Source organism: Nicotiana tabacum, chromosome 16 (genome assembly GCF_000715075.1).
Source record: "Nicotiana tabacum cultivar K326 chromosome 16, ASM71507v2, whole genome shotgun sequence".
Taxonomy (NCBI): domain Eukaryota; kingdom Viridiplantae; phylum Streptophyta; class Magnoliopsida; order Solanales; family Solanaceae; genus Nicotiana; species Nicotiana tabacum.
This window is the reverse complement of record NC_134095.1, coordinates 121,168,824-121,240,912: the sequence shown is the minus strand read 5'-3', so window position 1 is coordinate 121,240,912 and position 72,089 is coordinate 121,168,824. Positions and strand designations below refer to the sequence as shown.

Below are 72,089 nucleotides of genomic sequence, written 5' to 3'. Positions count from 1 at the left end.
CGTCCGGGGGTCGGATTTGGCTAGTTTCGGAATTTTGAGTTTAATTTGATAATTTTCGCGTGGGCTTAGTCCCTTTGGCATGTACTGATGCCATGAGTCTGATTTTGAAAAGATTCGGGACGATTTGAGGCCGAGTCGAGAGGCAAGGGAATTGCGTCACTCCATGACCATTCTGAACATAGAACAACCAATAGGATATGATGAAATACAGTTGAAAAACATATAAATAAGCAAGAATGGGCAGAACGAGACTGTAACTCATGAAACGACCGGCTGGGTCGTTACATATAGGGTTTCTTTTCTCAACAATGGTGTCTCGATCGAATATCTAATGATTTGAAGGATTTACCCATTTTAATAAGGTGTTGGATAATTGAAATTAATTTATCATCATTAGAACTTACCTTGGATGATTGAGGACTTACCTTGGATAATTGAGGGACCTTAGGGGAGTTGGGTTCTTGAGAGTTCCCCTTTCTAGAGCAAATGTACGTGTTTGGGGTTGTAGGAAATAATGTAGGGTTTAAATAAGTGTATACGTCCCAAAAATTTAGGAGGAAATAAAAGTAGCTCAAATAAACATCGTCGGAACGGGATATCATTAGAGGCGTCAAAATAACAGTGCAAGGCACCATTAGAGGTGCCAAAACTATAGTGCCTTACACTGTCAGGGGCGCTAAGGTTAATGCCCTAGACAATACCTTGCACTGTTAGGGGGGCTAAGGTTAATGACCTAGATAGTGCTTTGCACTGTCTATGGCTATGAGTTTCCATGGCCTTGTACTATCTAAGGCTGCGAATTTTTGTGGCCTTGCACTATCTAAGGTTATAAGACGGAACTCCCATAAACTTAGTCGATTCTATTGATGTTTATGCACCTCACTCTCGGTCTTGATTCCTAAATAACTGTTTAACCCATACTCAACTCGATAGGACTACACATGTCTATGAAGTAATATTAGTGCTCATTTTTAATGCATCCACAACTAATCCGAATTTATAGAGATTTACAATTCTTTTGAGATATCCACAAATTCAACAGCATTGACATCAATTGTTCTATCAACCTTTATGAAAAAATCTTCCTTGTCCATTTGAGATGCTAACAGAGTATCTTGGAGCTCAATTTTACTCGAGAAGGAGCCAAGCTAATAATTATGGATAATGACAAGGCAATATCAGCTTTAAAACGAATGTTTGTATCGAACTATTAGATATGCAAGTATGTGTATATCTCTATATATACATATATGCTATATATAATTAGATTCAAACTCTTGGCACTTAAGTATTGTGAGTTTATGGTCATCGTCTCACTTTGGAGAAGGTGATAGAAAATTGCAAATCAACTAGTCATGGCTTTCTCTTGCTCGTCCACCCCTTTGATGTATTTTTGTGATGAAAGCATAAATAAATACTTTTTGAGATAAATTAAAGGCTTATTTCTATTAGGATCTAAATAATTAAGTGTCATGTTTAAGCTAACAGAGCATACTTTCAATGACAATAAATTAGACAACAAAAGAGAAATATACCAAAAGAGACACAAACATTTAACGTAGTTAGGTCAATTGGCTTACATCCACATGCATAAATGAGCAATCCACTATATAAAAGAGAGTGCAAAATATCGAGAGAACAACCTCACAAAGCGACGTACACAAGTTGCAGGATAACACTTGTATAAACAATTCTTTCCCTAAACAAGAATTCCAAACCCCTTATGGCTATATTGTGGATAAAATCAATTATGGTAAATATGTTTTCCTTACTTCAAAAGATAGTAAACCAAATATAGTAATAAATCAGGACAAACACCTAACAATTCTCCCACATGAACAAAATTTTCTAACAAAATAAACGTGATCATCCTTCTTCATATAAACTTCAACGGGTTGAATATTCATCCCTCAATGGGTTAAACATAATAAACCTCCACCAAAAAGTCTTTATCTCAACATAGGGTAGTACTTCGGTCAAATTTCTCAAGCAAAAGTCATGATCGCACGTCGAATATGCTGCAATTAGAATTGTACATATATTTTGATCATGTCTTCAGCCTCATTATGATATTACTTGTTATGATCGAAATAATCAATTGACATGCGAAAGCTAAAAAACATACCTTTAACAAAGATAAATCTGACAACAAAATACAAATAAAGACAAGCATTTATCGTGGTTTGGTCAATTGACTTCCATCCACAGTTGAAGATGAGCAGTCCACTACGTATATAAAAGATGATATAAATTATCAAGAGAACAAACTCACAAAGAGGTACACATAAGTGAAAAAATAACACTTGTCTCAGAAGTCTCCCCCCCCCCAAACAAAACTCTCAAGCCTCTTATGACTATATAAATAATCCTCAATTTATAGAAGTCCAAAATATTTTTTTCTAGAAAATGACTAGCCATATAAGGGAGATTTATATTATTTTTTTCGAAAAAGGAAAAAACTAATTATGGTAAATAGGTTACACTTCCTTCAGGATATAAGAAAATCAAATATTGTAAGAAAATCATGCCAAACACCTAACAATTCTCCCTTGACCTGAATTTTATGACAAAATCAACTTGATCCTCCTTCTTCACATAATCTTCAACGAGTTAAATTTTCATCCTCCATAAAAAAGCCCTCAATATCCACCAAATTGGAGAAGGTACAAGAAAATGGCAAATCAAATTATCATGACTTTCTCTAGCCCACCCTTTGATGTATATTTGAGATCTAAGCATAAATAAATACTTGTTGAGATAAAATAAATGCTTATTTTTATAGATTTATTTTGAGTTGAGTTATCCAAATCTAAATATTGTTATACCAAGAGTTGTTCTTACTTCCCTCTTTTAATTTCTTATCTCGATAAATTAAACAACTTGTATTAAGTTTGGGCATTGCAAGATAGAAACAATTGCTTTAATTAGCTTTGTGATTCTGGTCATCAATAAATGTAAATTTTACTTAATCTTTTTGCTTTTTAATATCTCTCTTTTTATCAAAAGAAATTGGCGGAATACCAATAACAAAAAGTATGTAGGAGGGAGACATAAACCCTTTCCCCTGTATAAAAAGGTTCACTATTTTTTTTATGAAATGACTACATAGAATTGTGATAAAACTCCATTATTTTATAACCTAAAAGAAGGAAATTGCATGCTTATCGAGTTTGAAGAGCCCTCTAGAAACAATAGAAAGATGAGAAATTACCAGTTATGTCCGCCCATAAATAAGTTGTAACGACCCGATTGATTGTTTCGAGCATTAACAATTTTTTTGGTGGTTTAAAGTTTTGAATAGCTTCATATGATGCATTACGACTTGCGTGCATAGTTGGTTTGGGTTTCTATAAGATTTTGGACTGATTTAGAACACTTAGTTCCTAGTTTAGAAGCTTAAGTTGCAAGTGTTGACCAAGTTTGACTTTTAGGTATTCGATTTTGGATCGAAATTTTGATGGTTTCGTTAGGTCCGGATGGTGAGTTTTGACTTAGGTATATCCGAATTTGGATTCGGAGGTTCCTAGGTTGATTTGGCTCAAATTGGTGAAAGTTGAAAGTTTAAAGGTTTGATCCATAGTTTACTTTGTGGTTATCGATGCTCGTTTGGTATTTTGAGCCTTGGAATAGGTCCATATGGTTATATATGACTTGTATATAAAATTTGAGCTCATTTCGAGTTGTTTAGGCATGTTCGACGTAAGTATGGAATTTAAAATTTTGGATTAGTCCATTAAGCTTGAATTGATATGAGATTTGCGGTTTTAATATTATTTTATGTGATTTGAGGCCTCGAGTAGGTACATATTCTATTTTGGGATTGGTTGGTATGATATGACAGGGTCCCGGGTGCCCCGGGTGTGCTTCAAATGATTTTTCGGTCTAGTTTACTCATGTTTGAGTTGCTGATGTTCATCGCGATTGTGGATGTGGTGTCACGATCGCGGAGTGTGTTTGGTGGCTGGCAGCCTTTTATTCTTTGCGATGTAGTGTGTAGGTCGCGATTGTAGACCTTGGGGATTTGACGCTTCGTTTTCTCATTGGACAGTATCGATCACATAATGTTTTGTCAGGCTGGGGAAGTTAGGTATTTTGGCCTTTGCGTTCGCGGGAAGGCCTCACATCTGCGTAGGCTTGGGTGGATGATGCACCGCAATCATGTCTCTATGGTCGCGTTCGTGTAGAGGCTTCTGGAGGCAGCTGATGATTGTTCTTCACGATCGCGAAGTATGTCCTGTGATCGCGAATGGGACCACTAGGTAGACTCATTAAATATTTTACTACAAGGGTTTATGTTATTTTATCACATTTTATATCTAGAGCTCGGATTTGGGTGATTTTGGAGGGAATTTTTATGATTTCAATTGGGTAAGTATTTTTTACTCGAATTTGTTTATTATTCATGATTTCAACCTTGTTTTTAGTATTTAATTAATGAATGTAAGTGAAATTTGAGATTTTGGTAAAAATTGATGATTTGAAGGTCTATTTGAGGTCGGATTTGGATGAAATACATATACTTGGACTTGTATCGGAATAGTGTTAGAAATTTGTGAGTCTTATCAGGTTCTGGGGTGCGGGCCTGGGTTAACTTTAGGTTTTATTTTTTATTTTTGTTCAAGATCGAAGCTTTATTGTTTGGGGTTGTTTCATATGGCTATTATTGATGTTATTAAGTTATTTTGGATAGATTCGAGCCGTTTGGAAGTTGATTCATGTGGGAAAAAAATTAGGGTGTTGATTTGACTTGTTTTAGGTAAGTATCATGCCTAATATTATGCGGGAGAATACCCTTAGGATTTAGCCTTGATTTCTTATCCATGTTATGTGAAAAGAGATGTTACATGAGGTGACGAGTGTACACACGAATTCTATGTGTGGCTTCATGACCGGATTAGACCGTAGGCTATTAATATGCCTTAATTTGATAAAATAACTTATATAGAACATGCTTACACCACTTTGTGATTTCATGATCATCATAGCTACATTTGGTTTAGCCATAGTCATGCTTTATTGTTGAGAACCCCTCCGTACTTTTACATTATTGTCATGTTCTTGTGAACTTTTATTGGTAGATGAGCTTATGTTATGATAAACATTTGGTATTATTATTTTTATGATATTGTGGCACATGTGAACATGTTGTGTGGATTGAGTATTGTTATGTGATATATAATGCTGACATTTCACTGTTGTTGATTGTATGGACCGATACGGGTAGCTATTGTGATATTATCTGGACAAAGCGATATGGATGACTATTGTGATATTATCTGGGCGGAGCAATACGGGTGGCTATTGTGATATTATCTTAGCGGAGAAATATGGGTGGCTATTGTGATATTGTCTTGGTGGATTAATACGGTGGCTATTGTGATATTGTCTGGGCAGAGCGATACTGGTGGTTATTGTATTTTTTTATGACTTGTTGAAAATGAGCATTTACTTGCATTGAATTTTTGTCACTTAATCTGATGAGTTTACTTCTATTGTTTTCTTCTTTATTTTTGTTGTCAGTCTTTGATTTATTACACATGCCATTTTGACTAGTGGGTATCACATTACTTGAACTTCGTCACTACTTTATCGAGGTTAGTCTTGAGACTTACTGGGCACCAACCATGGCATACTCATACTAAACTTCTACATATTTTTGTGTAGATCCAGGTGTTGAAGGTAGTAGACCCAAGCAGTGAGAGCTTCTTTGATCGTGAGGATTCAAGGTAAAGCTGCTTGATCGTCGCAGTCTCTTAGAGTCCTTTCCATAAGGAAAGGGCTCCAAGAGACTGTGATGATCAAGCAACTCTACTATATATATATTGTTAGAGCTCGTGACTAGATTACTTGAGCAGACACCCCGCCCCCTGCTTGAGCCAGCAAGAGGCCGGGGCCGTGAGAGGCCAAGGAGAGGCACGTACTACAGCTAGAGAACTTGCCAGAGTAGCAGATGAGGAGCCTCCCGTAGCTTCGATTGGGGAGAATACACCTGAGGGGCCTATTGGTACCCCGGAACTCTAAGAGACTTAGGCACACATTTTGAGCATGTTTGGGACTTTGGTTCATGCGGGGTTGATTCCAGTTTCACTAGCTACCTCAAAGGCTAAGGGGAAGCTCAGACTCCCACCACCCGTACAATTAGAGCAGTCGACGCATGTTTATCAGACACCTGGTGTTGTGCCAGTAGAACCAATGGTTGCAGTTTAGCCCGAAGTGGGGTTAGTTGTGTCAGTTGAAGGGCAAAAGAGTTTGGAGAGGTTTCGAAAGTTCCATCCTCCCCAGTTCAGTGGAGGGCTTTTTGAGAATGCACAATATATTTTAGATCAATGTCACCGCATTCTGCTACTATGAGTGTGGTGGAGCCGAGCGGGGTTGACCTTACTACATTTTAGCTGATGACGCTGGCATATAGATGGAGACAGACTTGTGAGGCAAGTAAACCAGCTGGTGCAACACCACTTACTTGGTACCAGTTCTCTAATTTTTTCATGAGAGAGTTTGTTCCACAAACTCGTAGAGATGAGTTGCACACCAAGTTTGAGCAGTTATGCCAAGGGAAGTATGATCACGTCCGAGTATGCTATGAGGTTTACATAGTTATCTCATCATGCACCTATTTTAGTTTCCACTATTAGATAGAGAGTCCTTAGAATTATTGAGGGACTCGTTTATAGCCTCAGATTCGGGATGGTCGAGGAGTTAGAGACTGAGACTCCATTCTATCAGGTTGTGGAGATTTCTAGGAGGTTAGAGCGTATCCACGTTCAGGAGACGGGGGATAGGGAAGGCTAAGAAGCTTTGAGGTTCTGGAGGATTCACTGGATTCTACTCTTCGGCTCTAACCCATCATGGCAGAGGCTTCATCGGTCGACCAGTTTAGTCCACACTTTAGGTTATCTGTAGTGCTCTATCTAGCCAGGGGCCCAGGGTTGGGGTTCCTATAGTGGTTATTCTAACAATCCGATGTAGACTGAGTTCTAGTAGTCACGCCTGCAAGGGGGTTATTTTAAGTGTGGAGATACTAGGCATATTATGAGAGATTTCTCCAAACTTCGGAGGGGTGGACTTCAGCATTGTACTCAGGCTATGGGTTCCATTCCAGTTGCTACACCACCTGTACATCCAGCTATTAATGAAGGACATGCAGGTAGAGGAAGTCCTTAAGGGGGAGTCCAAACCCGTTGTTATGCTTTTCTGGTAGGAGTTAGGTTGTTGCATTAGATGTTGTCACTATAGGTAATGTTTTGATATGTCATAGAGTTGTATCAGTTTTATTGATCTAGGTTATACTATTTCATTTGTGTCGTCCTATCTTTGCTTCATATTTGCCTATTTGGATATGTCTCGTGATTCTTTGGATACTCCTATCTATGTGTCTATACTCATTGGGGATTCTATTATGGTGGACCATGTCTATCGCTCTTGTTCGGTTACTATGAGGGGCTATGGATTCTTGATGATTATATCGATGTGTTGTCCAGGCTTAGATGTGGATATGTTGGTAGATCTTTCAGTAGTTGATTTGTGGGACAAAACGGATTCTTATATATGGTTGACGAGTACTGACTTAGGAGGATTGCTTGTATAGAAGTTGTGATTGTAGTAGGGCCACTGAGAGATATCCGGCGGAGGCTAAGTAGGTGAGTTATCTCGTGCACAAAAAAAATTGAGGTTGTGTGATTTGCATGAGGCCTCTATCTAGTGGAATGCACATACTACCATTTTGGAGGGGTAGAGGAAGTCGATCGATTTTCACAAGAGTGAATATGCACTTTGCAGAGTGTTTCTGACTAGTGTTACATAAGTTTACGAAGTATTCAGTTGATCAATAGTACAAGATCAGTACTGCTATGAAGGAAAAGTACAATAGGTTAGAAATGATGTGTTTTATGACTTCGAGCCAAGTAGGGGAGTCCACTATCAATGATCAAATTGCATGGTCATGTGTCATATCCATTTCTAGACCAAGGGATGCTTGTGGGTTAGCTATGACATAAAAATGATGATTTTTAGGATGATTTTGACAAGAGATCGATTGAGTATATGATGTACTGCACTTTATGGGTACGTAAGGTTCTGGAGATGATTCAGGTTTGATACTCGTGGTGGATGTAGTGTGCAAGGAAAGGAATAACTTGGTTGCTTCTTTTGGATATTCATGTACTGGTGGAGCACGGGTTGTTTGGTGTGTATTGGCTACGCATTAGATATTAGAGCAAGGTGAGTGACTCCCAAGAAGGTTCTAATGAGTTCAAGATGTATATGTGGTGTTTAAGGATTTTTGGATTTGCATATGGGTAGAACTTGGGGCTTGCATTGGTTGGTGACGAGACTTGCAGCATGTTTGGATCGGGCTACGAGGCGTAGTGGGGTGATGACAGGACATAATTCTTCCTGCTCACTTCGTGTGCTTTGCTTCTCTCTATGAGATAGGTTCATAGTATTGTGCTTTGTGGTGGTATTTGTGGGACTTGTAAGGTGGTTCTTTTATTTTGTTCTCTTTCCATCTTTGGTTATATTTGAGTTATTATTTGTTGGTGCACGAATTGCGTCATATATAACTAGGTGGAATTTGGTGTGACTCGTCGGTCAAATAGCCTGTACTAGGTAAGATGAGATTATTGGACCCAAAATTAGTGCGATCGAACTTGGATAAGGTATGTTTAGATAAGAATGTCATTAATTAGATTAGAGTTTGATAATGGTCCTGGTCAGGCGAGATTCTCCATGACTTGTTGATTGGGTGGGTGGTTATGAGTTTTCACATGTTTCTTACATCATTAACAGTGTTGTGAAGGTTTGAAACATGGTTTTTATTTTAGTCGGAATATATTACTATGAGTATATTGATTATACGATATATCGTGTGGTTGTATCTCAAGGTAGGTTATGGATTGGTGTAGCTTATTTATACTTATATTATGTATAGATGGAAGGTATGGGTCTTATAATCAATTCCGGATGTTGAAAATCGGGTTTTAAGATTTATGGACTAAGGTTGAAGAAAAGATCTTTAGGTAGAATGTGTTGACAGGCTTATATGGGTTGTGGTGATATGGGGTCAACCCTGAGTATGTGTATGGTAATTTTATTTGTGATTTGATGGCTTTGGAATGACCCTTGACACGTTTGAGGACGAATGTATGTTTAAGTAGGGTAGAATATAATGACCCGGACGGTCATTTCGAGCATTGGCATTTAGTTTGGTGGTTTGAGGTCTTAAATAGCTTCATATGATGCATTACAAATTGTTTACATGATTGGTTTGGGTTTCGGAAATATTTCGGAGTGATTTGGAACACTTAGTTCCTAGTTTGGAAGCTTAATTTATAAGTGTTGATCGAGTTTGACTTTTTCATATTTGACCTCAAATCGGAGTTTTAATGGTTCCCTTAGATCCGGATGGTGACTTAGGACTTAGACCTATGTCTAGATTTGAATTCGGGGGTTCCTAGGTTGATTTGGCTCAAATTGGCGAAAGTTGGAAGTTTAAAGCTTTAGAAATCCATAGGTTTGACCCATAGTTAACTTTGTAGTTATCGATGTCCATTTGGGATTCCGGGCCTTGTAATAAGTTCGTATGGTGATTTATGACTTGTGTGTAAAATTTGAGGTCATTCCGAGTTATTTAGGCATGTTCGGCGTAAATTTGAAATTTAAAAATTCGGATTAGTCCATTAAGCTTAAATTGATGTGCTATTCGTGGTTTTAATATTATTTTATGTGATTTGAGAGGCTAGGTCCGTATTGTGTTTTGGATTGGTTGGTATGATTTGATGGGGTCCCGGGACCCCGGGTGTGTTTCGGATAGTTTTTTGGACCATTTCACTTATGTTGGAGTTGCTGATGTTCTGGTGTGCTAGTGGTCATCGCCATCGCAAATGTGCTGTCATGATCGCGATTGCGGAGTGTGTTTGGTATCTTGCCCCCTTTTCTTCTTCGTGTTTGCAGTGTGTAGGTCGCAATCGCTAACCTTGGGGAGCTGATGCTTCGCGTTCGCATTGGATGGTCGTGATCGCATAGTATTTTGTTAGGTTGGGGAAGTCAGGTATTTTGATCTTTGCATTCGTGGAAAGGCCTCGCGTCCGTGTAGGCTTGGGTGGATGATGCACCACGATTGCATCTCTGTGGTCGCGTTTGCGCAGAGGCTTCTGGAGGTAGCTGACGATTTATTCTTCGCGATCGCGAAGTAAGTCCTGCTATCGCGAAGGGGACCACTAGACATACTCATTAAATATTTCACTTTGAAGGTTTTAGTTGTTTTATCATAATTTGAGATCTAGAGTTCGTATTTGGGCGACTTATGAGGGGATTTTCACGATTAAGATTGGGATAAGTGTTTTCGACTCGGATTTATTTATATTTATGATTCTAACCTTGTTTTTAGCACTTAATTGATGAATCTGAGTGAGGGAAATTGAAAATTTTGGCAAAACTTATCGACGGTAATAATTGATAATTTGAGGTCGAATTTGGATGAAATACATATATGTGGACTCATATCAGAATGGGTATTCGGAATTTATGAGTCTTATCGGGTTTCGGGGTGTGGGCGGATTAACTTTTTGATTTTTATTCAAGATCAAATTTTTATTATTTGGTGTTGTTTCCTATGGCTATTATTGATGTTTTGGCTAGATTCGACCCGTCCGGAGGTTGATTCACGCGGGAAGGGATTTTTAGAGTACTATTTTGAGTTGTTTGAGGTAAGTATCTTGTCTAACCTTGCGTGGGGAACTACCTCTTAGGATTTAGCCTTTATTGCTTATCTGTGTTATATAAAAAGTGACGTGTACATGAGATGACGAGCATGTACATGGGTGCTATATGTGGCTTTATGATCGGGTTGGACCATAAGCTATTAATATGTCTTAATTTGATAAAGTAATTTATATGAAACATACTTATACCATTTTGTGATTTTATGATCAGGATAACTACATTTGGCTTAGCCATAGTCATGCTTTATTGCTAAACACCCCTCCGTACTTTTACGTTATTGTCATGTCCTTGTGTACTTTATTGGTAGATGTGAGCTTATATCGTGATATCTTTGGTATTATTATTTTTGTGATATTGTGGCACATATGAACATCTTGTATAGATTGATTATTGTAGTGCGAAGTATAAGTTTCACTATTACTGATTGTATGGATTACAGGTGGATATTATGATATTGTCTGGGCGCAACGATATGGGTGGCTATTGTGATATTTTCACGATAGAGTGATACGGGTGACTATTGTGATGTTATCTAGGCGGAGCAATATGAGTGGCTATTGTGATATTATCTGGGCGGAGCAATATATGTGGCTATTATGATATTATCTGGGCCGAGCGATACGGTGGGCTATTGTGATATTATCTGGGCGGAGCAACACATATGGCTATTGTTGTTGTGATAAAAAGTGGGCACGAGGTGCTATTTATATGTGTTTCTTTATGATGACTTGTTGAAACTAAGCCTTTACTTGTACTGAATTTTATCACTTAATTTGATGAGGTTACTGTTATTATTTTCTGCCATATTTTTGTTGTCAGTCTTTGATTTATTGCACATGTCATTTTGGCTAGTGGGTATCACATAACTTGAACCTCGTCGCTAATTAACCTAGGTTAGTCTTTGATACTTACAGGGTATTGAACGTAGTCTACGCTTCGATATATTTTTGTGTAGATCCAGGTGTTGGAGGTAGCGAGCTAGGTAATGAGAGCTTCTTTGATCATGGGGATTCAAGGTATGGCTGCTTGATCGTCACAGTCCCTTGAAGTCCTTTTCTTATATTTTTACTGTCAATTCTCTATCCAAACAATATTATATTTTGAGACATTTATATGTATTCAATTAGAGCTCTTGACTATGTACTACCTAGTTCTGGGAATAAGTAGTAATTATCGTCGTGTTGGCTTGCATTGCGTTTATTTCCGCATTTAGGTTGAACTTTGTTTAATTATATCATGTCTTTATGGATCTAAAAATTGATAAGTGATCGGCTCACCTAACTTTAGAGACTAGGTGTCATCATGACCCCTGTGTTGGGATTTGGGTCGCAACATAAGTTATTATAAAAACTGGCCAATTCATATACCAATATTAGCCAATTAGCTCTTTGTAGCAAAAAAAAAAGGATCAAATTTTTATTTTTTGTGGGTGTTGTTGGAATATATTGAGTATATCTTAAGGAGTTTGAATCTCAGTATTGGGATGACTTGGTGGAGTTTTGAAGTGGTTTGAATTGAAAATTCAAAGTTATGAATATAAAAAAAGAGATATGTGTATCACGATGTGAATTATTTATGTATCAAATGGGTATAACATGTATATTAATGTATATCTGTGTGTGAGTTGCATGCGTGATACATATTTGATACATGTGTCGCAAAAGATTTTTTCAAACTTGATTTTAAATACGAATTTTGATACCAAACCATTCCAAATCACCTCCAATCTTGCTTAAATTTTATATATTGCCTCATCTATTTATTGTTGATGATTTCCAACCATACCTATTGAAGCAAAACCTTTTTTACCTAAATTTCTTTTTAATATTTTATTTCTTTGATATTGATTTTTGACTCCAAACTAGTATAATTCACCTTCAAACTTCCTTAAATTTTGTATATTGTTTCGTCTATGTATTTCAACAAATCGCAACAACACCCATGAAAAAAAAATCTTTTTTGCTTATGCTTTTTGAATGTTGTATATCATTGGTACTTTTTCTTGACTATTTTTGATAGCATGACTAAAATAGCTAATTATTGATAAATAGTATTTTTTTTTGTTTGCTTGTTACATTCCTGCAAGATTCCCTAGAAAGATCTAATAGGATCAAAAGCTATGTATGGGCATAAAATGACGAATCAGAAAGAGATATTTTATTTTCCTTTTTCTATTATTACTTTTACTTAGGGCCATCAGATTCGGCCCAAAGCCCAAGGTTGGACCGGTTATTGACCTGTTCATTTGTTGAACTCAGTCCATCTTGACCCAATCTATCTCAACACATTTAAAGTTGGGCAACTTTTTAGCCCAAATTGATTCATGAATAACTTTGCCAAAACATCTTAGAAATAATTTTTTTGTTTGATATATTATATTTGACCATAAATTTTAAAAAAAAGTCTTATTTAGTAATTATGCAATTCTTAAAAAAATAACACATTAATTAAAGCTCGGAAAGAGTTGGGCAAGTTGGGCTGTGATCCAAATTTTAGCCCATTTTAATCCAACCCATCTCAACCCAAATAACTCTTCTCAACCTATTTTGACCCGCTCAAAATCGACCCAACCCATCATCGATACCCCTTTACTTAATCTCCCCTACAAATATAACAATTGATGTTGCCGTAGATTTTTGTAATTAAAGACTATAAATGGTGATTTACTTCCATGCAGGCGCATTGTCTAAAATATAACATTATTAGTGAACTTCTCGCGCTTCGCGCGATTATAAAATATCTCGTTATATTCATGAAATAATTTTTTTAAATATTCAAATGATAAAAAAATTAAAACAAATAGGTGTGAGGAGCTAGTTTCAAATTTGTAGTTCTTACATATGATGTTTGATTTTTTATTCCAATTATATGTCTTGCTTTTAAGGTTTTAATATCAAGACTTGTTTAGATCTCGGTTCCTACACTCACAAGCATAAAATATAATAATTCTCTCTCACTTATATATCAAGAGAAAGGAATATATCAGATCTAAGTTAAATCTGGTTTATCTAACTTTTTACACTGATAAGATAGAATATAATTCATTTGGATATTAATCTCGTTTCATAAGTTATCTTACCAATATTGCCAATATAAAATTGTTAAAAGATACTATCCAATCAACATGATAATCAAACTGCAAGTTTGCATGAAGCATATCAACATTAAGGAGGCCTTTACATTATCTTCGGATCTTCTACTCACTTTTTTTTGGATTTTTTCTTTTCCCTTCCTTTTTTTTTCTTTATTCATTTGTTTTTCTCCCTATACACTACTTCTCCAACAAAATTAAAACCACTCCCGTAAAATTGCAAAATTCCTTTGAGTCCAAAATTTACGTTAAACATCTTAATAGTATTTCATCATCTCAAAAGACTTATTTTTACTAATTATACATTTTTTCCATATAAAATCGCTACTGGAATTAAAGCAAATAAAACAAAACTTAAACACATATTAATTAAAAGGACATCAATTTACTAACACACTGCATATTCATTAAGTAAAATATCCAGTTGCTAGGGATTGAAAAAGAAATTTATCGATAAAAAATAATTATTTCACCTTTCGTGCAGGGCCGGAGCTACCCTTGTCCGAAGGGTGTCAACTGACACTCCTTCGCCGGAAAATAACACTATGTAGATAGGTATTTTTTTTAAAAAAAATTGAATATATACAAGGGGTTGACAACCCTTGACACAAAACAATTTCCTAGTGCAACGGTCAAGGAGTGTCAAAAGTGACTAAAGGTCGCAAGTTCCACTCAAGGGGTTTCTTTCTTTGTATTAAATGAAATAGCAGCTACCACCTTCAAGCAGATAAAGTCCAAGAGCTCCATGTAGCACGGTGACCTCTCTTTCTTGCAATTTTCTTCCATTATCATGTTCTGTTTTTTTTTTTTTTTTTCTCGTAGAAAGAAAGAAAGAAAAAGATTTGTATTTGTGTATGCATAGAAAGAAAACAAAATGAAAAATCAGAGGCATGAAATTGATCATATGATCTATCTTAACTTCACTATCCCATAGGTATAAACTCAAAAAATAAAGCCAGTAAAGAAGTGGGAGGGATGTGTGAGAGCCACTAATTTTATATGCTGCTGTAATTAAATTTAAATACAGTTGATAAAGCTATGAGAATTAATGGGAAAGGATCATGTTAGCACAAATAAGAAAAATAAAGGAGTAGTTACTCTTAAACATGTGAAACGGAACAATAGTAATAATGAGGAATTTTTGCAAATAAAGGAGTAATTACTCTAAAACGTCTGAAACGGAACAATAGTAATAATGAGGAATTTTTGCACAAAAGAAACATAAAAAAAGGATAGTGGAAGCAAATTGGATATTAAATAAGGAAAGAAATTAATGAAACACATTTAAGGAAGAGATGAATAGGGTATCTTTATTTTCTGTAATATTTTTAAGGGAAACTAAGAAAGAAAAGGCCAAAAAAATGAGAGAGTAGATAAATTGTAATCCAAGCATTAGAGAGTGTCACGTCACTTTTTCTTTCCCAACTTTATATATATATATATATATATATATATATATATATATATATATATATATATATATATATATATATAGATTCTAATGCACTTCTGAAACAATGACTATATAAGAAAGTCATTAAAGTCTTGTATACGATCTCTAGTCGCAAAATCCATCCGCTACAGGAAATTATTATAACTTGTGCTTGACTTTTGGAATGAAGAAAAATCATCACCTAATAAAAGTGCTTTGAATTTCTTGATGATACGATAGACTTGTACAATTATGACATAGTATAATATTATGGGGAAACTTTTATTAATAAAAGATCTTTTAAAAATTCCATATTTTTAGTACGAATTAATTTTCTATCCTTTTTATATTCTTATTAAAGCGCGCATGTCTAGTACATTGATGTTTAATGAAAGGCTGAAAAAAGGAAAACAAAACAAAACACTAGACGCAATTAAGACGAGTAAAAGTGACCATAAATAGAAAACTTGATTTTAGAGGAAAATATATAAAACATACCTAAAAATATCCTTCCTTTTGCGTATTTCTTTGTCCTATATAAAGGCTACAAGCGCCTCCATACATCATAACAAAGTGAAGTTTATACAATTAATCGTCACACCACACAACATGGAAAAGGCTTCAAGGAAGTTGCTCTGCTTAGTCACTTTCTGGCTTTTTGTAACTGGTTTGTCCTCTCAATCATGTGCATGAAACTTCATAATCTTTCTTGGGGCATTGCCCCTTTAATCTGTTTCTTTTACGATATGCTATAGTTTCAAGTGTCTTCCGATAGTCGTATAGGCCTAGAAGAAATCATGTCCACCTCGAGATATGTTATTATTCTCTTCGTTTTAATTTGTTGGTCATAGTTGACTTGGATAAGAGTTTAAGAAGAAGATTTTTGGAATTTATGATTATAAATAAGTCATAACATTTGTATGTAAAAATGTGTAGTGATTTGCTATCTTGTGTAATTATTTGCAGGGTTTCATTTCATGAGTGGAATTGCAGAGGCAAGAGGTTCAGGTTCAGCCCAAGGACCACCATCATGTAACTTTAATTCAGACTGTCAACCATGGTGCACTTCTTGGCGTGCTGACTCTGGAGCTTGTATTAATAACTCGTGCAAATGCGTTATAGTACCCTGCTGCAGGAAGACAATACTCAAACACAACTGAGAAGAAAATAAACTAGCAAGAAGAAAAGCAATACAATTATAGTGGCTTTATATTTATCGACATATTTCCGCATTGTAATGAGATAGAAAAGCAATACAATTCTAGTTTAATAATATTATTGTTATAGAGAGTCGTGATAGAAAAGCAATACAATTCTAGTTTAATAATATTATAGTTCTACGATGATTCTCTGTCTCTCTCCGTGTGTGATAGATTTCAACAGATCTTTGTAGTTTAATTATATTTTAGTTTTATGATGACTCTCTCTGATATGTTGTGGAAGTCAAATGTATATAGTGTGAATGAGTCACAATTACTATACCAAAAATTATGACAGTCACCAAATAATAAATAAGACAATAAAGCAACAATAAAAGGAACACCAAAATTTACGAGGTTCGACCAATTTTGCCTACTTCCTCGGACACAACCAATATTTTATTCCACTCCAAAAATACAAGTGAAATAATACTAAAGAGAGAAGATACAAATGCCTTAAGAAGATAAGAAGGCAAATGAGAGGTTTGTTTAAATCCTAAACATTCTTTTATAAGGAGAAATTCTTCCCAAATTAAGTCTCCCACCGATGTGGGAGTTTGCCATTTTCAACAAATCTCCACCTTGGCAATATTCCACATCTTCAATTTTCTCTCGGTAACAAATTTTGGTTGTGTCTTCATCTTCAATTTTCAGTGTTCAACAATGTTGATCAAATCCAAACAATGTTGAAACTTGACCGCAGTCACCACTTTTGTCAGAATATCAGCAGGATTCTCTGTAGTATGAATTTTCTTCACCGTGACTCCACCTTATTCTATGATTTCTCGTACGAAATGATACCGAACATCAATGTGCTTCGTCCTTGCATGATAAACTTGGTTCTTCGCTAATTGAATAGCACTTTGACTATCACAAAAAATTGTGATACTTTTTTGTTCAACAGCAAGCTCTTTTAGCAATCCCTGAAGCCAAATTGCCTCTTTCACAGCCTCTGTAATAGCCATATACTCCGCCTTTGTTGTAGACAAAGCAATTATTGACTGCAAAGTAGACTTCCAACTAACTGGTGCATTTGCAAAAGTAAACACATAACCAGTAGTTGATCTTCGTTTGTCCAGATCACCCACAAAATTTGAGTCACAATATCCAACTACAGACTCATTGCCTTCCTACTCAAAAACTAACCCAACATCTACAGTATTGTGAATATACCGTACAATTCACTTCACAGCTTGTCAATGCTCCTTTCCTGGATTATGCATATATCTGCTAATAACTCCAACAACTTGTGAAATGTCAGGCCTAGTACAGACCATTGCATACATCAAGCTACCAACTACATTTGCATATGGTGACATATACTCCTGTTCAGCTTCATCTTTTGGCGACATAGTAGTACTTAGCTTAAAATGGGGAGCAAGTGGAGTACTAACCGGCTTAGTTTTCTCATATATGCCAAAATGCTGCAGTACTCTCTTCAAATATTCTTTCTAAGATAAACAGAGTTTCTTTGAACGTCTATCTCTTATTATCTCCATGCCAAGAATTTTCTTTGCATCACCTAGATCCTTCATCTCGAACTTCTTCTTCAGTTGAATCTTCAACTTATCAATTTCTTCTGAATTCTCGGAAGCTATCAACATATCATCAACATATAGGAGAAGATATATAAAGGAACTATCTTTAAGCTTGCGCAAATACACACAATGATCGTATTTGCTTCCCTTGTACCCTTGCCGCAACATAAACTCGTCAAATCGCTTGTACAATTGTCTAGAAGATTGTTTCAATCCGTACAATGATTTTTCAAGTTTGCACACCATATTTTCTTTTCCAGCAACTTTGAATCCTTCTGGCTGAGTCATGTAGATTTCCTCCTCCAAGTTTCCATGTAAAAATGCAGTTTTTACATCCATCTGAAATAGTTTCAAATCCAACTGTGCTACCAAAGCCAACATAATTCTAATGGAGGAATATTTTACAACTGAAGAAAATACTTCATTGTAATCAATTCCCTTCTTTTGAGAATATCCTTTGACCACCAATCTTGCTTTGTAGCGAACATCTTCTTGGTTAGGAAATCCTGCTTTCTTTGCAAATACCCATTTGCACCCAATTGCTTTCTTTCCCTTCGGGAGATTGGCCAATCTCCATCTATGATTCTGATGGAGGGATTGTATTTCATCATTCATGGCAATCCTCCACTTATCTTCTTCTGAACTATGGACTGCATCTTTATAAGTGGTAGGAACATCATCAGCTACAATTGAGGCGGCACAAGCAACTGCCTCTATAAGACGAACATGTTTTGTTATTGTCCTTTTTGACCTGCTAGTTGTAATTAATTCAAGTTGTTGTTGAGGTTCCTGAGTTGGAATCTCCCTCTCTACTGGCTCTTCTTCCAGAGGATAATCTTCATTTGTTTCCTCCTATGCTTCTTGTGTAGGAAAAATAAATTTTCCCTCAAACTCCACATGCTTAGAAGCACCCTCATTTTGTTTGGTATCTTCTGTTACCTTATTTACCATATCAGATTCATCAAAGGTAGCATCCGTGCTGGATATTACTTTTTTTGTCATAGGACACCATAAGCGATATCCTTTGACTTCAGAAGTAATCCCCATGAAAATAGCCTTCTTTGCCCTTGGATCCAATTTTGACTTTGTCACATGATAATATGAAGTTAAGCCAAACACGTGCAAAGAGTCATAATCTACAGCAGACTTTCCATACCATTTTTCAAATGGTGTCTTGCCATCAATAGCAGTATATGGTAAGCGATTAATGAGGTGGCATGCATATGTAACTGCCTCAGCCCAAAATTCTTTTCCCAAGCCAGCATTGGACAACATACATTGTACCTTCTCTAGCAAGGTCTGATTCATACGTTCTGCCACTCCATTCTGTTGTGGTGTATGTCTGACAGTGAAGTGTCGGATAATGTCATCATTTTTATAGACCTTATTAAAATGATCATTTTTGTATTCACCTCCATTGTCTGTGCGAATACACTTGATCCTCTTGCCTGTTTGATTCTCCACCATCATTTTCCATTTGAGAAAAATTCCCAACACTTCATCTTTGCTCTTCATTGTATACACTCACACTCTTCGGAAAAAATCATCAACAAAGGTTACAAAATAGTGCTTCCCACCTAATGAAGGTGTTTTGGAAGGACCCCAAACATCAGAGTGTACATAATCCAAAATACCTTTAGTATTATGGATTGCTGTACCAAATTTAACCCTTGTCTGTTTTCCTTTGACACAATGCTCGCAAAACTCCAAGTTGCAAGCCTTTACTCCTTTTAACAATCCTTGATTTGATAAAGTTTTCAAGGATTTTCCTCCAGCATGTCCCAAGCGCATGTGTCATAGCTTGGTTGCTTCTGCCTCTTTTTCGTCACTGGATGTTACTGTCGCTATCCTAATAACTGTACCACCGCGATAACGGTACATGTTATTGTTGTTCTAATTGGCCTTCATTACCACTAGTGCACCGGAGCATACTCTCATCACTCCATTTTCTGTAATGATTTTGAACCCTTTTGATTCTAGGGCTCCCACATAAATGAGATTTTTCTTCAAACCCGGTACATATCGAACATCTGTCAATGTTCTGATCATTCCATCATGGTTCCTTAATCGTATTGAACCAATTCCATATGAGGTAAGAGGGCTGTTATCCGCTGTGTGGACGACTCCATATTCTCCTTCATGAAAATCCACGAACCAGTCCCTATTGGGACACATATGATAGCTACAAGCCGAGTCCATCAACCATATGTCTGATAATGTTGATGGCTCTGTTGTAACTAATGAGAAGTCTGAATCATCACTATCAGCTACATTTGAATCCATAATGGCTTTTCCATTGTTATGTTTGGCCTTATTCTTCAACTTCGGACAGTCTTTCTTCCAGTGCCCCTTTTCTCGACAAAAGGCACATTCATCTTTGTTGGGTCTAGATTTTGACTTGGATCTTCCTTTCTTTGTCCTCGTTTGATTTTGAGGACTACCCCTCACAACCAGTGCTTCTCCTTCTCCGCCCTTCTGTTTTTCTCTCTTTCTTTGTTCATAGCTGTACAAAGTCGAACAAACTTATGTGAGAGAAATTTCGTCATTTCCATGGAGTAGAGTAGTTTCAAGGTGCTCGTACTCATCAGGAAGTGACCCCAACAACATCAAGGCCAAGTCACCATCATCAAAAGTTGCATCCATATTTTGTAAATCTGTGACCAACTTATTGAAACTGGTGATATGTTCATTTATTGTGGTACCGGGAACATAGGTGAAGCGAAATAGTCTCTTCTTCATGTACAATTTATTTTGACTTTTTTTCTTCAAAAATTTGCACTCTAGCAAGGTAGGATCGAATGGTACCGCAAGCAATACGATTGATAATTCTCCAATCTTCTTCTCCAATAACATCTGGTCTCTTTTCTTCAATAGCAAGATCTAGCCCTTGTTGAAAAAGGACATCTAAAACCTCGCCTTGCCACATCCCAAAATGTCCAGACCCGTCAAAAATTTCTACCGCAAATTTCGCATTTGACACAATTCTTGTCATAAGCGAAGATGCCAATGATGACGTATTGTTGACACTTGATGTAGATTCTTCTTGTTTATTATCTCCCATCTTTGACACAAATATTATTTAATAGCTGACGACACAAATAAAGATTATTTTCTTTCTGGTGTGGAAGATCAGACTAAGCTGCAACCACAGAGCATACTCAGACAGAACCTTGACTCAGTTACCAAGATAAATCTTTTCTGATGTGGAAGATCAGACAATGCTGCAACCACAGAGCATACTTAGACAGTACCTTGGCTCTGATACCAATTGTTACGGAAGCCAAATGTATATAGTGTGAATGAGTCACAACTACTATACCAAAAATTATGACAACCACCAAATAATAAATAAGCCAATAAAGCAACAATAAAAGGAACACCAAAATTTACGAGGTTCGGCCAATTTTGCCTACTTCCTCGGACACAACCAATATCTTATTCCACTCCAAAAATACAAGTGAAATAATACTAAAGAGAAAAGATACAAATGCTTAAGAAGATAAGAAGGCAAATGAGATGTGTGTTTAAATCCTAAACATTAGGCCTTCTTTTATAGGGAGAAATTCTTCCCAAATTAAGTCTCCCACCGATGTGGGAGTTTTCCATTTTCAACATCATAGAACACTCAAATTGGAAAAGAACAGCTTACCAGCGGTATTTACACCAAACCAACTGAATGCATGGCATGTGAACATCTCTTGCTTAACCATTGTTGAAGTGATAGATGTTATCATTTTAATTTGTAACTTTTAAGGTTAAATTGTTTGATTTAATTACAATAAAAAAGAGTTGAATCATTTAGGGATCATTTGGTACGCTGATTAATTTTTTCGGGATTATAATCCGAGGATTAATTTATACCATATGAGAGGTGGGATAAAATAATCCCAAGTTTGATGGGATAAGGTGGAACAAGATGGGATATCCTGGATAAGTCTGGGATTAAATTTATACCGTATTTTGTTGACGGTAAAAATTTATCCAACACGGTATAAATTTGATCCTACATCTTATCCGTTGTACCAAACGACCCCTTACTTTAACTAGAAACCAGTGATTATGACGTACAGTATGAACATAGAGGCGGAGATGCAGTATAAATATTGGTTAGCCTTTGTTTGATTCTAAATCCAGTCCACTATGAATATTGGGTAGCCTCTCTGATATAAATATTCAACAGCCATGACCCTCATCCATACAGGCTACAACAGTCAGCACTAGGTTCCAATTCTATCTCTTCTGTGACGCTTCCGGGAATTGAAGTTTATTTTGCATTGAGATGCTAGTATATAGTATGAAAGCAAGAGGAGAAAGAATCAAACTTCAACTGAAAGCCATGAAAGTGTTTTTCAATCTAAAGCTGCTTGTTCTTTCAAGTGAGAGTAATTTTGAAAATCAGCTTGAGTTATGATCTGAATTCAACTTCTCTGATAAACTCACTTATTGCACTGATCACAGGGAGAGGAATTCTCAATATGTGCAGCATGACCAGAATATGGAATTTCAACTATTTCTAGAACGTTTATGGTGTTCGTGCTCTGGCACATTGTGTCGCACATATTTTGAGTGATCCTTCTAAACTTAGCATCTTTCTCTCCCACAATGAACTGAAGAGGTACTCTGCAGCTCTTCATGTCTTCCCATAATGGCCTGTTGTACATGAAGACGGCAATTAGAAAGCGCGATTAGGAAAAGGAAAAAAATAAAAGGAAGACGCATCAACTTTTTTTGGAATATGACTGTTACTTAGAGGCGGATCCAGGATTTAAGTTGCTCAATGAGTTCAACCTTTAAGGTTCTTAACATTGAACCCATTGTATTTTTAAATTTAGGGTTTGGACCTATTATTTGTTGCAATTTAAGTAGATTTTTTACATATAAATATGTGCTCAGTGTCAAAAGTATTGGGTTTAGATGTACCCGGTAGTACAATGTGCATCCTCCCCTGAGGTTACTGAGATACAAATGCTGACTAGCTAAAGGACCACGTCATAACATGCCGTCAACCAAAGAGCTACTTAGGATAGCAACAGATCTAAATGGCTTGGAAAATTCAAATCTAAAGTATGCCAAGCATATGTCTCCAAAGTTTTGATGCCAACTCGGAGAAATATGAGCATTCCACTCAAATTGATTAGAACAGCCAGGGAAAAGGAAAAGCGTTATCAATTTAAAGCGACTGCCTTATCTATAAATTCCAGGCACTTCCTATTCCTTATGACAAATTCTAGCAGAAATTAATCACTTCTCATAAAACAGTAACCTTTGCATTTTTCCCGACTGGAGAAGGTTTGACCAATAACGAAGAACCCTATAAACATGCTAATTTCTACCGGATGCTCAAGTACCAAAAGCAGCTGAAAAGCTGCTAATTAATGTTTAGCACTTCAGCTACTTAGCTGTTTATCTTCTAAAGAAGAAACAAAATATGAGAATTCGAAACTAAGGTCACATCATAGTTAAAAGCATGGACTAACCGACTTAGACACTAGTGGGTGCTTGAGCCCCGTTGTTTTCTGATCTTGGCAGTCTAAATTTGTAGGCAATTAATAATATGATAAATAGATCGTCTGAGCACCCAATCTCTAAAATTGCTAAAGGGTGCATTAGTTTTTTCTTTTTGAACTTTCTGTTGTCCTTTTTAACTTATTTTTCGCTAAACCTCAATTTTTTTTTTTAGCAAATCCACTAGGCGAAGTGCTTAGGGCTAGTTTTATTAATAATAAAAAAGAAACCACATAGGAAAAGTACAAAGAGCAAAGGGTCAAAATTGCCCCTCTACTATTATTTATTGGTTACTTGTGCCACCCGTTACACTTTTCGTCCATTCTTGTCCCTACCATTAATGAAGTTTTAAAAATCCCTAACCCTAACGTTTTGACACTGTAGCAGCTGACCCCCTCAATTTTTCCATGTCAGCTGCCAAGTCATTAATTAACCCCACCAAGTTAAAACCCTACATACCCCATTTCAGTTGAGCTCAACGAATAACAAGAGCCTTCACCACCGACATCATTGACGTCATCGCCGCCGCTAACCGAGCAGCCATCACCTCCGGTGGAAAGCCATCACCTCCGGTGGAAAGAGTGGTACCAGGCCATTCCACTAAATTTCAGGTCATTCCACCATGCCAATCGTCATCCCCAAACCTCTGCAATTCTCCGATGAGCACCATGTGGCCGGAAATGGAGTTCCGGCCGTCCAAATCGACCAAAACCAATGCGAAATGATTTATGCTAATGAAGAGATTGCTCTCTAACACCTCAAACGACAACAACAATGGGCCAATCTTCTCGAATCTGAAGAAAACAAATTCTGCAGAGTTGACCATGCCAAGTGCTCGACAAAATGCCAAAGTTAGGGGAAAACACGCACACGTACATAGATCTTACAAACATAAGAAAAGGGGGTAGAAGCAGCTCCACCACCAGTATCTTGCCGGTGATAGAGTAACAACCACAAAAATTATTGTCTATGGTTTCAATGTACAAATATGTACTCTGTAAAAATTCTCTTAATACTGCCATGTCCCGCAAGAATTTTCTCTTTGATTCTTTTTTCAAAATTAAACATTGCCCTCAAATTTCATACATGTATAATCTATGTGTCTGAAATGGTATCAATATATAGGATACACATATAACATACTAGCATTTAGTAACCCATTAATTGAAAATATGTGCTGAAATTTTTTACTTTCAGCAGATTCATCTAAATTTCGACCACCAAAGTACGAGATGCATTGTGCAGATTTTAAATGGTGAAGATTTTGAGGAGAAACGTTTTTGTGTATGATTTAGGTGAATCAAGTTGGGGATTTTTAGGGTGGATGTGTGGATGAGCGAATATGGAGGTGGTGAAAATGGTAGTATTAGATTGTGACAGTGGTTGAAGAGGGGTAGAAGAAATAGAGCGAAAGGGATAGATGGGTTGGGTGGTGAGAAGGCGAGGGAGAAGAAGATGATAATATTTTAATAAGAAAATGGGTGGGTTAATTAATGACTTGGCAGCTGACATGGAAAAAATTGAGGGGGTCAGCTGCCACAGTGTCAAAATGTTAGGGTTAGGGGTAATTTTTAAAACTTCATTAACGGTAGGGACAAGAATGGACGAAAAATATAACGGGTGGCACAAGTAATCAATAAACAATAGTAGAGGGGTAATTTTGACCCTTTTCCCAAGTACAAATAAGGGAGACATGCCTCTATGCCTTGCCTATATAATCACTCCTTTGCGCCTCACATTGCCTTATGATGGAAGCCTCATGTAAAGGATCATGGTGTAGCTACCGACAAAGCCTCACGAGAGCATATAATCTTATAGCCGTTTGGGTATCTTCTAAAAGGCATAGGACACGAGCAATCAACTACTGGGCTAAACCTTACCTTACTAATCCTATTGAGGCATAAAATAGCCTCACCTACTAGCATGCATGTAAAAAGTAAGAACTAGAGAGCACTAAATATTCTATGATCATCACAGAGTCTATAACATACTCTGTGATGATATTACAAATGACTATATACTAATAAAGTGATAGAATCATATGTAATAGGAATTAAAGTCTTGTCCCTTCTTGCCCAAACTTGCAACTTCTTCAAGTTGTACCTCTTTGTCATCTTCATCACACCTCTTCAATATGTCTTCAAAATTCATGCTTTCTTTTTGGAACGGTTGGAACTTGTAGATATAGTTGGGGCAGCCTGTTTTTGTTTGACAACTCTCATTGGGGATCGCCTAATATTTACTTCCTCATTTACCTTGTCGTCCCAACTCTTCTTCCTTGTATGAGGATTCTTACTTTTACCACTATGCATAGGTGATAAATCACCTCTTTTAGCTGCCTCTGCCCGGCATTGTTGTAGCATTTCATCTTCCTCTCCTTCTTCATACATATCTCTTCCCACGTTCACTGAATGTGGCAAGTTTTGGACAAACTCTTGTGTCATCAAAGCATTTACGTCTTGTGCCTTTTCCATGACTGCCTTGCCTTGATGTTGCTCAACATTTTGGATATTGTTCCTGCTCTAAACCATATGTCCAGTGCTCAAAATTTGAATTGAATTCAAGGAAGGTTTATACTTACCAAAGCATCTAGTAGCCTTCGATCTTCTGCCAAAATAGCTTGTGTACTATTCAAAATTTATTGCTGCCCAGTTACTCTTTCTTGTGCAGGTTGTATTGCTTGTTGATCCCCCAAAATTGTATTACCACCTGGAGTAATAGCTGCTGCCTTACTCGGATTATCAAGCATTTTCAATGGCTCCATGTCGTGAGAGACAAGAGCTTGAAGAATATTTGTCGGGGTCAGATTGTATTTTGCAAAAGGTGCACTTGTGTTTGTTGACATATCTGGAGTTAAGGCCTTGTTGTTTCCCTTAGCATTAGGTAAATCCTTCAAAATGATTGTTGAACTTTGCTGCTGCCCAGTAGGAATAAATACAGGAGCATTGGAGCTTAAGCCTCTCTTGCTCGCCAAAGTAGAAGAGGAGTTAGGAACCTGTTCATCGTGACCTTTTACTGCCTCGTCATTTGATGTGTAGCTATCTTGATCTGCCTCATCATTGCTATCATCTTTGAAGCTATCAGCATAATCTTCTTCTTCCTCATGTTCTACTTGATCAGCCCACAGCTTACTATTAAACAAAACTGCATCTGTCACATCTTCTCGACCCTTAGTAGGCTGCTCACTTGTAGAATTAGATTGTAAAATTGACGCCATGACTTTGTCAACATGTTGATCATTACCTGTAGATATTAACTGCTGCCCAGAGTCACCATCTCGCTCATCACACGACTCCAATGACTCCGACGGAATCTCCTGGACTGAAGTATTTAGAGTGACCAATGGCATGTTGCTCTTTGGAGTGGTATGCAACATCATAGCTGCCTGGGATTCCTTGATCATTTTAGCTAATTCTGGACTCGAGAATTGCAGTGTTGGTGTTAGATGGTTGGACATTTTTAAAGTCATCTACTGGAACAATGTCTCTTGAAGCCACTGATCGTGCACCCGCAGACTTTGTCTTTTGTTGCTTTTTGCACTGCCTGGAGTGTTGTTTTTTTTCCAGATTTTGTACCTGCTTTTCCATCCCTCAATTCAAAATTCTTCTTAGAGTCTTTCTCACCATATTCATGTGCACAAACCAAGGCATCAAACGAGTTAGAACACCTAAAAGTTTCTGCTGCTGATTCCAGATTTTTATGACCTGAAGACACCTTCTTGCTAGGTGATCGATGGACTACTGACCAACCCTTAGCATGTGATTGTTTCCCATGTTGAGAACCTGCTTCTAACGTATCAGCAGCCTTCTTGTTAGCAGATGTTCCACCAATTGCACTAGCATCTCCCTTGCCAAGAATTCCAGTAACACTATGTCGGTTGCCGAGTTCTTGTCTTTCCTTGTTAGCAACAGTACGTTTAGAAGCTACTTGAGTAACGTGTTGATCCTTAGCTGTTCCTTGGTCATTAGAAGTTTGGCCAACACCTGATCCAATAAGAACAGCAGCATCTTAACGAGCTGCTTGCACAGCTGATTCAACATTGCTAGGCGTATCAAATTCTACACCTTGAACATCAGATTTTTGTGCAGCAGCTACCTCCAACTGCCCAACACTTTTAACCTTAGGTTCAATTACTGCTCGATCAACAGTATGTTTCAGAGCAGCAGTAGGTTTCAAAGCTCCAATATTAGCCTGCACACCTCCATCTGAAATTTCCAAATTCACAGCCTTAGAAGCTGTAGCATCTGCACACTCCAAAGCCTTAACACCTACATGTTCTTGCCCCTCATCATTCACAACATTAGCTTTGTAACCTGCTGCATTAACAACTTGTTGACCTGTAGCAGTAATAGGTCGACCACCTCCTGCTACTGTCACTATACCACTGCCATTCCCTCGATTTTCAACACCCTATTTCCTGCTTCTACAGCCATAGCTTGAGAATCGACAGGGACAATAGCAACATTCTTTGAGGTCCCTAAATTGTTGGGACCATCAGGGATATTAGCATCAGTTAACGCTGCTTTTGGTCCATCTGTTGTTGCTGCCTCAATTACACCATGTAGCCGTCTCTTTTCATTAAGCATTTGACTCAAATCTCCTTGAAACTTTTCCACAATCATGGGATCATCAGCTTCCTCAACATCACCATTCAATCCACTATCACGATTCTTTGCCGAGATCGAACGACATGTATTTACATCATGATCTTGACGCTTGCAACATGTGCAATATAAGGGCAGATTATCATAAACAAATTTCTAGAGATGCTCGACCACCTTACCAGTTTTTTCATCCACAAATTTGATCCTCAAGTTTTGCGGCAAATTACCTAGAAGATCAAGTTCAACCTTAAACCTAGTTGTGCTAGGTCTTGACTTCTCTTGAGTTGCTTTATCTATTGCTAATGGTTTACCTGCTGCTGAAGCAATAGACAACAACGACTACTTTGCAAATAACATAGGAGGCAGGTTAGGAAACGATATCCACACAAAAGCTTTGGAGGTCTCCTCTTTAGGATTGAAACTAATAGTCCATGGAAAAATTCGCATATGTAATTCTTGTCCATTAACTGCTAAGTAATTAACAAATTTTGCAGCAGCAAGAACATAGTCGTCATGTCTATCAAACCTGATCAAAACATATTGTTTACCGAAAAAATGGTAATAACAATTAAATTTGATTATGCGACTCTAAAAATACATGATCTATTTTTATGCTAGTTGTTAAGCAGTTGATGCTATATATGTGAGACTTAGAAACGAAATGAGATTTAAGAATAAGGTGATAGCCAAACCGATAGGTTAATTATCGGGGCCTCGAGCTTGTCGATTCGGGAGCCTCGAGGTCGATTCCAGAGCTCGGCTAGGAGCTATCGAAGGTGGTCGAAGTATGACTAACAGTTACAATAAAATCAGTGAATGCTCTTTATAGCCAATGACAAGCAATAAATGATGAACAATAACGAAGATAGTAAATGGAAGTAATAATCTCAAGAGAGTATGTTAGATAGCAAAGAGAATGTTTTTGTTTATTTAGTATGGAGCAAGCAATCCTTACAATGTGGTAAGGACCCCCTTTATATAGAAAAATGGGGGATCCTATCATAGTATAAATGCATTTATTATAAAGATATGGAGATGGGACAGTTAGTTGACATCATGGTGCGGGCTCAGAATAGCCTGACAGACTTTGGGAACTCCCCTATTTTCCAATATAGCCATTGGCTTGCATTTCCCCGAGGTCGAGCATCGACAGCCCTCGAAGGTGAACCTCGACCCTAGTCTCGAGCCTTGGGAAAGTATATTCGCGGGACATCATAATGACGAGGAAATTGGACCCTCCAATTTCACCTTGCACAGATAGTCTACGCATTTCTTAGAGAGAAAGTGATAAGAAACAACCTTAAACCTTTGCCCCCTCTGATACTCTTGTAACGACGGCAGTCATAAGGTGCCAAAAGATGATGCACACGTAGCCCTTGAAGGCCTCCGCATTAATTATGGCAGTTGCCCCTTGGCCTCCTTCAACGCGCACGCGGGGCTTCTATAAATACTCTCCTTCTCGTTCTTTCCAACTCACTACATTTCCAAACCCCAAAAAAGGTTCCTTCTGCCTTTACTTTTGTTCTTCCCTAGGAGCGCGACTTCCCTTTTCCTTCCGGAATTTTCCAGTAATGGCGAAAACTTCCGCCTCTGTTTCTCAGGAGAATACGGCCTCATCCTATTCTCTTTTATCTCAAGGTAAAGCGGCGATGCCTCCTCGTGCTGAGGAATGCGTTCCAGGATTTTTCGCGATGGCTTCTGATTTCAAGGTCGAGAGGCCTTCTTCGAAGTCGGGGCGCCATGAGACCGTGACTCAGTATATTAGCTCGATAACAGATGTCAGAAGAGTGAGAGCCAATTGTCGCTGGGGGATGCAGTGCTTGTGGGGATTCATACTTCGGAGGAGGATATTAGAACATACAAAGCCGATTTTATCAATGTGTATACTTACCCGTTTACCCTAGGGCCGGTGGAGCCATCTTCGCCCCCGATCGACCCCGTGATTTTCGACTTCTGCCAACGGTACCAAGTGACCCTTGGCCAAATTCATCCTTCATTTTGGCGTGTTGTTTACATGATAAGGTACTATGTGAACATGATCGAGGGGATGCTTTTCACCCTCAATCATCTGATCAGGATGTACAACCTCCGTCTCTTCCACGGGGGTCTAATCAAACTCCATTGTCGAGCCCCGAGGGCCCTCTTCGCCTATACCAAGGAGCTCAAGAATGGGGGATGGATAAGCCGCTTTGTCCGAGTAAGAACTTTTGACCTGATCCCAATGGAATGGATGTCGTTTCCCGAGAGGTGGAATGTGGAACGTAAGTTGACACATTATCTAGCATTCCCTCGCTTCTCTTTGAATACGTTATTCCGCTCACTTAATTTTTCTTACTAATGCAGCCGCAACAATTTATCCTGGCACGGTTCTGGACCTCCCGAGTTGGGTCAGCCATCTGGACTCGATTTTCCCGTATGCTGAGCGGGTGTAGAGTGATTTATCCTAGGCACGGTGGGAAGCTAAGGATAATAGTGAGCCTCTACCCTTGCTGTAGTCATCCTTTTTGACCTAAATCGCTATTGTCAGTGCTCTCGTTCCCTGCGCTTACCTCTTGCATTTGTGTAGGCCTGGGTGAAGTTCCCTTGATGAAGGGAGCATTATCCGGCGGGGAGGGTGATTTGGTACCTGATGAAGGAAAGAAAAGACCAAGGGACCCGTCGGGCGGACCTTCAGAGTCCAAGAAGGTTAAGGCGGAGGAAACTAAGGCCGACCCGGCAGCCCTAACTCCAAAAATGGTAGGAAACCCTCGAGTTGAAGGTGAGGGGGGAAATATCTTCTCAACAGTGCCCGAGGGAGGGATAAACCTGGTTGATCCTAAGGCCGTAGAGATGGTAGCTTCTAAGCTGGTGTCTGATATTGTTGCGGTCCAACTTCGTAGAAGAGAGATAACTGAGGGGGTATCGAGTTCTGCCCCATGCTAGCCGGTGGCCAGAGTTCCTCTCGGTCTGGGGTGCCTTTGTTAGGTGGTTCGGAGGGGCCTAGTTCCGAGGCCCTGAATGGACAAGGGATGGTTCTAACTGAACCTGCTAGTGCCGTGGTTGTAATTGATTCCCCTCAGGGAACGACCCTACCTCCTAAGAGAGTGCAAGATGCCTCGCACAAAGAATATTCCTATACGGGGATGCCTATCTAAGGCATAGATGTGCCCGAAAGGCTTCCAACCGTTCCCGAGGGAATCCTTGAGATCGATACTTCCCTCGACTTTGGCGAGATGAGCAGGCTTTGCGAGCAGGTAATCTTTGCGAACCCTGCGTGTTGCTCAGATCTCGGTTGCTCTGACCTTTGTCATTCTAATTTGTCTTTTTCCGTGGCTTCAGGCCAAGGCGCTTTACAATCAGAATTTCACCCAATATCAGGCTGAGGTGACCCGTCATGTGTGCGAGAAGGTTCTCCTAAATGAACAGGTTATCTAGTCCCCATTTTCCATTATCTAAATGCTTTGCCAGATCCTAATATTTTAATATTTTGGATTTAATTCGTGCAGTTTGAGGAGCTCCGGGCCAGAGACTCCGAAGTCTTCGAACTCAAACGGCGTAAGAGAGAGATAACTTCCGATAGGAATGCCCTTTAGGAAAAGGTGACCTTAGTTGGGCGTTAGCTTAGTGACTTGAGGGAGGATAGTGACAATTATAAAGGTCTACATTTTTAGTTGGTAGCTGCATTATCCGGGATCAAAACTGAAGCCGAGGCGCTTATATCTTTGCATAGAGAGGATGCCATTGCGACAACCGCTCAAGCCGGGAGGGCGCCTAAGGGGGTCGAGCTAAAATTGACTCGGGCTGTGGAGCGTGCTCGATTAGGATCCTGGAGGCAGACTTTTGGGGACATACATGCGGGAGATATCATTTTGCCTGCCGAGCTCGAGAGGGTGAAGACCCTAGAGAAGAGAGATGCTGCCTTGCTTGATTTCGGAGATGCGCCGGGAAGTGGCTCAGGAGGTGATAAAAATGAAGGCGGAGCCCCCGGAGGGGAAGAGGCCGTCAAAGAGGGGCCGCTGAAGGACCCGTAGTTGTCGGGGTGCAACCTTTTACGGAGACATCAAAGATGTAGGCTCGATGATAGATTAGGATTCGGTTTGGTTCTCTCTTTGTAAGGGTTTTTTCAATGCTTGTAAACATCCCCTTGGGGGCCATAAGAATGCTTTTGTTTCCTATCCTTTCTTTCCCTTTTGTTTTTCAGAAATACAATTTGATGTATTTTTACTTTTGACCCAAGGTCCCAGACCTCGAGTTAGACCCTCGGGCTTTGCTATTGTCGGGCGACCTGGCTTGTATGTATCCGGCTGACACGACCTTTAATCGTAGCGCTGGTGACAGTGACTCATACGTATTGCGTCGGTACGCCGTTTGAGTGTAAGCTGCCATTTGATCTCTTATGTTTTCGCTCTTAGGAGTTTTTATTAGTTTGGGCTCAGTCTCCGAGTTAGATTTTGACTCGAGTTCATTTGACCCTCAAGTTTTAAAATTTCGAGCTGGCCCTTAGGCTCTTACGCATCGGGTCGAAGTGACCTTATATGTGAGCTGGTGACAATGGCTCTTATGCCTTGCCCTTAGGCATATTTAGTTAACTATTTTGGGTTCAGTCTCCGAGTTAAGTTTTGACTCGAGCTCATTCGACCCTCAAGCTTTTGGATTTGAGTGGGGTGGCGACAATGGCTCTTACTCCTTTGCCTTAGGCGTATTTAGTTAATTATTTTGGGTTCAGTCTCTGAGTCGGGTTTCGGATCAAGCTCATTCGACCCTCAAGTTTTATATATGTGCAGGCTGGCGACAATGGCTCTTACGCCTTGGGCTGATGCAGCCTTTTAGTGTGGGCTGGCGGCAATGGCTCTTACGCCTTGGGTCAAAGCGACCTTTTATTGGCTTTATTTTTCCCTCGTTAAGGACTTTTTGAAATAATTTTTGCCTGAATTTTTGACGGTTTCATAAAAACCTCAATTACAAGCCATTATGTGGCGATAATCGAGCACCTTAGGAGGTTTGGCTTGGAGGCTGAGTATCTCAAAGCCTGTGATTTAGAGCTGACATGGTCGAAGATCTTTTGCCTATGTCGAGGGTAGCCTATTTAACCGGTTCTTTTCGAAGTAGATTCAAAGTAATTGAAGGCCTGTGATTTTGTAGTGACGGTCGAGTGTCCCCGAGTCGCGTTAGTTCGGCTGGTACAGCCTTGTGACCGGAGTCATTTGTGTTTGGCGGGAGCCTTTAAGTCCTGAGTGAAGTAGTTTCGACATCTATATCGAGGGTATGCCTTTTTAGGGGTCTTACAAGTACGATATATAGCCGAGACTTTGAGATCAGGTTTATGCCTTTAGTAAGGTCTTACAAAGTTTTACATGCCTTTGAGGTCTTACAGTTTTTCATGTCTTTGAGGTCTTACAGTTTTGGATACTTGGTACAAGTATTGTTTATGCCTTGCTTGAGGTCTTACAGTTTTGGATACTTGGTATAAGTATTTTTCATGCCTTGCTTGAGGTGTTACAGATATTGTTGTTGACTTATATAGGTCTTACAAGACCGAGGCTGCCTGCATGTGGCCTTACGACCTCGGGTTTTGATAAGTCGATAGAGGTGGCGCTTGACGGCAGTCCCCGAGTCATCGAGGGTTTCTTGACTCGGGAGACATTACTTGTAAACTTGGTATTACCTCATTGAGGGCTTATGACTTTGGCGATTCCGACCCTGAGGTCATGCAATTTTTGAGATTTTGGCATCAGTCTCTGACTGTTCGGGACACCTTTGGTTTTGGAGACGTTTTATGATTTTGATGTTGCCTCATTGAGGGCTTATGAGTTTGGAGTTTTGACCCGGGGGTCATTCAGGTGTCGAATTATTGACGCCAGTCTCTAAGTGTTCGGGACATTTTTGACAGAGGAGTCTTTTTCGCTAAAACGTCGAGTTTCTTTTGAAGCGTGAAATTCTTTGATGAAAAGTGTTCTTCAATGACTTGGTACAAGTACGCACATTTTTGCCGTTAAAAGCTCAGTTTCTCTGAACGGGCACGGTTCGTTCGATCGTTTGGCCCGGTATATTACTTTTCCTATCGAAGTCCCATTTGGGGTATCTTGGCTTTCCCGAGTAGGTAACCTTCCGGGGGGATGCCCCCTAGTATTCGAGGTGGATTGCAAAAGAAATCTTGAATACTTGTTGAGTCTCTTTAGGTACCGTATGGCCATTGCCTAGTTAAAAACCTTGCCGGTAAAACCCTTTTAGGGACAAAATCCGATCGAAGGAAAAGAGTGCAACGCGCGCTCGGGGGTGTTTTCGGAATTTTTAATTGGATGCCCTAGCAATAATATTGTTTTAGCATTGATACGTTCCAGTTGCTTGGAAGTTGTTCGCCCTCCATGGTACCGAGCTTGTAAGACCCTTTGCCGACTACTCCGAGGATGCGGTACGGTCATTCCCAATTTTGGCCTAGCTTTCCTTCATTAGGGTTTCGGGTGTTAAGGGTGACTTTCCTTAGAACCAAGTCCCCAACTCCGAAATTTTGGAGGTTTGTTCTCCTGTTGTAATATCTTTCGATCCTTTGCTTTTGGGTGGCCATCCGGACCAACACGACTTCCCGTTTTTCATCTAGTAGTTTGAGGGCCATTGTCATGGCCTTGTTGTTCGAGCTCTCAGCGGTGTGTTGGAATATGGCACTCGGCTCCCTAACCTCCACTGGTATCAAAGCCTCGGCGTCATATACTAGAGAGAAATGTGTTTCCCCTATGCTTGATTTTAAATTTGTTCGGTATGCCCACAACACTTCGGCCAACATTTCTCTCCACTTTCCCTTGGCGCTTTCCAGCTTTTTTTTTTTATGTTTTAGATGATGGTTTTATTTGTGGACTCGGCCTGTCCATTTGCATATGGGTGGTAAGGCGTCGATAGGATTCTCTTGATTTTGTGATCCTCAAGAGATTGTGTTACCTTGCTCCCGATGAACTGCCTCCCATTATCACATGTTATCTCGGAAGGAATCCCAAATCGGCACATAATGTGGTCCCATATGAAGTTAATGACTTCTTTCTCTCTTACCTTCTCGAAGGCCTGTGCTTCCACCCATTTTGAGAAATAGTCTGTCATAAATAAAATGAATTTAGCTTTACCTGGTGCCGTCGGCAGGGGCCCGACGATGTCCATCCCCCATTTCATGAATGGCCATGGTGATAAGACCGAATGTAGTTGTTCGCCAGGTTGGTGAATCATAGGGGAAAATCTCTAGCATTTATCACATTTTCGGATGAATTCCTTAGTATCTTTTTCCATGTTGTCCCAGTAGTAGCCTGCCCTGATTATCTTTCGGACCAAGGAATCAGCACCGGAGTGATTTCCGCAAGTATCCACGTGAATTTCCCAGAGTACATAATTTGTATCCCCTGGCCCCAGACATACTGCTAGGGGGCCATCAAAAGTTCTTTAGTACAGAGTCTCATTTTTATCGAGCGAGAACCGGGATGCTTTGGTTCACAGGGCCCTCGATTCCTTTGGATTTGCGGGCAATTTTTCATCTTTCAGATAATCAATATATTTATTTCTCCAGTCCCATGTTAGGTTGGTGGAATTAATCTCCGCATGACCTTCCTCGATCACTGATTTAGATAGCTGAATAACAGCTCCGGGGTGTAGGTCATCTTCTTCAACAGATGATCCCAGGTTGGCGAGGGCATCGACCTCGCTATTATGCTCTCGAGGTACACAGACTAAAGTCCATTCTTTGAAGCGACGTAATGCGACTTGGATTTTGTCCAAATACCTCTGCATCCTATCTTCTCGGACCTCGTAGCTCCCATTCACCTGGTTCACTACCAGGAGTGAATCGCATTTTGCTTCGATGGTCTCGGCTCCCAGGCTTTTGGCCAGTTCTAAACCTGCAATTATAGCCTCGTACTTGGTTTCATTGTTAATCAATTTTGCAGTTTTTATAGATTGTCTGATCACGCCGCCCGTAGGTGGTTTTAGGACTATACCGAGTCCGAAATCTCTCACGTTTGTGGCACCGTCAGTGAACAGGGTCCATACCCCGGGAAGACGTGCCTGATTTCAGTAAAAGCTCATTTTCTATCTTAGGAACGAGGGAGGGCGAGAAATCAGCCACAAAGTCCGCCAGAATCTGGGACATGATGACCGTTCGAGGTTGATACTCGATATCATACCCCTTGAGTTAGATGGCCCATTTGTCCAATCGACCCGATAGTTCGGGTTTGTGCAATATGCTCCAGATGGGGTATGTCATTAGAACGAAAATATGGTGGCATTGAAAATAGGGTTTCAATTTTCGCGATGCGCTTATTAACGCAAGAGCTAATTTTTCAAGGTGTGGGTACCTAGTTTCGGCATCCCCTAGGGTCCGGCTTACATAATAAATAGGGAATTACGTACCTTGCTCTTCTCGAACTAGCACGCCGGTTACCGCTATCTCGGATACGACCAAGTATAGATATAGTGTTTCATCCTCCTTTGGCGTGTGGAGCTAAGGTGGGCTAGTCAGATATCGCTTTAGCTCTTCTAATGCGTGTTGGCATTATGGAGTCCATTCGAAGTTGTTTTTCCTTTTGAGTAAAGAGAATAAATGGTGGCTCCTGTCGGATAACTTTGATATGAATCTGCCCAGAGCCGCTATTCGTCCTGTTAGCCATTGCACGGCCTTTACATTGTTTACCACCGTGATTTCTTTGATGGCCTTGATTTTTTCGGGGTTAATCTCGATCCCCCTGTTTGATACCATGAAACCTAAGAATTTTCCCAAACCTACTCCGAAGGCACATTTCTCGGGGTTGAGCTTCATGTTGTAACTTCTGAGGATGTCGAATGTTTCTTGCAAATGAGTTAAATGGTCCTCTACGCGCAGGGACTTAACTAGCATATCGTCAATTTAAAGTTCCATGGATTTACCTACTTGATTCTCAAACATTTTATTAACTAGACGTTGGTATGTAGCCCCTGCATTTTTTAGTCCGAAGGGCATTACACTGTAATAGTAAGTACCATACTTTGTTATGAATGAAGTTTTCTCCCTGTCTTCGGGGTTCATCTGAATTTGATTGTACCCTGAGTAGGCATCGAGAAAGGTGAAGGTCTCGTGGCCGACCGTAGCATCGATCAGACGATCTATGTTAGGCAATGGGAACAAATCCTTCGGACACTCCTTATTTAAGTCTTTATAATCTACGCACATTCTTAGCTTATTTCCCTTTTTGGGTACCACTATTATGTTGGCCAGCCATTCAGGGTACTTTTCCTCTCTAATGGACCCTATATTAAGAAATTTTGTTACCTCATCCTTGATAAATGCGTGTTTTATCTCGGACTGGGGTCTTCTTTTTTGCTTCACCGGTTTAAACCTGGGGTCAACACTCAGTCGATAAGAGGTTATTTCCGGCGGGATATCTGTTATATCTAAGTGGGGCCAAGCAAAATAGTCGATATTATCAATAAGAAATTGAATGAATTTTTTCCTGATTTAGGGGATTAATCCCGTTCCGAGGTATACCTTACGATACCTTCCGATTTGGGAGATGCTTGATCAAAACAGCTTGTTCCAGCTTTAATTGTCGATTTCGTTGCATCCGACTCTTCGGGAGAAATGAAAGTTCAAGAAGTGAGGAAATCTTCTTCGTCGTCCTAGGGGGTCTATATGCTCCTAGACACATCCAAGGTCGAGAGTACGGGGGTCGGCTCCTCCTGATAAACTGCAAACATTTCTTTCGCCGCATGTTGTTCCCCATATATGGTTTTTATGCCATCCTTTGTAGGAAATTTAATCATCTGGTGCAGAGTTGATGGTACTGCCCTTATGCTATGTATCCACGGCATGCCAAGCAATGCGTTATACCTTATGTCGCCATTGATGACTTGAAACTTGGTGTTCTGAACCGTGCCGAATGTGTCGACTGGAAGGGTGATTTCTCATTTTGTTACTTCGCCGGTCATGTTAAGGCCGTGGAGGACTCGGAAGGCGGGTATGATCTGATTGAGCAAGCCAAGTTGTTCTACTACACCTGACCTGATTACATTGGCCGAGTTGCCTAGATCTACGAGCGCACGTTTAACCTGAATGTTGTTTAAAAGAAATGAGATTACCAGCACGTCATTATGTGGTTCTGTCAAGGTCTCGAGATCCTCTTCGCTGAATGTAAGGGTGTCTTCGGCCACGCGGCCTCAGATTGGCCCTTCTATTGCGGCGGATATTTTTGTTTGCTTGATCATGGGCCCTTGGGGAATGTCGGTCCCTCCAATAATTATATGAACGACATGCCGAGGAATCTCTTTTGGAGCCCAGGTTGGATTTTGCCAGGTTTCCCGCGAAACTTTTCGGTGCGCTTTCTGGTGAATGTGAGGAGCGATGCCAACGCATTGGGCATCGCATGAGATCATACCCTTGGAGGTTGGCTTCAGTGCATTCACAGGGTTCCATGGTGGTATACCAACACCTGGAACAACCACACCATTCTCTCCTCGGTTCTTGAGGTAGTTTTTTCATCTCTTTTTACTGAGTTAGGCATTTCGACCTAAAATTTGAAGATATTGGACAAAAACAGGTGTGAAAGATAACTTGCATTATGTGATGAAACCAGCAAAAAATAATCACTATTACTTTTAGCCCCATGGTGGACACCAAATTGTTTACCGTAAAAATGGTAATAACAACTAAATTTAATTATGGGACTCTAAAAATACATGATCTATTTTTACACTAGTTGTTAAGCAGTTGATGCTATGTGTGTGAGACTTAGAAACGAAATGAGAGTTAAGGATAAGGTGATAGCCAAACCGATAGGTTAATTATCGGGGCCTCGAGCTTGTCGATTCGGGGGCCTCGAGGTTGATTCCGAAGCTCGGATAGGAGCTATCGAAGGTGGTCGAAGTATGACTAATAGTTACAATAAAATCAGTGAAGGCTCTTTATAGCCAATGACAAGAAATAAATGATGAACAATAACGAAGATAGTAAATGGAAGTAATAATCTCAAGAGAGTATGTTAGAGAGCAGAGAGAATGTTCTTGTTTATTTAGTGTGGAGAAATCAATCCTTACAATGTGGTAAGGACCCCCTTTATATAGAAAAATGAGGGATCATATCATAGTACAAATGCATTTATTACAAAGATATGGAGATGGGATAGCTAGTCGATTTCATGGTGCGGGCTCAGAATAGCCTGACAGACTTTGGGAACTCCCCTATTTTCCAATATAGCCATTGGCTTGCATTTCCCCGAGGTCGAGCATCGACAGCCCTCGAAGGTGAACCTCGACCCTAGTCTCGAGCCTTGGGAAAGTATGTTCGCGAGGCATCATAATGACGAGAAAATTGGATCCTCCAATTTCACCTTGCACACATGTCTTTTTGCAAGCCAACCGACGAGGCAGCGACCTTGAGTTCCGAATTGTTTAGGCAACAGTTTTTGAATTTCTTACATATCATATTGATCTTGTGAGAATTTAATTACCACACCTTGATGTAACCCTTCCTCCTTAGCATATTGATGTACTTCCTCCATTGTACATTTGATCGTAGCTTCACCATGAACGAGCTCCACCTATTTTAGCTCAATTTTTATCGGAACTTGTCCAGTTTGTTTGTTTTCCAGTAGCGCTGCATATGTTGATATTGAATTGATGTTTTTAATCGTCTATCCAAGAGCTTGAAGCTGGGGAGAGGGCTGCACATCCATGGCAGCCTCTTCTACACCATGTCTCCCTAGAGAGAGAGGAGAGAGAAAAGAGCATTTTTTAACACTTCGCTAAACCTCATATTCCCTATAATAGAACATGACTATTCTTTCATTATTTTTTCTTATTTGCATTTTCTTTTCCTTTTTTTTCTTTCCCACCAGACCCAACTGCCCCAAAACATAACACAACTCCTATCCTTTCACAACAAACTTCAGTAATTCACCTACTTCTTCTCCCTCTTGCTAGTAGGCAGTCATGTAGAAACTCGGTGAAAAGCAGTGGATTATAGAATCATGGGTTCATCATTAGTTAAAAGGAAAAATAAGCAAATCTACATAGCAAATTGAAAAGACCAAAGATTTCTCATTAACTTACGGCTGTCTCCCAACACTCAAATCTGATAATACTCTCCTGAGATTCTTTAAATCACAATGCTACAATCGGCTTGCAAGTGTTTTAGTGAAATGTGGATGAGTTCTTAAACTACAGGATGTAAACATATATAACATGTTATCAATTGGTATTGCAAAAACATCTCATGTAGCGGTGAGCAAGAGAAGATGCAAACTCCTATGAAGAGAATCTCATCAAATACCTATTCCATAGATCTCCAGAATAAGCAGGCTGAAAAATCATCCTTGGCCCTACGGACTTTTCTTGCATCTTCATCTATCAATCCCGGACTTCCAGATATTATAACAGCTCCAGCAACCTTCCATCAAGCAAATTGCACAATTGTATTAACTGAAAAAAAATTCTGCAACATACCATAGAATATAATTTCTATAGTATACCTTGTCATTGTATTTTAGAGCCATGTAGAGTGAAATCCTTGCTCCCATAGAATATCCAACAAGAATAACTTTTTGACATTGTAGACTGTCAAACAACTGCTGCAATATATTTACAAAGGCCATAATTGACAACCTTGGTTCCTCTAAACCATGTAGGTCCACTTCAATGCATTTTGTTGAGCCTGAGATAGCCTTCATAATAGAGATCTGATCCCCTCCTATTCCATGGAAGCCACCAAGAAACACTACTACATTACTCTGCATCGCTCAAATTATGCATAAAAGTATATTATTTGGTACTTCTAGTTTATAAGATGAGAAATGGAAAAATTCTTCACCATGTTAAATGACAATAGTATTTTACAACCATAATTGCTAGAAGTAAACTTGTTGTATAAGCAACCAAGCAGGAAAAATAAGATAACACCTGCTACCTGATAAGTAGAGATTTTAACGAGTTTTATGCTCCTTCTTGCTTATGCTTTGATTATAAATCGTTATAAAATAGTCCCAAAAGGCTCATAAGTTGTTCTTGATTGCAGGTTTGATCGACAAAGTGACGAAATGTCAAAGATCGGCTCAAACGGAGTGAAACCTACTTAAGTATCAAAGACAAAGTAAACTGAGGGCAAACAAGCCTAGTGCGGACCGGACAAAATGGAATGCAGTTGAACTAGGTGATTCAGAGAGATGACAAGATCAGGCTACAAGCAACGCGGCCATAGTCCACACTGCGCGACCCGCGGTGAAAGTTCTGTGGTTGCACTGCCTTTTTGTGCGGTCCACGGAAGAGGTATTCAGAGAGATGTCAAAGATCAGCTCAAACGGAGTGAAACCTAACAAAGTAAACTGAGGGCAAACAAGCCTAGTGCGGACCGCACAAAATGGAATGCAGTTGAACTAGGTGATTCAGAGAGATTACAAGATCAGGCTACAAGCAACGCGGCCACAGTCCACACTGCATGACCCGCGGTGAAAGTTCTGTGGCTGCACTGCCTTTTTGTGTGGTCCACGGAAGAGGTATTCAGAGAGATGTCAAAGATCTTACATGATCACGGCCAAGCGATAGCTGAGCTTACCACTATGATGAATCAATTGGCTAAGGCACAGTTGCAACAAGTTCAGAATCCTCGCCAAGTGAATGCCATGGAGGGTGTTAGTATGCTTGTCAACAAGAGAAGGCAAAGGAGGAAACAAAATCAAGGAAATTCTGAGAAATTTGTTTATGAATATGATGGGTGTTAAAATGATGGTTATGATGACCAAAGTGAAGAGGTACAATATGTCAACAACTATCAAGGCAATAGGGGCAACTCTTCAAACCAACAATGGCGACCTCAAGGAAATTGGGGCAATCAACAACAAAGTGGTAGCAATTGGAACAACAACCAAAACAACAATTGGGGTAATCAGAACAACAACCAAGGCAACTAGAATGGAAATAACAACAACTGGGGCAACAACAACAATCAAGGCGGGTGGAACAATAATGGAAACCAAGGCAACATGGGGCAAGGCTTTCAAAGGCCCCCAATGTACCAACAACCAAACAATCCACCCCCTTTATCTTCTCAGGGTCCTAGCTCTTCTAGTAATGATATGGGTGGAATTGAAATGATGTTCGAGCAGATGATGAAGAGGAATGCGGATTTCGATGCACAGTTAGCCTCTCACAACACCTCTATCCGAAACTTGGAGGTGCAATTAGGCCAAATCTCTTAGTCATTGAATACTCGCCCAAAGGGTGCTCTACCAAGTGATACGGTGGTGAACTCGAAGGGTGGAAATAACAATCATATGATTGCGGTTACAACAAGAAGTGGGAGAGGCGGTGATGTAAATGCCTCAAAGCAAAAGCAAGTTATGGATGAAGATGTTGAGTTGCGGGATGTTGATGTACCTTTGATTGTTGAAGATCTGGTTGAAGAGAATGTGAAGAATGATGTAGGGATTGATATTGGTGAGGCCAAGGTAGAAACCCATGTTGCCGTGAGCCCGTCTAGGGAACACGTGATTGACATGCCCGAGCCGGTGGTGCCAAAAGCCAAGGTTCCTCTGCCAAGGACACCTCCACCTTATCCTCAAAGGCTCGCAAAGCAGAAGATTGATAATCAGTTTAAAAAGTTCATTGACATGATGAAGAGCTTATCTAATAATGTGCCTCTGGTGGAGGCACTTGAACAAATGTCGGGATATGCAAAATTCATGAAAGATTTGGTTACAAAGAAGTGTTCTATGGACTGTGAAACTATAAAGATGACTTACCAGGTTAGTGCTATAGTGCATTCAATGCCCCGAAGCTTGAAGATCCCGGTGCTTTCACCATTCCTTGCACCATTGGGAGTGCGGATTTTGCTAAAGCTCTTTGTGACTTAGGAGCTAGTATCAATTTGATGCCCTACTCAGTTTTCAAAACTTTGGGTATTAGGAAACCTAGGCCAACTTCAATGAGACTTCAAATGGTGGATCGATTGATGAAGCGACCTTTGGGCATTATTGATGATGTGCTTGTCCGGGTGGACAAATTCATATTAATGGCCGACTTTGTGATTGTGAGGTGGACTATGAGGTTCCTATTATCTTTGGCAGACCTTTCCTTGCGACGAGGAAGGCATTGGGTGATGTTGAAGCGGGTGAGCTCACTTTCTGAGTGGGAGATGAAAAGGTCGTTTTGCATGTTTGCAAATCTATGAAGCAGCCCAATAGCACCGAGGTGTGCTCATTTGTAGACCTTGTCGCAGCAGTGATTGTAGATGATACCAGTGCTATAATCAACGTGGAAGATCCGCTTGAAGCAGTGCTCTTGAACATGGATGTTAATGATGATGCTAGTAGAGTGGAAAGTGTCAATGCTCTACATGGGATGGGCTCTTATTCTTATGAGTCGAGGAAGCTATCTTTTGATCTTAAAAACCGGAAAACTCCACCAACAAAGCCATCCATTGAGGAGCCACCGGTGTTGGAGTTGAAGCCACTTCCTCCACACCTCAGGTATGAATTCTTGGGTTCAAATTCTACTTTACCAGTTATTCTTTCTTCTTGCCTTACTAACATACAGGTTGAGACCACTTTGGCGGTGCTTCAAAAGCAAAAAAGGGCAATTGGATGGACTCTAGCTGACATTCGGGGAATAAGCCCCGCATTGTGCATGCACAAAATCATCTTGGAGGAGGATGCAAAGCCTTCCTTGGAGCATCAAAGAATATTAAATGAAGCAATGCAAGAAGTGGTGAAGAAAGAGGTTATCAAGTAGTTGGACGCCAGTATGGTTTATCCTATTTCTGACAGTTCTTGGACTTCTCCGATGCAATGTGTGCCGAAGAAGGGTGGTATGACTGTGGTGGCCAATGACAACAATGAACTTATTCCAATGTTGCATGATGGCTATTTTCACCGACATGGTGGAGGATATCTTGGAGGTTTTCATGGATGATTTTAGTGTGGTTGGGGATTCATTTGAGGAGTGTCTGAAAAATTTGGATAGAGTATTGGCCCGGTGTGAAGACACAAACCTCGTACTCAATTGAGAAAAATGCCATTTCATGGTTGAAGAGGGTATAGTGTTGGGTCACAAAATCTCGAAGTGAGGAATTGAGGTTGACAAAGCCAAGATAGAGGTGATTTGAAGGCTTCCTCCCCTATTTCTGTCAAAGGGGTGAGGAGTTTTCTTGGGCACGCGGATTTTTACCGGAGGTTCATAACGGATTTTTCTAAAGTGGTACACCCTTTGTGAAAGTTGCTAGAGAAAGATGCAAAGTTCTTATTCGACGATAGTTGTATGCAAGCATTCGAGCTTCTCAAGCTCAAGTTGACTTCTACCCCCATCATTAACGCACCAAATTGGAGCTTGCCCTTCGAGCTCATGTGTGATTCTAGTGATGTTGTGGTTGGGGCTGTTTTGGGCCAAAGAATCAACAAGATATTTCATCCAGTGTACTACGCAAGCAAGACCATGAATAATGCTCAAAGGAACTATACAGTCACCGAGAAAGAGTTGTTGGCTATTGTGTTTGCTATGGAAAAGTTTCGACCTTACCTTATGGGGGCCAAAGTTATAGTGCACACCGACCATGCCGACCTTAGGTATTTGATGACCAAGAAAGACTCCAAGGTGAGATTGATGAGATGGGTGTTACTTCTTCAAGAGTTTGATCTAATAATTGTTGACCAGAAGGGTAGTGAGAATCAAGTGGCGGACAACTTGTCCCATTTGGAAGAGGAGGGGAGGCCTTGTGACGATCTTAAGATCAATGATTCATTTCCCGATGAACAACTCCTTGCGGTGTCAATGAAGGATATGTCATGGTTTGCCGATGTTGCCAATTACCTTGTGACTGGAATAATCCCTTATGAGCTCTCTTCTAACCAAAGGAAGAAGCTCAAGCGGGATAGTTTGGATTTCTATTGGGATGAGCCATACTTGTTCAAGATTTGCACGGATGGTGTGATTCGTAGATGTGTCCCGGAGGAAGAACAATTGAGTATCTTAGAGGCTTGCCATTCTTCATCCTATGGTGGCCATCATGGTGGGGTGAGGACCGCCTCAAAAGTTCTTAGTTGTGGATTCTATTGGCCCACCTTATTCAAAGATGCGGGCGATTTGGTGAAGAGATGTGATGAGTGCCAAAGAGCGGGTGGAATTTCAAAAAGGGATGACATGCCTCTCAATACGATTCTTGAAGTGGATATCTTTGATGTTTGGGGCATCGATTTCATGGGTCCATTTATTAGCTCTTGTGGGAATACTTACATTCTCGTGGCGGTTGATTATGTTTCAAAATGGGTTGAAGCCGTGGCTTTGCCTAATAATGAAGCCCGGAGTGTTGTTGTGTTTCTTAAAAAGAGCATCTTCACAAGGTTTGGCACTCCTCGTGCAATTAATAGTGATGGGGGTCTCACTTTTGCAACAAGGCTTTCAACACGTTGCTTTCCAAGTACGGTGTCATTATAAGGTTTCTACCCCCTATCATCCTCAAGCTAGTGGTCAAGTGGAGGTCTCCAACAGATAAATTAAGAGCATCTTGTCAAAAATTGTCAATGCTAATAGGACCGATTGGTCAAAAAAGTTGGATGACACTCTATGGGCTTATCGGACAGCTTAGAAAACTTCGATTAGTATGTCTCCATATCGGTTGGTGTTTGGAAAAGCTTGTCATTTTCCGGTTGAGTTAGAGCACAAGGCCATGTGGGCTTTGAGGAAGTTGAATTTGGAATGGGATGTTGCGGAAAATCTTCATGTTGAACAACTCAATGAGCTCGATGAGTTTAGATTCCATGCCTACTCAAGTTCATCCTTGTATAAGGACAAAATGAAGTACCTTCACGACAAATATGCTCGGGGTAAGGAGTTTAAGGTTGGAGATATGGTTCTCTTGTTCAATTCCCGATTACGTCTGTTTCTGGGTAAGCTCAAGTCAAAGTGGAGTGGGCCATTTGAAGTTGTGTTTGTGACCCCATTTGGTGCTCTTGATCTAAGGAACAAAAATGGTGAAGTTTTCAGAGTTAATGGGCACCGGGTCAAGCATTATCTTGGAAAATTTGATGACAGCCACGTGGTGGCACTTCTTCATCTAAAGTGATATGATGGTAACATACGTCGTGCTGCGACGTTAAATCAAGCGCTTCTTGGGAGGCAACCCATGTCTTTTTCTTCTTGTTTCCTTTCATTTTCTTTGTAGTGTATGATTGATTTTTGAGCTAATTGGTTGTGAGATGTTGCAGGGACTGTGTTGATACAATACCAAACAGTTTGGGAAAAATTGAACAGTCTCTGAAGTTGCCAGTGTGGCCGCACTGCACTTTGTGCGGTCCGCACTGGTGAAGGACAAGTGAGGTGCTCCCTGATGCTTGCCACCGCGGCCGCATTCCATTTAGTGCGGACCGCGGAGGTTGCCTTCTCAAGGTTCTTCTGAACAAATCCAGCATGGTCTACGGTCCATTTTGTGCGGCCGCACTGGTAGGTAAGGCTGGGTCCCACGTACATTTCTATAAATAGACCTCTAAGGTCACCGATTACCCTTTTCGAAAAATTAATTCTCTGAAACTTAAAAATCACCATTCATTTTCCCTCTTGTTTATACTAGCTTGTTTGCATTGTGTTTCTTCACTTCTTCTCAATATCTGGTAACAATTCAACCACTTCTTGTTATTTTAATTAGTTAATTTCATTTTATGTCATTTTTTATTAACTGTGTAGGCTTCTTTCCCCCGTAATTCTTCAAATTTGATGTTAGTTTAGTTTAACTGTTAAGTTTTGTGTGCTTGAGGAGTATTATTAATTGGGTAAATTGAGTAGGGACAAAGTTAGGTGAAAATTTGAACAAAAATGCAAGACAAGAACCCTAACTCAGTGCCTTGACCAAGCACCCACCACGGACCGCGGTTGTTTTTATGCGGTCTGCGATGCCATTTTGTGTGGACCGCTGTGAGGATTTTTCAGGAATTGAGCTCTTGCCCAGCGTGCCTGCATTGCATTTTGTGTGGTCCACGCTGGCCCACTGCATCCGCGGTGCTACCTTGTGCGGGCCGCGGTGGTTGGATTCAGAGAGGTAGTGTTATAGACCTTACCTCAGTGCGGACCGCGGTCGCCTTTATGCGGTCCGCGGTGCCCCCAGTGCGGCCGCACTCCTTTTTGTGCGGGCCGCGGTGCACTGTTTCTGCAACATGTTCTGCAGCTTGTGGCTTCTGTTCTGCAAATTCATTTTCCACATCTCTTTCACTATCTGTGTTGATACTAACAAAGCTAGACGTTTATGCTTGCAGGAAATGGTCAAACAAAGAGGCAAAGGCTTGAAACAATCTGGCCGAGGTAATTCCTCCTGGGGAGGGAAGCAAAGAATGGTAAAACTCACTCCCCAGGCTAGAAAAAACATAAAGGACATGAGGAAAGCAATCAAAGCGGCTGACAGAGCCATTGACAACTCGGGGAGTAAGTACGAGCCCTCCGGGAGATCTCTTCAGATTCAGTCCCGATATGCATCCCGTATCCGAAGAACGCCATACATAGAGACACTCATCACTCGTCCCTCGATGCTCGAGCTTCAATCAACATTTCTTCCGGGTCGTCTGAGGGCTCAGCAGCAGGTAGTGGGGATGAATACTCTACCTCTCCCACATCGTCAATATCTAGGGGTGTTGTCCGGACTAGAAATCCCGCTGTCTGGGAAGATAGATTCGTCAGTCAGGTGGCGTTCCACAAGTTTAGGGAATGGTGGTCGGCACGAAAGTTTATTCTTGAGAGGAGCTTCATTGACAGAGACCTTCTACCCCTACACCCCAATGTACATAGACAGTTTCAAGCTCGAGTGGGTTGGGAGCACTTCAAAGATAATTGTGTGAAAGCGAATGAGCACATGGTCAAGGAGTTTTATAGTAATGTGGCCCACATCCTGAAGGGCACTAAAGTGACCAAAGTGCGAAACAAAAATATGGTATTTACCGGGAAGGCACTAAATGAATACCTGGGGTTCAACGAAGAAGATGAGTCCCTTTACAATGAAACATTGGCAATGGGCGAGGAGGTTCGTCTATAGTTAGCCTCATACCTGGCAGTCCCGGGTACGGTTCCAGAGTGGTTGCAAGCAGGGGTCAAAATACTTCGGAGGACTTTTAACTTTGAGGCTAGGGGGTGGTTGACTTTTGTGTGCAGTCGGCTCGACCCCACTACCCATGATCAGACTATTCCGCTTGCCCGGGCTGTTCTTGTTGCATCTATTATGGCGGTATACCTTATCAAGTGAGCAATGTGATGTCCCGCGTCATTTATGCAGTGGGGTTTGAGCATGATCAGAACTACCCTTTTCCCAGCACCCTCACTATGTATTCTAGGGACCAGGAGGTGGAGAATAGACCTTTTGACATCAAGGTCAAACCCGTGGCTCCGTTTTCATGGTACAGTCTGAAGGGGTCAGACAACCCCAAGGAAAAAAATTACAAGCCGCCTGCTTCTGCCCCAACCGGCTAGTCTGAAGAGCCGGTTGCGGTAGCGCCCTCCACTGAGCCTGCTTCCACAGTTGCTGACATGCCTTCCGAACCTTCCACTACTGCTGGTCCCTCTACTTTAGCTGGCCCGGGGATTCCATCTTCCTGGGGCCCATCCTATCATTGCCCACCAGCTGAGCCAAACACTTCATAGCTTGAACAACTAGATGTCAGTTGCATCATCCAAGTTGTCCACCTTGACTTCTACCATTGCGGCTCAGTCGGCACCGCAGCCAGCACAGCTTCTATAGGCCATTGAGGATATATTGAAGATGATCCTGGAGAACCAGGAAAAGAACATCAGTACTCAGGGTGCCTTGGCTAAGGAAGTAGATTCACATGGTAAGACCCTGAAGAAGCTTACCAGGGTGCACAAGAAGTTGCGCAAAACACGGGCTTCCAAGGAGTCAATGAAGGAGCTTAGAGCGGATATGGACAAACTGAAGGCAGACCAGCTACCTTTAAACTTGCTATTTGAGGATCCAGCTCCAACAACAGTACCAGCAGTAGAGCCACAGAGGCTTCCAAAGAAGAAGAGGAAGCTCCCTAGTGCAGATGAGGCGATCATCCAATTAGCGGACCCACCGGAGGCTCCCTCCAATGAGCCACAGGATGTTCCTGATATTCAGCCCATCCAGGTCCAGGCCCCAGTCCCAGCAGCTGAGCAGTAGAAGACCAGGAACCAGTCTGAGGTTCCTGCGCATACAGAGGACCCAGGGACCACTGATGATCCCATGCAGACGGACACAGCTTAGGGAGTTCCCATATCCTTTCCTTATACTTTTTGGTGCTTATTTGTTTAGTCGGCATTGGGGACAATGCCAGCTTTTATTTGAGGAGGTGCGCGCTACATTTTTGGATGACTGTATATATTATTACACTTTATGTCTTTTTGATTTTTATCTTTGGTCTGTATATAATTTTATGTTTAGTTACTTTTATCGCACTTTTTATCTTTCATTTGGTCTGTATATAAAGTTATATTATTGTATATATTCATCCCCGTTGTATATTCAAATCCCCTATTGTACACATTCATTCTATTTTCTATTTTCATAAAAAAAAAAATTAGTTCCTTAGATAGGCTCGTAGCTTTTTGTTTTGTTTTTGGCACTTTCGATAAGCCTTTGGTTTTCTTAATGCCACGGTTCTTTCCAAAGGTGGAGTATTGTGTGAACCGGGTGGCTCTTCCCGATGATGGATGGCGTGACAACCTTCTTAAGGGTTTGAGTCCATTTTTGTTTCTATTTTTGGTAGCTTGTAATTAAGGTTTCCTCAAGCAAAGCTTCACTTGGGCCTAACACAGTTGCCTTTGATCCCATGGTCAAAGACAAGTCGTTGTGTTTAGGATGGTGAAAGTCATGACCTTGAGACTCTTGTATTGACGAAACAATCATCATGTGGTCTTTTGGGACCATTGTGTGCTCAAATCGTGTCTAAGGTTGTTATGGGTCCCCAACTCTATGTCTTTAACAATCCTTGAGCTTGTGTGGTGAGAAATTGAATTGTGAGTCCAAATTTCGAGCCAATGGTCTAGAACTTGCCCTGAATGTCTGTTGAGGTGAAATCTTAAGTGAAATTTGGCTTTAGAAGTGATTATAGGCTCTCCTTGATCCAAATGATAGTTGAACAATTCCATATCCCACCAATGATATACTCCCTAGTTAACCCTTTTGAGCCTTAAACCTTTTTCTTTCAAGAACCAATATTATCAGCTTATATCCATTCCAAAATATACCCTCTTTTGGCACTCGATCTTCCCTTGAGCAATGGCAAAAGTCTAAGTTTGGGGGGAGAGACGAGAGAAGGAACAAGTGGTAAAAGGTACTAAATCGAAGAAAAGGAAGGCAATGAAAAAGAAAAGAAAACAAAAGAAAAAGACAAAAAGAAAGCCCAAGGTGAAAAGAATAAAAAGGGATTCAAGAAAAAAACAAAAGAGAAAAAGGTGTGGAAAAAGTTGAAAAGGGAGAAACACTTTGAAGTGCAATAAAAAGAGTGACATTACGTCTATCTAACCCCTTAAAAAGAATTGAGATACTCAGAGAGTCAAGAGAATTGTGCCAAATGAATCAAAAGAAGTGCTTACGGGGAAATGGAACCCATTTAGACCAAACCTTTCCGACCCTGAACCAAAAGCCTTCACATTGACTCCTCAAAAGCCCTATATGATCTTGAGTTGAAAGATGCTTACATTAGTGGATACTTACATGAGGGGCAAGCATATGGTACTTAGAGCTGGACTTGTGACTTTTCCTTGAGAGAGATTAGTAAATTCCCATTAACCTCGGTTTGTGTGCTAATACTCTAAAAGGTGAGGTTTGCTTAGGGAGAGTTTAGGATGTGTGAGTTTGAGTTCCACAATGGCCAAAGTAAATGGAAAGAGTTCTTTGACATAATGAGTCAACTCTTGATGCTCTTGTGTCACACTTGATCCATAGTTTTTCAAAGTTTAAATGTTGTTAATGATTCATTCATATTGAGGGCAGTTGTTAGTCCCAATTGATGCTTGTTGAGGTTATTTTAGGAGAGTTGTAAATACTTGGATTTTCCTTTAGGGGGTGGGTGGGTTTTATTTTGTTTGCTTGAGGACAAGCAAAGGCTTAAGTTTGGGGAGTTGATAAGTAGAGATTTTAACGAGTTTTATGCTCCCTCTTGCTTATGATTTGATTATAAATCATTACAAAATAGTCCCAAAAGGCTCATAAGTTGTGCTTGATTGCAGATTTGATCAACAAAGTGACGAAATATCAAATATTGGCTCAAACGGAGTGAAACCTACTCAAGTATCAAAAACAAAGTAAACTGAGGGGCAAACAAGCCTAGTGCGGACCGCACAAAATGGAATGCGGCTGCACTAGGCGATTCAGAGAGATGGCAAGATCAGGCTACAAGCAACGCGGCCGCAGTCCACACTGCGCGGCTCGCGGTGAAAGTTTCGCGGTCGCACTGCCTTTTTGTGCGGTGCGAGGAAGAGGTATTCAGAGAGATGACAAAAACCAGGCCTCAAGCAGCGCGGCCGCAATCCACAGTACGTGGTCCGCGGTGAAGGTTCTGCGACCGCACTGCCTTCTTGTGCGGTCCACGGAAGAGATATTCATAGAGATGGAAAATGCTAACGGGGTCCACAGTCATTGTTGTGCGGACCGCGACGGCTGCATCTGCGGTCGCGATCCATTTTACACGATCCGCGAAGCCCAAGTCAGAGAACCCAAAATTAAAGTCCAAGAGCCTAGCACGGCCGCGGTCCATTTTACGTGGCCCGCACTAACCCCGCAGGGGTATTTTTGTCAAGTTTTTCCAGCCTAGTATAAATAGAACAATTTATCATTTTTAGGTTATCAGATATATCCAGAACATAGCTACGCTCATGGGAACATCACCTGTAGCCATTTTTTGGCATCTTAGCTTCAATTTAACGATAGATTCTTGTATTTTCATTTAGCATTTAATTAATATACCTTGCCCTTCATCTATTTATCTATTTTCTTCTTCAAGTATGAGTAGCGAAACCCATTAGCTAGGGTTGTGGCTCAACCCTAGTGTGGGTAATTGATGGGTGTTGCCATCTATTGTTAGATTGACTATGGGTGTATGTTATTTGGGTTAATTTATGGTTTAATTTATGAATTGGTGGTTGCAAACACTGGTTTGTGCTAAGTTGACTTGGATCTTCTTGAGAAAGAAAGCTCAAGTCTCCAAAATTGACCCAACAAGGAGTTGGGATGGACTCAAGAGAATTGATAGTCCCAATTAAAGGGTTAAACCTCGAGAGAGTAATTACCCCACTTGAACATTAGTTGCTTGAGCTAATTTGCCTACTCGTTTGGTCTCTCGAGAGTCAATTGGGCAAAATCACTCTCTCTACCGAGAGGTGTAAGAGTGGGTAAAATTGTGCAACGGTTATAGCATAAGCCCCAATTATGTCAATCGAACTTTAGTAACTTCTACCCGTCAATTAGCCACCTAGGTAATGTCACGACCCTAGTGCCCTTCTTCCCATAAGATACAACTTAACAATTATCCCGTCGCATAATCTAGTTTCAATTAATAGTTGGTAATAGCAGTTTATAATCTAAAAACCCAAAAATGTATGTAAGTGACATTTGGAACAAATACACATTTCTAGTCTAGATAGATACTCGACTCCATTCCTAGCTCCCCGTGGAAATCGATCCCGACCCTCATATCGGGTAAAAGCTATTGTGACCCGCTCTTCCTACTTTTTAGTAGTGTGGAGTTTGAAGCAATCACTACCCCATTGACAAACTTATTATTATTATTTTTTTTCAAAGCTAGGTTCATCATATTGGATTGCAGGAAACTTCTTCACCTTTCCCTGCTGATGGGCCCATTGTGCAAGCAATGCTTCATTTCCAGAACCCCCAACAATGCTTGGTTTGATAACCTGACAAATCTATTGAGCAAGAATTCCTTTTTTTAATAAGTGTCTAATAGGGAAGAATTCCTTTTTTTATATGTATCTAATAGGGAAGGATTCAAAATATAGTACCTTTGTACAACAATTAGAAATATGCCACATTCTAAATAATGATATACCATAATACCCCATAGACTTACAAAAGCAACTATCATTGGGTGAGTGTACTTTGTGAGCACTTTAAGGTGATTTTTTCTTATACTGTTGATAGTTTCATCCAAAGCTTCTAGTAAGCCAGTCTCATCACAGAATTTGATTATATTATCTCCATCATTAACAGGCTCCTGAAATAACAAAATTTAATATAAGTATCTAACATTTTAGGAACTGAGAACTAATGTCAAAAAGATGAATGCCTAAACATTTAGGCAAACTATGTTGCCGAATTGTCTAAACATTAAAACAATGGCCCTAAAATTAGGGTATTCACTAGATTGAAATTTTTACAACATAAATTTACAATACTGCCTCTTAGTTATGGTAATGTAACTCCTCTGTATCTCATTATTACTTTTTGCAACTATGTTAATTTTAATTTTATATTCAAGACCAACATCTCGTATTATACTTCTTCATTAATGTAACATAGTGTTGAGTGCTGAAGTTTTGATGATTAACAAAATGTGGCTAACTACTCAAAGAACCATGTCTTCAATGTAGTTGCTTAAATGTTGTGAAGAACCAACTTCTTAGGTTAAAAGATCAACTCCTCATGATTGATACTTGTACGTTTGTATAAGACAGTAACTTTATCTCAAAGTTACCAGGTTCGAGTTTGGTGGAAGATGGCTGATGTAAGTGATAAATGTCGTTGCTCAAGAAGATGTGGATAATCTGTCAGAGACAAAAGTCCCAAAGCTTGTAGAATCCTTGGAACATTAGGAGTCCTATCAAAGAGGAAGTTGAATATGAATAGGACTCCTGGAAGATCTCAAGTCGTATTTAAATAAGATTGAGTTTGGGCATCTGAACTATCCTTTCACATATCAACAACAAGGTCATAAACTAGTTCACTTGTATTGAGTACTTATCTTGTACTCTTCCCGAGTTAGTCTAGTAAATGTATTTTAGGAAATTGAGTTGTAATCAAGTGTTATAAACAATTAGTGAATTGGAGTGAGTGGTTAGTTTAACAAGTTTGAGTTACTTATGAATTAAATAGGAGTAGTAGGAGTACTAAAAAGTATTTAATTATAGTACTGTAATTGATACATTTTGGCTCATTGTTTAGCGGAGTTGGAGCTGAAAATCCTACTTGGTAGGTCGTGGTTTTTACACCTTTTGAGTCGGGTGATTTTTCACGTAAAAATCACTATGTTCATTTTATTGCATGTTTATTTTTTGCTTAAGGAACGCGGTAAAGAACCAAGTTCTTTAATAATTCATACGGGTACTCAAACTAATAATTGGTATCAGAGCAGGTTCTCTCATTTACTCGGCTAACAACTAGAGTGATCTTGGAAGAAATATGAGTGCTCCACCGAGAATTAATTAAGGACAATCACCTACCAGACCACCCCTGTTCAATGGAAAATATTACAGTTGGTGGAAAGCAAGAATGAGAGATTTCTTAACTATTGAAGACTGTGAAATATGGACCATAGTAAACCAAGGTCCTTTAATTCCTACTAAACAAAATGCACAAAGTGAAACAGTTCCTAAGGACCCCTCTAAATTTGTGGCACAAAGTGAAACAGTTCCTAAGGACCCCTCTAAATTTGTGGCAGCAGATTTCAGAATGATGGAGAAGAATGAAAACGCTAAGAAAATCCTTATATGTGGACTTGATCCTGATGAGTACAATAAAATTTCTATGTGCTCTAATGTGAAGAAGATTTGGGATGCACTCCAAACCGCTCATGAAGGAACAAACCAAGTTAAGAGATCAAGAGTTGAACTACTCATGAGAAACCATGAGCTTTTCTCTATGAAGGAGTCTGAGCGCATCCAGGATATGATGACTAGGTTCACTTAATAACCAATGAACTGAAATCACTTGGAAAGGTGTTTACCTATGAAGAGTTGGTTAGCAAAGTCCTAAGCATCCTTTCAGCTTCATGGGAATCAAAAGTAACTGCAATCCAGGAAGGCAAAGAACTGGATTAAAACTCACTTGATGAGTTGGTTGGAACTTAGAAACTCATGAAATGATAAAGATGGAACTACGTAAAGAAGATCCAAAGAAAGATAAGGCCTTGGTCTTTAAGGCATCCGAGGATGATGAATCTGACTATGATGATCCTAATCTAGCAATGTTTACCAAGTTCAAGAAGTTCATGAAGAATTCCAAAAGTGCATCCAAAAGAGTGACCAGTAGTAAGCACAAGAAGATTGAAAAATATAACTATGATGGGTGCTACAAGTGTGGCAAGCTAGATGACATGGTAAAGGTCTGCCAAATGTGGGAAATCGAGTGGAGGAAAAAACAAGTTGAAAAAAAGAAACGGGAGAAAATGAGAGAGAGCAGTTCCAACAAAGGAAAAATCCTAAGTAAAGAATTTACTAAAGCTATGAAGCAAGCATTCTTGGCAGCGTATGAGGACAGTGAGAATGATCAAGAAGAACAAAAAGAGGATGAGTCTATTAGTCTCTATGCTGTGATCGATGAACATCAAGCTGTGAAGACAGCACCCTTAGTACAACTTGGGATGGACATTGAAAGACCTCCTTTGTTTGATGAACTCCACTATGATGAATGGTAGCTACGTATAGAAACATTTCTTCAGGCTACTGACTTTGATCTATGGGTAATTGTCAGTCATGGACCGATTCTCTCAACCAAATTGGATGGTGAATGTAACAAGTGAAACGAAAGAGAATAGGAATACGATGAGGGAGATCGTCAGCTAGTTCATAAAAATGCCAAAGCAAAGGACTTGCTCTACAGAAGTTTGTCTAGAAATACCCTCTTCAGAGTGTCCTCTTGCATCTCTGCTCATGATATATGGAGGACATTGGAAACTAACTTTGGAAATGAAAACATCGAAGTGGCTCTGGTGGCGATTGAAGAATCAAAAATAGAGGAAGAAATGATAGGAATGATGGACATGAGTGATTAAAAAACTAAAGATGAAACAAACCAGGTAAGTATATCTGACGTGAAAGAAAATATTCATGCTATGTCCAAAAAGCAATTGATGTCCATAATTGTAACATTAATGAATGAAATGGATAAAATGAGTAATGAAAATGATTTGCTAATCAGCAATCTTTCTTGTGTCAAACTCGACATCAAAGAGCTTGAATCCGACAAAGCCAGTTTAGAGAAATAGGCCAAAGACCTTAAGAACCAGGTTCTTGAATTAACTTCTGAGAATATATATATATGGCAAAGTCAAATGAGTGATCTGCATGATAAGCTTGAATGTGTCAAACTCGACATCAAAGAGCTTGAATCCGACAAAGCCAGTTTAGAGAAATAGGCCAAAGACCTTAAGAACCAGGTTCTTGAATTAACTTCTGAGAATATATATATATGGCAAAGTCAAATGAGTGATCTGCATGATAAGCTTGAAAAGGAATTAAAAATTGCTAATGATATTTTCTGTAAAGCTGAATGTAGAAATAAAGTCATGCATGAGAACCTAGAAAAGGTTAATTATGAACTCTCTAGACTAAGCAAATGGCATAGATCTTCTGATGCCTTGAATTGGTTGAATGAAAACTGTAGCACTAACAAATCTGGAATTGGCTATAGAAAACATGTCCCTAAGTTTGACCCAAAGTATGTAGAAATTTCTATTAATAAAATGTGCACTTATTGTGGAAGAGTAGGACACTTTAGAAACATATGCCCTGCCTTAATTCATGCTCAGTTTAGGAACACCTTTGGTATTGCTAAAAATGTGAAGAAGGAAGAGGAGCCAAAGGTTAATCCTCCTGTCGATACTAAGTGGATTAAGGTTAACAAGAAAATAGCTTCTAATCCTCTCCCCTTCTGGTCAAGAAGGGATCTGATTCATCCCTTTTCAAATAAAAAGGAACCCAAGCTTGTCTGGGTTCCCAAAACTAACTTGTGAATTTTGGTGCAGGCTAAGGTGAGAGGAAACAATCAGGACTGCTATCTAGACAGTGGATGCTCAAGACATATGACTGGAGAAAAGAAAAACTTTTTCTCACTAAAAGTCTCCCAAGGAGGGAGTGTGTCATTTGGTAATGGGAAAAAAAGCCAGATAAAAGGTATTGGTAATATTGGCAAGTCACTCTCTCATGCTATAGAAGATGTTTATAATGTGGTAGGTCTTAAACACAATCTTGTTAGCATCTCTCAAATGTGTGACAAAGGAAATGAGGTAAAATTCAATTCCAAAATTTGCACTATCACTAAGCTTGATACTGATAAAATTGTGCTAAGGGGTAAGAGACATAACAATGTCTACAAGATATCGATTATGTAACTTCCCCAGAGTGAGCACACATACTTGAGTGTAGTGGAAGATGATCCACTACTATGACATAGAAGACTGAGACATGTCAGTCTCTCTCAACTCAATAAGTTGGCAACTAAGGACTTGGTCCTTGGGCTGCCTAAAGTTGAATTCAGCTCTGACAAAGTATGCAATTCCTGTGTTAGAGGGAGAAGATGAATATGAAAACCTCAAGGAAATTAAAAGTGATCATGAGGAACCAGAAGAAGACAGAGCTACTCTAACTGTTGATCAGTGTCACACCTCCTTTTTCCCGAGGGGATAGGGATAGGGAGTTTTTCCAATTAAAGTGACATAAATCGAAATGGGATTATTTATTTAATTTCAGAGTCACCACTTGGGATAATTTTATGGTGTCCCAAGTCATCGGTTTATTTTAAATCCCAAATCGAGGAAATTGACTCTATTTTTGGTCTGTGAACACAGAAGACGAGGTAAGAAATTCTGTTAACCAGGGAGAAGGTGTGAGGTACTCCCGATTTTCGTGATTTTAGCACGGTCGTTCAGCTATTAATATTTGGCATAATTATCTGATTTATTACATGTTTTAAACCTATTGTGCATTTTTAACTTTATAACCGCTTTTATTTATTTATGGAATTATTTTTGGAACAAGTCACAATGTTGTACACTTGTCGTTTTGGTACACATTGCAAACTGCGTCACATTAAATGCACCCGCGATTTATGACATATTTATTTTATTATTATTATTCGAAGTTGTGGTCGGGTCAATGAAATGCACACCCAAATTGGGGATTATGTATCGTGACTATGCCACGAGAGTCGTACCCATAGCCACGATGATTTATTAATCGCGCCTAAAGAAAGCTACGATGTTCATAATTTTCCTAAAATTAATTTTGAGATTATTGCGTATGGGCTCCTTTATCAAAATGATTCATTTATCCCAAGTAATTATCTGAACAACCAAACAGTCGATAACAAGTAAGTTTTCACCGCAAACCTTATGACCCATATATTTCTTATACATGTACAGAATCCCCAACCCAATTAAGATAACCAATTCAACCAAGCCAATATTTCTACTAGTCCATTAAACCCTCTCACTACTCCAATATTTTAACTAATAACAAAAAACATGAAACATTAAGTGCATTTATCATATTATGGACTAATTTCTCACGGGAAACCACGAAAACACAAAAGACAAACAAGTAAACAATTTAAGATACCCATTTTAACATGCTAGTTCAGAGATAAACAGTGATAGGCATAGACCAAAAATTTAGTATAAGATTTAAGAGCAATATTATATCCCTACGTATAAAACACAAAGAAAATACAGGAACCAGAGAAGGAAAGACCTTTTTATTAGACTGAATTTGAACTTTGTTTGTTGGACAAATTGAAACTTAAAGAGCGACCGGGCCACGAACAAGCACCTCGATCGGAGCTCGACTAACAAAAAATCGATCTCATCTCAAACGGACCTCTCAAACTCGGATTTTGGCTGGTTTCAACGGTGAAGGAGACAAGCTGATTTCGGCTGAATTCTGAAGGGCCTTTGAGATTTGAGCCACTGCTTTTGTTAAGGAGGTGGGGTCATGGGGTGTTGTTTTTTAGCTGGGTTTGGAGGTTGTTTTTTTTGGGGGGGGGGGGGGGTTGTTGGCTATATGGTTCTTTAATGGTGTGGTGAGAGCTTATGGTTTAATGGTTATGGAATAGATCTCTTTTCTTCTGTTTTCATGTCCTCTTCTCTGATCTGCTCCTCTCGTTTTCTTTGCTTTTAACCCCTTTTTCTTTTTCTGCGCCGCTTTTTTACTTACGTTCCTAGGGTTTTTTTTGCTTCCCTTTTCTGTTGTTGTGTGTGTTATATATAAATGAAAAAGGAAGGAAAAGGCTCCCCTCCCAACACGTGTGTGAGCTGTGCAAAAGAATCTCATGTGCAAATATTTTTTTTGTTTGTTTTTACCCCCCCCCCCCCCCTCCTTTTATGCATATGAGTGTTTTGTACTTGTGAAAAATGATAAGAAAGAGAATTTTTTTACCAAAAAAATCCTATGAAAGTGACATGCCCATGTGAATGAATGGAGAGTAAAAGATGCAAAATGCCAAATTCATTTTGTACCCACAAAATTTGAAAAAGAAGAAAGCATGTGCAGGACAAAAATTCATCTCTTTCTCTTCGTTAACTCATTCTTCCATTTTTCTTTTTTATTTTCTTTTTTCTTTTCTTCATTTTCATTATATTTTATTGTTTATATATATATATATATATATATATATATATATCTTGAAAAACTTCCCTATCCCTTGCAAGAATAAAAGTCACTATTTTAAAAAAATATAACTCTTTGTGATTTTTAATTTTCTTTAGTAAAACCCTATAAAAAATGAAACAAAGGTTAAAATACGTAGATTTAACTTAAAATTATTTACATACTAAAAAGTGTTAAAAATCTCAAGTATGGTAAAAAATTAGGTGCTCACAGTTGCCCCTCTTTGCTTGGAAACATGAAGAGTTTTCAGGCAAAGACAAAGTGAGCCATGTGACTAATTTTTGACCAAATCTTAATTCAAAAGGGAAAATAAACAAAGGAAAGGGTGCAACCGAGTCCTAATTTTGGACAAGCTACATATCCCCGATCATAAGGGAATCAGGACGCGTGTAGTTCAAGGAGAATGATGGAATGCCGAGTTCGAGAGTCGAGTGAGGTTCCGTCGAGGCTCGGTCCGTGGTCCTGTTATTACATCAAAATCAAAATTTAAAGGAACTAAACAAGCCCATCAGTTATGAGTTACAAATTCATATCTATAAGTCTTCTGGAGCTTGATCTTGAGTCTTGGCTGGTTCTTCATGCAGACTCTGATCTGAATCTTGATGTTTGTTAGCTGCAAGTGCTGGTTCATTCTTCTTCAGCTTTTCGGATCAAACCGGGACATGCAAAGCTTGTGACTTCAATCATGTCTTGAGCAGTCCATATCTTTTCTCCGTTTCTGCACTTTGGGTTCGCTTCTTTTTCTTTTCTTTTTTTTCTTTTATTCTGGATTGAGACTTCTTCTTTTGGTTGTCTCGAACCCTATGTCTCGAGGTATAACCTGCTCAGACACGAAAATAAACAAACGAACGGAATTCTTTTGCCCCAGTTTTCACTAGGAAAATTTCGTGAGTTATTGTAACCAACAATAAAAATAAGGATTGTGTATCCTTAGGAAAAGGAGATTAAGGAGTGAAGACCCTATATCTAAAATGAAATCAACTAAGGATTGGAGACCCTATGTTATAAAATCATCAACTAGGGAGTAGTGACCCTGTGTTGGCATCAGGTTATGCTAGCATCAACTAGGGAGTGGAGACTCTATGCTGGCATCAACTAGGGAGTGGTGACCCTATGTTGGCATCAGTTTATGCTGGCATCAACTAGGGAGTGGGACCCTATGTTGGAAAAGTCATCAGGTTATGCTGCCAGGTTATGCTGTCATCAACTAGGGAGTGGGACCCTATGTTGGAAAGTCATCAGGTTATGCTAGCATCAACTAGGGAGTGAAGACCCTTTGTTGGAAAATCATCAAGTTATGCTGGCATCAACTAGGGAGTGGAGACCCTATTTTGGAAAATCATCAGGTTATGCTGGCATCAACAAGGGAGTGGGACCCTATGTTGGAAAGTCATCAGGTTATGATGGCATCAACTAGGGAGTGAGACCCTATATTGGAAAGTCGTCAGGTTATGTTGGCATCAACTAGGGAGTGAGACCCTATGTTGGAAAGCCATCAGGTTATGCAGGCATCAACTAGAGAGTGAAGACCCTATATTTGCATCAACTAGGGAGTGGTGACCCTATGTTGGCATCGGGTTATGTTGTCATCAGGTTATGTTGGCATCAACTAGGAGTGGAGACCCTATGTTGTCATCAACTAGGGAGTGGAGACCCTATGGTTGCATTAACTAGAGAGTGGTGACCCTATGTTGGCATCAGGTTATGCTGGCATCAACTAGGTAGTGGAGACCCTATGTTGGCATCAACTAGGGAGTGGTGACCTTATATTGGCATCAGGTTATGCTGGCATAAGGTTACGCTGGCATCAACTAGGGAATAGAGAACCTATGTTGGCATCAACTAGGGAGTGGTGACCCTATGTTGGCATCAGGTTATGCTGGCATCAACTAGGGAGTGGAGACCCTATGTTGGCATCAACTAGGGAGTGGTGACCCTATGTTGGCATCAGGTTATGCTGGCATCAACTAGGGAGTGGAGACCCTATGTTGGCATCAACTAGGGAGTGGTGACCCTATGTTGGCATCAGGTTATGCTGGCATCAACTAGGGAGTGGAGACCCTATGTTGGCATCAACTAGGGAGTGGTGACCCTATGTTGGCATCAGGTTATGCTAGCATCAGGTTATGGTGGCAACAACTAGGGAATGGAGAACCTATGTTGGCATCAACTAGGGAGTGAAGACCCTATGTTGGCATCAATTAGGGAGTGGTGACCCTATGTTGGCATCATGTTATGCTGGCATCAACTAGGGAGTGAAGACCCTATGTTGGAAAAGCGACTAGGGAGTGGAGACCCTATGTCTAGAATAAAATCAACTAGGGATTGGAGACCATATATTGGAAAAAATGCAGCTAGGTATTGGAGACCCTATACTACCATGATTTTAAACTTTTCTTATTTTCTTTCTTTTCATTTCATCTCATTTTTTTTATCTTTCATTTTTTTTTTAATTTAAGAGAGTGAGTAAAATGCGGTAAAGAATTTTGGAGGATACTTCCCTTTTTTGAGTTGTTGCTACAAAGCTGTTTTTTAGCCCCTGCACCATTTCTTTTTGGTTGCACATGCTTCTTGCAATGTTACTTTTTGATTGCACCAGTTTTCTGTTTTCAAACAAAAAACAATTGTTAGTTTGAAACGGTGGTTGGTTTTGTGGCCTTGATTATTTCAGTCGCTTGATCTTGGTCGGCTTCTTTGATGATACTTTCGACTGCAGCTGGTTGTTTCTTGAAGACCGATTTCATTTCTGTCCCCGGAGAAACTTTGGCTTTCCAAACTTTACCGTGTCGGTTAGCCATGTGGGACTAACCTTTTCAACTTTATTTTGCCTTTGTGGCCTTTCCCTTCTGACTTGTTGAATTTTTTATTTTTTTTAACTTAGGAGCATTGTGGAACTTTTGGCTCCTCAAACTTTGGTACAACGGCTAGTCGCATGGGACTTAACCATTTCCAACTTTGTTTCGCCTTCGTAGACCTTTCATTTCTGGCTTCTTTCTTCCGACTTCAATTTCACAGCATTTGGGGTACCTTGGATTTTCAAACGTTTGCCGAGATGGTTAGCAACGTGGGACTTAACCTTTTCAACTTCATTTGCCTTTATACACACTTCAATTTAATTTTCTCATTCCAAGAGTTTTGATTTAGAAGCATCGGCTGCCATGGTCAGTCGAGGTCGACTTGATGCCCCTAACGAGGCTGGGTGCCATTTTGCACATTAACTCGTGTTAGACAAAAGCCCTATAAATCAGTCTTACCATACTTTCTCTGTCTTAGTTTCGGAATAGAGTTAGACTGAAAGGGATTCAAAGAAAAACAAACAATGGAATGGACAATGAATTTAGACGAGAGGTATCCCTTTCGAGGAGAAGAAAGGACTTATCTGGAGTGCATGTGGACTCCAATTAACATGACATGCCTTTTGGATTGGATTCCTGATCTGTGTAAATCGTCTGACTCTCAGAAATTTATCACAACTTTGCCTTAAAATCGAAGAACCTTGCCAGGACTCTGTTGATGCCGATGGTTGTGAGGATCCTCTTTCTGATCAGTGGTACCTTTTACGGGTTTTCACCAGCTAATCTCTCCCATTTATCTTCTCACAGTTGCCTTATAGTTCTCTTTGCGAGTTTTCACTAACAAGACTCTCATTTTCAATTTCTCTATTTACCATCGCCTTATAGTGCCCATGAGGGTTTTCACCGATAAGACTCTCTCCTTTTATTTCTCTCATTTGGTTGTATCAGATCCAAACAATTGTATCTTCCAATTTGAAACTCTTTGTCGATCGATCAGAAGGACTTGAACATGGTTTTGGGGTAAAAAGCATTTGGATTGAATTACAACTTTGGAACCTTTCGGGCGAAACTATCACCAAACCATTATAACTTCTGCCACAGTTTCAACTTTTTGGGGAATGTGAGTTTTTATTTTGGTGTGACTGAACCCCAGAGAGAGGCTGCCTACGTATCCTTTCGGAATCAAGTCGAACGTAGTTTAGGAAACTTTGTTTTTTTTATTTTCTTTTGTTTTTCTATTTTGTTTTATTTTCTCTTTCTTTTTCCTTTCCTTTTTCCTCTCTTTTTTTTAATTTTTTTTCATTTCATTTTCTTTGTCTTTTCTTTCCATTTTTTTGCATCTTTCTTTTTCTTCTTTTTTCATTCATTTAATTTTATTTTTCATTCATTTCATTTTTCTCAATAATAACTTCCAAGTTTCAAAGAGGGTAATCAAAGAATGGGAGCCGGCTCAAAGGGTTTGCAAAGGGTTGAATATTTGGAGAGTGAGAAAGAAAACTTTCTTCATCCCAACCGGAGAATATTAATGCTATTTAGAGGATCCAACATAGTACCTTTTGACTGCATTTGTATTGACAGTTGTTTCTAGGAGATTTTCTTCGATGTGTCCCAAGTACCACGCACTCTTTTAATAGTACTCTTGTTGCAATGTATGGACATTTCCAATCTGGAACCAATTTTTCTTTAGCTATTCCGAGTCTTTACTTTATTTCCTTAAACTCATCTTCATTGCATTCTGATTCTTGACTCATTATTTCGAAGTCTGACAGCGTTTTAGGATCTGGCATGAAGTCCACAAACGTGTCATGTTATTGAGATCTACATTTAAGAGAACTAAAAAGAGAGTAAGAAAAGTGAAATTAAGAAAAGAGACATTCCTAGACAATGAAATATTAATTTCATTTGATTTTTTATTTTTGATTTTTTGTTTTGATTTTTTTGATTTTTTTGATTTTTCTTTTTGAATTTCAAAGATAGAAGGGTTTACATCAGAAAGTAAGATAATAAAGTAGAACATCCGGATCACACCCTGAGATAATCCGGATGCAGAAAGAATAGCAAAACTAGCTACCGAGACTCCCGTCTGATGGGAATCTTTCAGGCTTGGCGGCCGCTTTTTGGCTTTTCTTCTGTCTCGATAATGGCTGCAATGACCTTCAGTGCCTGATCAAATTCTTCATCTTCACTGGCCCATTTGAGAGAGTAGGCAAAGAATTGTTCATCATATTAGGAGCCTCTTCGTCCCAGAGAATGATTCTTTTAGTTTCAATCAAGTCTTCAACTGCCCTTTTGAGGGTCTAACAGTCCTCTTATTGTGTCCACAGCTCCAGAGAGGTATTCACATAGGGTTCGGCCAATTTGGGGCCACTGGCTGTAATAGATTTAGCCCGATTAGCTTTTGGAACAAGCTAGCTTGCCAGCGAGCATGGGCTTTTGGAGGATGTACTTCAAAGGATTCATCCTTGATATGAGATATGTGGTATAGGCACAGAAGTAATGTCTCAACTTCTGGGCTACCCAAGTCAAAGCACAACAGGTGTGCTCTAATAGAGAATATCGGCCTCGTACGGGATAAACTTCTTGCTAAGGTAATTAATGGCTTGCTCATTCCTCCCCGTTTCATCATGCTGCCCTAGAACGCAACTGAAAGGTCCATCCAATACTGCAAGGTAGAGTAATAAGGGTCTACCTGGCTTGGGCGGGACCAAGACTGGTGGTGTTGATAGGTACTCATTGATTATGTCGAAGGCTTTTTGGCAGTCATCGGTCCATTTGGTAGCAGCGTCCTTCTTCAACATTTTAAAGATTGGCTCACAGATAACTGTAGATTGTGCTATAAACCGGCTGATGTAGTTCAGTCTTCCCAAGAAACTCATCACGTCCTTCTTGTTCTTCGGCGGTGGAAATTCCTAGATAGCTTTGACTTTTGATGGATCTAGTTCTATTCCTCGGCGACTCACAATAAACTCAAGCAATTTCCCAGCAGGAACCCCAATGTGCACTTCGCGGGGTTTAGTTTCAGATTATACCTTCGCAGTCTATTGAAGAACTTCCTCAAATCTTCCATTTGATTAGTGGCCTTCTTAGACGTGATGATAACATCATCTACATGTACCTCTATCTCCTTGTGTGTCATATCATGGAAAATGGTAGTCATGGCCCTCATGTAGGTGGCCCCTACATTCTTCAGGCCGAACGACATCATCTTGTAACAATACATTCCATACGGCGTAATAAAAACGGTTTTACCAGCATCTTCTTTATCCATCCAGATCTGATGATAACCCGTGAAACAATCTACAAATGACTGCAGCTCGTGCTTGGCGCAATTGTCAATCAGGATGTGTATGTTCGGTAAGGGAAGTCATCTTTCGAACTAGCTCGATTGAGATCCCGATAGTCAACACAGACTCTGACCTTCCCATCCTTCTTTGGCACTGGCATGATGTTGGCTAGCCATGTCAGGTATTATACTACCCTGAGAACCTTAGCTTTGACTTGCTTAGTGACTTCTTCCTTGATTTTTAAACTCATATCATGCTTGAACTTTCTGAGCTTTTGCTTCACCGGAGGACATGTCGGATCGGTTGGCAGTTTGTGAGCCACAATAGACGTACTCAAACTAGTCATGTCATCATACGACCAAGCAAATATGTCCTCATATTCCTTTAGAAATTCTGTGTATTCCTTCTTTTCTGACGGCGATAAGTGGACGCTGATTCGTGTTTCCTTGACATTTTCTGCATCTCCCAAGTTAACAATTTTGGTCTCGTCCAAGTTGGACTTAGGTTTGTTCTCAAAATTCTCAACTTCCTTAACAATCTCTTCCGGTATTTCATCTTCCTCCGAATCTGCGTCCGTTTGTTGTGTTGTCTCGTTGCATGTCACAGTCATTGGTTCATCAAGATAAGTAATAATAATGTTGTATAAGTAAAGTAATGAGAGAAAGAAAAAATAATAATGAGTGCTGATACATAAGAAAAAGTCAAAATGCTTTGATAAATTACATAATAGTTTTGAACATTGGAGATTTTATTGTGGGAATTAAAATGCGAAAGGAAAATCATTTAGTAAATAAAAAGAGTGCATGATGCTTGTTTTATCCTTGCTACCCCAAGGCTCATCGGGCTCTGGTTGTCCTGATGGTCCAGTTATTGAGGCAGGCCTCTCTGCTTACAGCCTGTATGGAAGGACCTTCCTCCCCCTCCTCCTCGAGAACAACACAACAATCCATATCATTGTTTTCTAGGAACAAGTTCTTCACCGTCGCAAGTGTTTCTTCTTCTTCTGACCCATAAATAATATCGGTCGGTTGGAAGGTCTGCTCCAGATGTAGTATTGGCTACTCTAGTGGATAGTAAGGACCGCGCCATAGTGGTGAACAGTTGTTGAATTCTTCCCAGGTGTACTCATATCCCAGACCGAAAGTAGTGCCATGTTTCTTTAGCTTTATGGGCTTAGCGATTCCTTGGAGGTTCTTGCCGAGCCTCTTGCAGGTTCGTACCCATTCCGATTTAGTATACTCTTGATCTTGTTATCCCACCATTTATATTTGTCAACAACATTTACCCGTTCAATGTGATGGTAAGTCTCTCCACCTAGCTTCTTTCTTCCTTCGATTGCCGAAATGGTCTGGCGACTTTATATAGGGTTACTACTATCATGTGAATAATCATTTCCTGGTGATTCTATTCGAACTTTACGACCTGATGCAGTGTTGATGCTACGGCCCTAGCAGCATGAATCCATGGTCGTCCCAACAGCAGATTATAGGATGCTGGCACATCTATCACCTGGAAATCAACATCGAACCAGGTTGGCCCCATTTGCAAGCATAGACTAATCTCCCCAATGTTGGACCTTTGGGAACAGTCGAAGGCTTTTACATTGATGGCTCTGTCATTTATCTCATGCAGTCCTTTACCCAGCTTCTTAAGTGTTACCAGCGGACAAATGTTGAGACTGGAACCCCCGTCGATTAGGATTCTGGTGATGAAATAATCTTCACATTGCACGGTGATGTGCAGCACTTTGTTATGCCCCAACCCCTCAGGTGGCAGCTCATCCTCATAAAAAATGATCTTATGGTCTCCAACACCTGTCCTACCATGTTAGCCATTTCTCCGCTAGTGATTTTGATTGATACGTATGCTTCACTTAGCAAAGCAAGAATGGAGATTTGCGTCGGTGTTTTATTCAACTGGTCAATGACCGAGTATTCCTTGGTCGGTATCTTTCTTCAATGATCGCCTGGACCTGTCTCAATGATGGGTGACCGATTGGAGGCCTGCTTGCTTGACTCAACTAGATGTTCCGGGGTATAGACTCTACCAATTCTTATCATACCCTGTGTTGTAACAGTCTCTTCGAACCTAACTTTGCCTTTCCTTCTTGCCTCAGATGTATAGTCCCAAGGTACAGCCTTTGTAAGGAATTGTGCCATGGTCAACATCTCCATTGGGATCAGTATGGCTACCTTTACTCCGAATGGAGTATGTGCCTTGGGTGGTAGAACTGCAGCTTCAAACGGTGTGGGCGCATTCACCGGAGACACGAATTCGACCTCTATTGGCACTGGCGTCTTTGCTGATATCGTTGCTTCAAACTCAAGCGGCATAGACATATTTACCTCAGCGTCCCCAGATGGTTGAATCTGGACTACGATTGGATTAAGAGTAACTATTGGCTTCTTTGGTTCATCACCTTCTACGATCAACCCGATTGATCCCTCGGGGTCCCAATCGTCCTCTATTTCAATCATATGGATACCTCCACCCTTATGGTCTGATAGAGGGTTGTTGTGGATATTTGGAGCTGGTTCCTTTGCCACAATGACCTTGTTATCAATTAAAGACTGGATCTTGTCTTTCAAAGAACGACATTCATCGATGGTGTGCCCTTTCATGCCGGAATGGTATACACCGGATTTGTTTGGGTTAACCCACTAAGAAGGGTTTTCAGGAGTTGAAGCAAGGATGAGAGTGACATAACCTGCAACCTTGAGTCTTTCATACAACTGGTCAATGGGTTCAGCGATGGCTGTGTATTGTTTTGGAGGTCTGCGGTCAAAATTTGGTCGGGGTCTAGGGAAGTTTTGGCGCGTAGGAGGTGATTGATAGTGGGAGGGCTGAGCATTGTAGGTTTGGTAGATGTGAGCGGGTTGGGAGTATCTGGGTGAAGTAGGTTGATATGTGGGAGGTGGAGGTGATTGATAAGTTGGTGGTGGAGCTTGGTGTGAGGATACTTGGTAGTTCGGGGTTGGTTGATATATGAATAGAGGTGTTGGATAAGTTTGGTATTTGATGGGATATTTGGTTCTCTGTGCAACCATTACGGCTCCTACGTCCCTTTTCTTGGACACACCACCTGACTGCAAGGCTTTATTTGTAGCTTGCAAGGCCTCGAAGTTTGTAACCATACCACTTTTGATACCCTCTTCAATCTTTTCACCCAATTTGATAATATTAGAAAATTTGTGGCTCTCAATCGTCATTAGTCGTTCATAGTATTGCGTGTCCTGGGCCCCGACAAAGAATTTGTTCATTTGTTCCTCCTCTAAGGCAGGTCTGACCTTAGCAGCTTTGGACCTCCAACGAGTACCATACTCGTGAAATGTTTCTGTAGGCTTCTTCTTTAGATTCTGAATATAGAACACATCCGGCACATTCTCTGTGTTAAACCTGAACCTGTCCATAAAGTCGGACGCCATGCTTACCCAACTTGACCACTTCTTCGAATCTTGGCTGATGTACCAAGACAAAGCATCTCCTTTCAAACTCCTCATGAAAAGTTTCATGTGAATTCTCTCATCTTTCCCTACTCCAACCAGCTTGTCATAGTACATTCTTAAATGGACCCTTGGATCCCCTATACCATCAAACATTTCGAACTTCGGAGGTTTGTACCCCTTGGGTAGTTCGACATCAGGATGTATGCAAAGATCTTTATATTTCAGCCCCTCAATTCCCTTGCTTCCTTCAACGCCTTGAATCCGATTGGTCAATTTCTTAAGTTCCTCAGCCAGGTTCCCGATGAGCAAATCCTCATCATCAGACTCGGGTGTGCTTGAGATAGGTTGGATGGAGTGTGGTATGGTCTCCACGTAGATAGGGGTGTGTGAAAGTGGTCATTTGTGGAGTTTTGGGGTTCTGGGATGAGTAGTGGAGTGTTGTTTGGGAGAATGCAGGTGTTGCAGTGATGGTGAGGAGCGGGATGGTTCTGCGGCTTTGGGATATTCTGCGGAGGTATGGAGTTCTAAGCATTTGGGAAATTGATATCTGGAGTGGTGAGGGAAAATGACAGATTTGCCAAGCTCCGAACCTGATCAAGCTCTTCTTGGAATTTCAACAGTTTTTGTTCAAGTTGGGATGCATTTTCCTTAGGAACCTGAGTACCATGACCATGAGTGGCCTCTAACCGAAATCTTCCATCTTGCCTTTGTTCTTGTTTTTGATAGGACTAAGAGGAGGAGTGGGTGGAGACCCCCTGGATCTCGTGGAATAGGATGATGTTTCCAGAGTGCACGAACTAACCTCTGGGGAGGGGAATAATAAAACAAAAAGTAAAAACAAAAAGGTAACCAAGTTACTGAGGATTATAAGAAGTATTGTAATATTTAAACACATAGTGCGGGAATGTAAATCGTGTCCTAATTTGGGGACCTCTTTGTGCCCGAGGTAGGCCTAGTGATAAATTGATTTGGAGAACTTAGGATACTAAATGTCTCTATTTTATTGATAAAGATAGACGAATCCCAAATTGACACTAAATAAATAGGAAATGAAAATCACTAATGGTCATTGGCCTTATTACATTTTATAAAGCGGAAAAGATAAATTCCTATCTACTTGGTCCCTGAAGGACCTTCCCCAGATTCGGCATCTTTGGCTCCGTCAAACAGCTTTCCCAACTCGCGAAGTCCCAACAATAGGTAGGCTTTGGCTAGATGTCCACCCTCAATTCCTTCGGCATTTTGGCAGTCTTCGACCCTCTTGAGAACCTTTCTCTCCAACTCTACTATGCCTCGCTCCAAGTATCCCAGTCGCTTGTTGGCACTGACAGCCATGTCCTTATATTTCTCAATTAACCTCTGGCTGGACTCTTGTATCTCCTGGTGTTCGCTTTCATATTCCCGGATTCTTTTGGGCAGTTGGTTGTATTTGACCTATGCCTCGGCCCTTTCATCTATGATCCTGTGACCTCGAGCAAACCCTGGTTGACCCAGACCATCATGATTGTCTTCCAACCACCCTGAGTAGAAAGGAGCGCAACCAGCATGATACCTATCTGGCTCGATGGTATCTCTCCCCATTATGATCTGGCAGTGCCACATATTCTGATCTTGGTACTTGTAAGGGTTGTCATCATTCTGGAAGTCAGCCCGGAAATGACTCATCTTGTCGACCTTGGGTATAACCTGCTTCCTACGAGCTTATCTCATAACTCGGAGAGGGACGTAAGGATAGGTTCCCCTCAGACCAATCAATATCAGGAAAGGTGCATCTCTGGATCGGGTGATGACTCCTTGATTGGAAACCATTCAAACATCCACTGAACCTGTTCTTCAGTCAGATTATCAAATATCTCCAACCATCCCTTGGCATCCTCAGGCTGAGAGAACATATCGGGGACATAATTCATTCAATTTGGATGATGGAAAGCGATATGATCATCCTAGTCCCTTCGCTGAATCTCTTGTCGGTATTCACCCTTTTGGAGATGTTAAAATGAGCCAGAGTTGAAGTAATAAATTGTAGCCTTCAAACTGTTTTGCTCCTCGTTGACACTTCTCCAAGGCTCGATATATGTCGGCAATGATCATGGGCACGATGTTGAATGGCTGCCCACCGATCCCTTCCATTAGGGTTTTAGTTACCATAGCTAGCCTGGTGTGGATTCTTGCTTTCTTCATCGGAAACATGATCAGCCCTAGGAAACAAAACATGAATACGAAGACCCTTCGATGGATGTGCCCCAATGATATGATGGAAAACTCGTCAGGGTAGGTACGGTAGGATTTGCTGTGACCGTACCTTTCATACAAATAGTCAAAAGCGAAGTAGGACTCCTTCAGACATGTCAATTCCGAATTATTCTTTAAACCCATCATTTTGAGGAAACCCCTGCCTTTACGGTTCTCAGGCTTCCGGCCAATCCTCCTATCTCCTCTAGCAAGGGTATCATTTCAATGTCCCTAAAGCGGAACATAGCCCTTTCATAATCCCAAAACAGTGTGGCGGCTTCTATGATCTTGTTATTGGGTTGGATTTCCAGGAGGGAAGGTAAATTTCCCAAATATTTTCGGACAAGAGTTTGATCACTAGAGTGAAGATCTTTCCACCAGCTTAGCAGTCTTGGATGGATGTTGGTGACCATGCCGAATCTAGGGACTTCGTGCCTCATATTTCTGCAAGACAAATAGGGTCAGGCCCTTACCCCCACCAGACTCGACTATTTAATACCAACAATTAGCATGAAGCATTTAGTTCTCTAAATAAATGCACAGAACGTGGTGATGTCCGTTTGGGTTCAGGAAAACCCGGTGGACTTTGGACAAGGCTATCTTAAAGGATTATTAAGTGGACAACATAACTGACCCGACTAGGTTTGACCATAATGCATGCACAATTTGAACAGATTAAGGTTTTTATGGGGTTTTATATTG

The 72,089-nt window shown here is 40.1% G+C and overlaps 3 protein-coding genes across 7 annotated transcripts; 2 read left to right on the top strand and 1 right to left on the bottom strand.

The window, feature by feature from the left end:
* Positions 1–16,253: 16,253 nt before the first annotated feature.
* On the bottom strand, positions 16,254–59,211 carry LOC107811691 (protein PHYLLO, chloroplastic). 5 transcript variants are annotated; one of them, XM_075233311.1, is made up of 6 exons: positions 58,716–59,211; positions 53,034–53,245; positions 52,854–52,937; positions 40,544–40,801; positions 40,345–40,461; positions 16,254–16,371 (listed from the first exon to the last, which is right to left on the bottom strand). In XM_075233311.1, the coding sequence occupies exons 2-5, from the start codon at positions 53,091–53,093 to the stop codon at positions 40,345–40,347; spliced, it is 519 nt and encodes a 172-aa protein (XP_075089412.1). In that variant the 5' UTR covers positions 53,094–53,245; positions 58,716–59,211; the 3' UTR covers positions 16,254–16,371. The 5 variants fall into 5 exon arrangements, with proteins under 5 accessions (XP_075089412.1, XP_016492156.1, XP_075089413.1 ...); XM_016636670.2 differs by lacking the exon at positions 16,254–16,371 and adding an exon at positions 22,073–22,632 and having other exon boundaries at positions 58,716–59,207; XM_075233312.1 differs by lacking the exon at positions 16,254–16,371 and adding an exon at positions 22,073–22,632 and having other exon boundaries at positions 53,102–53,245; positions 58,716–59,206.
* LOC142170388 (uncharacterized) lies at positions 54,520–54,936 on the top strand. Its single transcript, XM_075232288.1, has one exon. The coding sequence runs from the start codon at positions 54,520–54,522 to the stop codon at positions 54,934–54,936; it is 417 nt and encodes a 138-aa protein (XP_075088389.1).
* On the top strand, positions 56,450–57,358 carry LOC142170387 (uncharacterized). The gene is made up of 2 exons (XM_075232287.1): positions 56,450–56,863; positions 56,993–57,358. Exons 1-2 carry the CDS (start codon positions 56,450–56,452, stop codon positions 57,356–57,358), a joined length of 780 nt encoding a protein of 259 aa, XP_075088388.1.
* Positions 59,212–72,089: the final 12,878 nt, after the last annotated feature.

Excerpts from the sequence above, each read along its gene's own strand:
- LOC142170388 (XM_075232288.1), top strand. The coding sequence starts at position 54,520 with ATGAGAGATTTCTTAACTATTGAAGACTGTGAAATATGGACCATAGTA.
- LOC142170387 (XM_075232287.1), top strand. The coding sequence starts at position 56,450 with ATGAGTGATCTGCATGATAAGCTTGAAAAGGAATTAAAAATTGCTAAT. Across the intron at positions 56,864-56,992 it reads TCGATACTAAGTGGATTAAG|GCTAAGGTGAGAGGAAACAA; the intron begins GTTAACAAGAAA and ends ATTTTGGTGCAG.
- LOC107811691 (XM_075233311.1), bottom strand. The coding sequence starts at position 53,093 with ATGGGGTATTATGGTATATCATTATTTAGAATGTGGCATATTTCTAAT. Across the intron at positions 40,802-52,853 it reads GGGCCCATCAGCAGGGAAAG|AGTAATGTAGTAGTGTTTCT; the intron begins GTGAAGAAGTTT and ends TGAGCGATGCAG. Across the intron at positions 40,462-40,543 it reads CTCTAAAATACAATGACAAG|GTTGCTGGAGCTGTTATAAT; the intron begins GTATACTATAGA and ends GCTTGATGGAAG.